Raw genomic sequence first — 72089 nt, 5'->3', positions numbered from 1 at the left:
CCTCGTGAGAAGGGTGTGGGCCCCCTGGCCTTCATCTTTTGCAAGGATTTTTCTTTATTTATTTTAAGACGTTCGTGGAGTTTCAGGACTTTTGGAGTTGCGCAGAATAGGTCTCTAATATTTGCTCCTTTTCCAGCCCAGAATTCCAGCTGCGGCATTCTCCCTCTTATGTAAACCTTGTAAAATAAGAGAGAATAGCCATAAGTATTGTGACATAAAGTGAAATAAGTCCATAATGCAATAAATATTGATATAAAAGCATGATATAAAAGCATGATGCAAAATGGACGTATCACTGCACAAAAGAATTATGTCCTTGATGCACCGCTGGGTGACAAAACTATTGCAGGAGCAGATGCAGACATTATGAACATTTGGCAAGCTCGATATGATGACTACTTAATAGTTTAGTGCGCCATGCTTTACGTCTTAGAACCGGGACTTAAAAAATGTTTTGAACACCACGGAGCATATGAGATGTTCCAAGAGCTAAAATTGGTATTTTAGACTCATGCCCGTGTCGAGAGGTATGAGACCTCTGACAAGTACTTTGCCTACAAGATGGAGGAGAATAGCTCAGCCAGTGAGCATGTGCTCAGAATGTTTGGGCACTACAATCGCTTGAATCAAGTGGGAGTTAATCTTCTAGATAAGATAGTGATTGACAGAGTTCTCTAGTCACTATCACCAAGCTACTAGAACTTCGTGATGAACTATAATGTGCAAGTGATAACGGAAAAAAATTCTCGAGCTCTTCACGATGCTAAAATTGGCGAAGGTAGAAATCAAGAAAGAGCATCAAGTGTTGATGGTTAACAAGACCACTAATTTCAAGAAAAAGGGCAAAGGAAAATAAAGGGAACTTCAAGAAGAATGACAAGCAAGTTGCCACTCCCGTGAAGAAGCCCAAAGCTAGACCTAAGTGTGAAACTGAGTGCTTCTACTGCAAAGGGAATGGTCACTGGGAGCGGAACTACTCCAAATACTTGGTGAATAAGAAGGATGGCAAAGTGAACAAAGATATATTTGATATGCATGGTATTAATGTGTACTTTACTAGTGTTCATAGTGTCGGTGTACAAAAGTAGGGGTCCTTTTCTGTACCCCTATACTTGTGCGCGGGGAGTCGCAGCCACACGCCTGCGGCCACGCTTGGTGGAGCAGAGGAAGCAAAGACCCAAGACTATCAGAGCAGTGCCAAGCCGAAGGCACGAGAAGCAGAGGGACAAGGTGGGATTTCCCCGGCAAGAGCCTTGCCAGGGGAGCTTGCGTAGCCCCTGCAAGAGTCTTGCCGGGGCAACTTGCCCAACACCAACAAGGCCACCGCCCTTGAGTCTAGGAGTCCCGACGCCATCAACCACATCGGAACCAAGGCTTGGGAAGCGCCTCCTTGGTGGCATGCAGACCTTTGTGAAGACAAAGGGCCTATGAGGCCTAGATAGGAACCAAGAAACAAGACAACAACAAGGCTCCTTGCCGAGGATGCCCACGAGGCCCCGGCAAGCCTCCTGCCAAAGATACCCATGAGGCCCCGGCAAGACTCTTGCCGAGGGGCCCACAAGGCCCCGGCAAGACCCCTACCGGGAAGATCAGCAAGATCGCGGCAAGGCCTTGCCGCCCCGTCACCAGCCCAGCTCAGCGACCGACCCACCAACTAAGTAGGTACCCACGTGGCAGTACGTGGCTCCTAGGCCAACCAGTCAAGCACCTATGTGGTGGCATGCAGATCTTCATGAAGATCCTGCCACCATGCCAGCTCAGCAGCCTACCAGCCTACATGGCGCTGCACGCCTTGTTGACCTGGACGCGTGTCGGAGCAAGGCGAAGCGGCGACAGATGGGACAGGATTCATTACCGTCCCCAATAAAGTAAGAGGACACCTAAGTAGCACATTTAATGTGTGTTGTCCTGTGATGTCAGGCGATAAGCTTGACCACTGTATAACTTTCCACCTCCTGTGTGCCACTGTGGCAGCCCCTTTGACTATAAAAGGAGGCCCTCGGCGTACCATGAGAGGATTCGGACTTTTTGGACCCTGCACGCTTTGTAGCTAGTCCAAGAACACCAGATAAACACAAACCAGCGGGAGTAGGGTATTATGCATCACTTGCGGCCCGAACCTGGATAAACTCCCTGCTACCTCTTGAGCACTTGTGTTGGTTTTCCCTTGAAGAGGAAAGGGTGGTGCAGCAAAGTAGCGTAAGTATTTCCCTCAATTTTTGAGAACCAAGGTATCAATCCAGTAGGAGGCTACGCGTCAGTCCCTCGCACCTACACAAAACAAATAAATCCTCGCAACCAACGCGATAAGGGGTTGTCAATCCCTACACGGTCACTTACGAGAGTGAGATCTGATAGATATGATAAGATAATATTTTTGGTATTTTTATGGTAAAGATGCAAAGTAAAATAAAAGCAAAGGAAATAACTAAGTATTGGAAGATTAATATGATGAAGATAGACCCGGGGGCCATAGGTTTCACTAGTGGCTACTCTCAAGAGCATAGGTATTTTACGGTGGGTAAACAAATTACTGTTGAGCAATTGACAAAATTGAGCATAGTTATGAGAATATCTAGGTATGATCATTTATATAGGCATCACGTCCGAGACAAGTAGACCGACTCCTGCCTGCATCTACTACTATTACTCCACACATCGACCGCTATCCAGCATGCATCTAGAGTATTAAGTTCATAAGAACAGAGTAACGCTTTAAGCAAGATGACATGATGTAGAGGGTGAGGGAGTCCTGGATTAGGGGGTATCCTGACAGCCGGACTATATCCTTTGGCCGGACTGTTGGACTATGAAGATACAAGATTGAAAACTTCGTCCCGTGTCCGGATGGGACTCTCCTTGGCGTGGAAGGCAAGCTTGGCAGTATGGATATATAGATCTCCTTCCTTGTAACCGACTCTGTGTAACCCTAGCCCCCTCTGGTGTCTATATAAACCGGAGGGTTTAGTCCGTAGGACCAACAACAACAATCATACCATTGGCTAGCTTCTAGGGTTTAGCCTCTTTGATCTCGTGGTAGATCAACTCTTGTACTACTCATATTATCAAGAACAATCAAGCAGGACGTAGGGTATTACCTCCATGAAGAGGGCCCGAACCTGGGTAAACATCGTGTCCCCTGCCTCCTGTTACCATCTGCCTAGACGCACAGTTCGGGACCCCCTACCCGAGATCCGCCGGTTTTGACACCGACATTGGTGCTTTCATTGAGAGTTCCTCTATGTCGTCATAGTTAGGCTTGATGGCTCCTTCGATCATCGATAGTGATGCAGTCCAGGGTGAGACTTTTCTCCCTGGATAGATCTTCGTATTCGGCGGCTTCGCACTGCAGGCCAACTCGCTTGGCCATCTGGAGCAGATCGAGAGTTACGCCCCTGGCCACCAGGTCAGGTTTGGAAGCTTAAACTACACGGACGACATCCGCGGAGACTTGATCTTCGACGGATTCGAGCCCCTGCCAAGTGCGCCGCACGGTCACGATGAGCATGATTTAGCTCTACCATCGGACAATGTGCAGGAGACCGCACCGGCAACCGCTCCGGCCCTCAATTCGGAGCCAATTGCGCCATCCATGGACGGGTGGATAGACCCAGCCACGGAGGCTGCATTCTCAGCGGCGATCGAGCCGAGTATCGACCTTACCCTTCACGAGAGCCATGACGCCAAACTGTCGGATTCTTCCCCGGCCACGGACTCCGAACCGCCTGCGCCCGTGCCTATCGAATCCGACTGGGCTCCGATCATGGAGTTCACCTCCGTGGATATCTTTCAGCACTCGCCCTTCGACGACATACTGAAATCATTAAGGTCTCTCTCCTTGTCAGGAGAGTCCTGGCTGAACTATGTCCGGCAGGATTGGGATGCGGATGACGAAGAAATTCGCCGCCCACCCACCACCCACTTAGTAGCCACTGTCGACAATTTGACCAACATGCTCGACTTCGACTCCGAAGACATCGACGGTATGGACAACGATGCAGGAGACGAACAAGAACCACTACCCACGGGGCACTGGATAGCCACCTCATCATATGATATATATATATATATATATGGTGGACACACCCCAAAAAGGCAATGGCGACGGGACAACGGAGGATGACCCCTCCAAGAAGCAACCCAAGCGCCGACGTCAGCGGCGCCGCTCTAAGTCTCACCAAGGCAAAAGCGGTGATACCGGCACAGGAGATAATAGCACTCCGGACAGTGCCGAGGATGACGACAATCCCCTCCAGCAAGATTTAGAGCAGGAGGATGGAGAAGCCAACCCTCTCGAGAGAGCGGCAGATGGAGAGGCGGAGGATGATAATTACATGCCTCCCTCCGAAGACGAGGCAAGCCTCGATGATGATGAATTTGTCGCGCCTGAGGATCCTGTCGAGCAAGAGCGCTTCAAGCGCCGGCTTATAGCCACGACAAATAGCCTTAAGAAAAAGCAACAACAGTTTCGAGCTGATCAAGATTTGCTAGCTGACAGATGGACTGAAGTCCTTGCGGCCGAGGAATATGAACTCGAACGCCCCTCCAAGAGTTACCCAAAGCGCAGGTTGCTACCCCGACTGGAGGAGGAAGCATTAAAACCTACATCTCCAGCGTATGACGCGGCTGATCGGCCACCTCGTGGCCGTGACAGAGAGGCATTTCAGCCAAAAGCTCAGCCCACACCCTGACGCCACTCAAATAAAAATGTCAAGGCACGGGGAAACACGCTACACCTACGAGATGTATTGGAGGACAAAGCAAAACACGCAAGATCGATCTATGGATCACGAGGGCGCGCCACTACGCGAGACGATAACCATCACGCCGGATATAGTAAAAGTAAATCCGGCCGGGTCGAACACAGCGGACAAGACTCATTTGAGCTGCGTCGCGATATAGCCCAGTACAGAGGCACCGCACACCCCATATGCTTCACAGACGAAGTAATGGATCACCAAATCCCAGAGGGTTTCAAACCCATAAATATCGAATCATACGATGGTACAACAGATCCTGCGGTATGGATCGAGGACTTCCTCTTGCACATCCACATGGCCCGCGGTGACGATCTACACGCCATCAAATACCTCCCACTCAAACTCAAAGGACCAGCTCGGCATTGACTCAACAGCCTGCCAGCAGAATCCATTGGCTGTTGGGAAGATCTGGAAGCCGCATTCCTCGACAACTTCCAGGGCACTTATGTGCGACCACCAGATGCCGATGACTTGAGCCACATAATTCAGCAGCCAGAGGAATCAGCCAGGCAATTCTAGACACGGTTCCTGACAAAGAAAAATCAAATCGTCGACTGTCCGGATGCAGAGGCCCTAGCAGCTTTTAAGCACAACATCCATGATGAGTGGCTTGCCCGGCACCTTGGCCAGGAAAAGACAAAATCTATGGCAGCCCTCATGACACTCATGACCTGCTTTTGCGCGGGAGAGGACAACTGGCTGGCTCGCAGCAATAACATATCAAAGAACCATGGTACTTCAGATACCAAGGATAGCAATGGCAGGTCAGTCGCAACAAACACAAGCGTCGCATCAACAGCGACAATACCGAGGATATGTCAGTCAATGTCGGATTCAGAGGACTAAACCCGGTCAGCGGAAAAAGCCATTCAAAAGAAGCACTCCGAGCCCGTCCAGTTTGGACCATATACTCGATCGCTCGTGTCAAATACGCGGCACCCCCGACAAGCCAGCCAACCACACCAACAGGGAATGTTGGGTGTTCAAGCAGGCCGACAAGTTAAATGCTGAAAACAAAGATAAGGGGTTACATAGCAATGACGAGGAGGAGCCCCGGCCGGCGAACACCAGAGGACAGAAGAGGTTCCCCCACAAGTGCGGACGGTGAACATGATATACGCAACCCACATCCCCAAGAGGGAGCGGAAGCGTGCGCTAAGGGACGTATATGCATTGGAGCCAGTCGCCCCAAAGTTCAACCCATGGTCCTCCAGTCCGATCACCTTCGATCGCAGGGACCACCCCACTAGTATCCGTCATGGAGGATTCGCCGCACTGGTCCTAGACCCAATCATCAACGGATTTCACCTCACTCGAGTCCTTTTGGATGGCGGCAGCAGCCTGAACCTGCTTTATCAGGACACGGTGCGCAAAATGGGTATAGACCCCTCAAGGATCAAACCCACAAAAACGACCTTCAAAGGCGTCATACCATGTGTAGAGGCCCATTGCACAAGCTCAGTCACACTGGAAGTGGTCTTCGGATCCCCGGGTAACTTCCGAAGCGAGGAGTTAATCTTCGATATAGTCCCGTTCCGCAGTGGCTATCACGCACTGCTTGGGCGAACCGCATTTGCGAGATTCAATGCGGTACCGCATTATGCATACCTCAAGCTCAAGATGCCAGGACCTCGGGGGGTCATTACAATCAATGGAAACACAGAGTGCTCTCTCCGCACGGAGGAGCACACTGCGGCCCTCGCAGCAGAAGCACAAAGCAGCCTCTGAAGGCAATCCACCAGTTCTGTGATTAAATACCTGGACACCGTCAAGCACGCCCGGAGTAATCTGCAACAAGATCACCTGGCACGTTCCGAGCTCACATAGCAATGCGGCCCCCACCCCAATCCCAGCCAAACGGCGAAATTCGTGCCACGCGTACATAATTACGCATTGAAAATACCATGGGCATAGGTGGGGGCACGACTACGGCACGCCCCAAAACGCGGCTCAACCACACTAGGGGCTTCCCGCTTTGTTATTTTTTCTCTCTTTCAGGACTTTACTCTCTGGAAACCCCGTCCGGCAGTATGATTGCCGGACACACGATACAACAACCAAGGAGGCAGAAAGCTATGTCGCACCATGGAACTCCCAGGTGGTCTCTGATAACGAGTGAAATACCTGCTTTAAATACCATTCGTCAGCTTGCCCTTGGAGGGGACATGTCAAATAGTCCTACTTTTTGCTTATCGCACTACTTGTATCATTATGCTTCGACGCACCTTTTTTGAATAAACAATGCATAGCACTAGACTATTACCACATTCTATATTCTTTTTTATATATATGTTCATTCATGACATTCAGCACCTGTACACTCTGGTACGGCCAATACGCCAGGGGCTTAAGCGTACCCCAAAATAAGGCGTGAGAAGTCCGAACACTTTCGACAGTGCGGCACCCCGAACTTATAGCATTATATGCATCAGCTCCGAATCATGTCTTGGGTCAATAGTTGGGTTTGCCCGGCTCCCATGTTTTGGTACCTTACGTTCCGCTATATCGGCTAAGGTAGCACTGGGAGAACTAGTGCGATTGTGCCCCGGTTCATCTGGGCAAGCACCTCAGTAGAGAAAGCTAAAACTGACTGTCATGATAAGGCGAGAGCTGGTCGCTTTTCGAGAGGTCTCGAGTCCCTAAAGACTTATGCCGCTTAGGGCGAGGAGTTGGCTTTGTCTGGCTTAGGCGTGTATAGCACCCTGAATTCGGCCTTCCGAATACTAGGGGCTTCGCCAAAATTTAAAATTGTAGACTTCTATGGCTAAGTGAGAGTGATAAGGCATTATAGTCCGATTGCCTTGTTCGTTGTGCTGAGCACCTCCCTCGAAGGACCCAACAATGGGAAAAAGAGTGCTCAGATTTATCCCGAACACCCCAGCACTCGTGGCATGGGGGCAGAAGCCGATGACTGGCCATCTCTCAGATTTGATAAACAGCCGCACAGAAGGTAATATTTTAAATTCAAACAAGCGTTGCATAGCGCACATGAACAAGTTTTCATAATACAGGATCACACGAGTTAGTTCATTCAAAAGTTACATCCTTCACACACTCGTCCGCCACAAGACGGGCACCCTTCAGGACACCCTCATAATACATTTCAGGGTGGCGATGCTCCTTGCCCTGCGGTGGCCCCTCCTTCACCAGCTTCTCGGCGTCCATCTTGGCCCAGTGCACCTTCGCACGGGCAAAAGCCCGGTGTGCACCTTCGATGCAGACAGACCGCTTTATGACTTCCAGCCGTGGGCAGGCATCCACAAGCCGCCTCACCAGGCCGAAGTAGTTGTTGGGAAGGGAGTCACCAGGCCACATCCGAACTATAAGGCCCCTCATGGCCTATTCGGACGCCTTGTGCAGCTCGACCAGTTGCTTCAGCTGGTCGCTCACAAGCATCGGGTGTTCGGTCCCAGTATACTGAGACCAGAACGACTTCTCCGTCGAGCTTCCCTCCTCGGCCTGGTAGTACTTTGCAGAATCCGACACGCTGCGGGGAAAATCTGCGAATGCTCCTGGAGAGCTCCAGACTCGGGTAAGTAACAAGTAATTTACTTTCACATGCTTTCTTTGCATAATGAATGCCTTACCCGCCGCTATCTTCCTCATCGCCTCAATTTCCTGGAGGGCCTTTTGGGCTTCAGCCTTAGCATGCTTTGTGCTCTCGAGGGCCGCGGCAAGCTCAGACTCTCGCGTCTTCGAGTCAAGCTCCAAAGTCCCGTGCTTCTTCACGAGAGCCTGGAGCTCTTGCTGCACCTCACCCACCCGTGTCTCTTGTTTCTCCCGCTCGGTGCGCTCCTTGGCCGCTTTGTTTTCGGCCTCGGATAGCGCTTGCTTCATGGTCGCCACTTCGGTCGTGGCCCCTGGCACATCCACGATGATCCTATCATTTTGCAACCACATCTTTATATATATATAGACAAGGTAGTACTTACCCTTGTTCTCCTCGAGCTGCCTCTTGGCAAGGCCGAGCTCTTTCTCGGACCGCTCGAGGTTCTGCTTCAGTGCGGCGACCTCCGCAGTCAGTGCGGCAGAGGTCAGCAGCGAAGCCTGCATACGCATATAGACATACTTGTATTAGACTCCCGCAGATGTTATTTGATCCTCTATTTGGATTTTCTTTGTGAACACCAAACAGAGCATCAGGGGCTATTGTCTATGCGGTAATATTTTCCTATATTTTAAATACTTACCTCAAAGCCTGTTAGAAGGCTGGCACAGGCTTCAGTTAGTCCGCTCTTGGCGGACTGATCCTTCTTGATCACCGCACTCATAATAGTGTTTTGCTCTTCGTCGATGAAAGCGTCGCGAAGCGCTCCCAGCAGGTTGTCCGATGCCTCTGGATAGACAGAGGTCACCGGCACGGGTGGCTTGCCCCTCTTGGCAGGGGGCCACCTGCCGGAGTCTGGAACCACTGGAGGTTCCGGCGCGGTGTTTGGCTGAGGGCCGAACTTGGAGCCCTTGGGAGTCTTGCTCCCTATGCGCCTGGAGTCTGGAAGGTCACCTTGAGGCGCCTCCAGGACTACGTCCCCTCGGTTCGGTGCCCCTTGAGAAAATACCTCGACATTGTCCGTAGGGCGAGGAGAGGTGGCAGTTGGAAGTGACTCGCTATTCATATCCGACGGGTCCAAGGAACCGTCCGACGAGGATACGTCGATGCGGGCTCGGGGCGGACTGCATGATCATATTCGACGCTAGGAGAAGCAGTGCAATAAAAGTATGCTATGAGTTACTCTGGTATCCGAATACTTACGACTTCACCAGGGGCTTGGCCCTGAGTAACCACTCGTCTTCGCTGTCCACGGCGGTGGTGGAACAGTCCGGAAGGAGAGTCCTTCCCTTCTTGGACCCTCTGGCCTCCCCGGTTGGGGCGGCCTTCCTGTTCCTGTCTCCCTCGGCCGGAGGGGGAGAACTGTCATCTTCCTCCTCCTCGTTTTCACGGTAGGAGTGCGCCTTGGAGTTATCGAACGATGAGTCTGATACCACCTAGCGCCGGGAACTCTTTCGGGTTCCCATGGCCTTCTTCTTGATCTTCTTCTCCGGCACCTCATAAGGAGCCGGAATCCGCATCTCCGTCAGGAGAGTGTCTGCAGGGTCTTCGGGCAGAGGGGCCGGACAGTCAATCTGCTCCGATGTCTCCACCCAGTCCTGTCAAAGGCATGGGAGCTCAGACCCCGCACATGGGTAAACTATGGAAAATAAATACCCTACGAGATGTACAGAACTTACCGGATTCGCAGGGCGCGTCGCGCTTAGCCCGCGGTCCTCGGTAAGGTGAGGGGGACCTCGGCGCCCTTGAACAGCACCTTTCAGACGTCCTTATGTGTCATGTCGAAGAGCTCGCTTAGAGTCTGGTGCTGGGCCGGGTCGAACTCCCATAAGTTGAAAGCCCGTTGTTGACACGGGAGGATCCGGCGGAAGAGCATGACCTGGACTATGTTGACAAGCTTGAGTTTCTTGCCTATCATGTTCCGGATACACTTCTGGAGTCCGTCCAGCTCCACCGATGAGCCCCAGGACAGGCCCTTCTCCTTCCAGGAAGCGAGCCGCGTGGGGATTCCGGACCGAAACTCGGGAGCCGCCACCCAGTTGTTGTCGCACGGCTCGGTGATGTAGAACCACCCCGATTGCCACCCCTTTATGGTCTCCACGTAGGAGCCCTTGAGCCATGTAACATTGGGCATTTTGCCCACCATGGCTCCACCGCATTCCGCTTGTTGGCCGCCTACTACCTTCGGTTTGACATTGAAGGTCTTCAGCCATAGGCCGAAGTGGGGCCGGACGCGGAGGAAAGCCTCGCACACGACGATGAACGCCGAGATGTTGAGGATGAAATTCGGGGCCAGATCATGGAAGTCCAGCCCATAATAGAACATAAGGCTGCAGACGAATGGATGGAGGGGAAACCCCGGTCCGCGGACGAAGTGTGTGAGGAAAACCACCCTTTCATAAGGTTCCGGGGTAGGGACAATCTGCCCCGCGGCTGGCAGCCGATGCGCGATATCTGCGGCTAAGTATTCGGCCCCGCGCAGCTTTTTGATGTCTCCCTCCGTGACGGAAGAGACCATCCACTTGCTCCGCTCCGGACATGTTTGGAGAGGGTTGAGGAGAAGGATGTGGACTTGGGCGCTGGAGCTCGAGTGCGCGAGAATGGATAAGCAAGAGGAAGAAGGCATGGGTAGAAAAAGGTGAACCCTTATCCCTTTATAAGGGCGGACGAAACTATGCGCCCCCACCAGCCTGGTAAAACTCGCTTATCCCCCAAGCGTCGTAATTGACGGTGTGGTTGGGTTACCCACGTCCGTATTGATGGGAATCCCGTAATAAGGGGACACGATCTCTGCCTTGACAAGACGTGCCAAGGAAACCGCCTCGCGAAACACGCTGAGGTTGGTTGTGAAAAACGATTCGAATGGTGACCTGGCTGTGGTGTGATGTCACACTATGGAATGCGTCGGCAGATTAGATTTGTGGAAATATTATTCTCCCTACGGTTGTATGTGGAACTTGTTTTGCAGAGTCGGACACGATCCTCGTGTTCAAAATCTTCTATGAAGTATTCGGAGGAGGAACCCGCCTTGCAATGCCGATGACAATCTGCGCGCGGGACTTGTCGTCATTGAAGCCTGGTTCAGGGGCTACTGAGGGAGTCCTGGATTAGGGGGTATACGGACGGCCGGACTATATCCTTTGGATGGACTATTGGAATATGAAGATACAAGATTGAAGACTTCGTCCCGTGTCCGGATGGGACTCTCCTTGGCGTGGAAGGCAAGCTTGGCAGTATGGATATATAGATCTCCTTCCTTGTAACCGACTCTATGTAAGCCTAGCCCCCTCCGGTGTCTATAAACCGGAGGGTTTAGTCCGTAGGACCAACAACAACAATCATACCATAGGCTAGCTTCTAGGGTTTAGCCTCTTTGATCTCGTGGTAGATCAAGTCTTGTACTACTCATATTATCAAGAACAATCAAGTAGGATGTAGGGTATTACCTCCATCAAGAGGGCCCGAACCTGGGTAAACATCGTGTTCCCTGCCTCCTGTTACCATCCACCTAGACGCATAGTTCGGGACCCCCTACCCGAGATCTGTCGGTTTTGACACCGACAGAGGGATAAACTCATGCAATATGATAAAAAAAACCATCTTGTCATCCTCGATGGCAACAATACAATACGTGCCTTGCTGCCCCTACTGTCACTGGGAAAGGACACCGCAAGATTGAACCCAAAGCTAAGCACTTCTCCCATTGCAAGAAAGATCAATCTAGTAGGCCAAACCAAACTGATAATTCGAAGAGACTTGCAAAGATAACCAATCATACATAAAAGAATTCAGAGAAGATTCAAATATTGTTCATAGATAAACTTGATCATAAACCCACAATTCATCGGTCTCAACAAACACACCACAAAAAGAAGATTACATTGAATAGATCTCCACAAAAGAGGGGGAGAACTTTGTATTGAGATCCAAAAAGAGAGAAGAAGCCATCTAGCTAATAACTATGGACCCGAAGGTCTGAGGTAAACTACTTACACTTCATCAGAGAGGCTATGGTGTTGATGTAGAAGCCCTCCGTGATCGATGCCCCCTCTGATGGAGCTCTAGAACAGGCCCCAAGATGGGATCTCGTGGATGCAGAAAGTTACGGCGGTGGAATGAGGGTTTTGGCTCCATATCTGATCGTTTGTGGGTACGTAGGTATATATAGGAGGAAGAAGTACGTCAGTGGAGCAATAGGGGGCCCATGAGGGTGGAGGGCGCGCTTGGGGGGGGGGGTAGGCGCGCCCCCTACCTCGTGGCCTCCCTGTTGGTTGCTTGACGTAGGGTCCAAGTCTCCTAGGTCTTGTTCGTTCCAAAAATCATGTTCCCGAAAGTTTTATTCCGTTCGTACTCCATTTGATATTCCTTTTCTTCGAAACCCTAAAATAGGCAAAAAAACATGAATTCTGGGCTGGGCCTCCAGTTAGTAGGTTAGTCCCAAAAATAATATAAAAGTGGATAATAAAGCCCAATAATGTCCAAAAAAGAAGATAATATAGCATGGAGCAATCAAAAATTATAGATATGTTGGAGACGTATCAAGCATCCCCAAGCTTAATTCCTGCTCGTCCTTGAGTAGGTAAATGATAAAAAATAGAATTTTTGATGTGGAATGCTACTTGGCATAATATCAATGTAATTCTCCTTAATTGTGGTATGAATATTCAGATCTGAAGGATTCAAGACAAAAGTTTAATATTGACATAAAAATAATAATACTTCAAGCATACTAACTAAGTAATTATGTCTTCTCAAAATAACATGGCCAAAGAAAGTTATCCCTACAAAATCATGTAGTCTGGCTATGCTCTATCTTCACCACACAAAGTATTTAAATCATGCACAACCCTGATGACAAGCCAAGCAATTGTTTCATACTTTTGGTGTTCTCAAACTTTTTCAATCTTCACGCAATACATGAGCGTGAGCCATGGACATAGCACTTTAGGTGGAATAGAATGGTGGTTGTGGAGAAGACAAAAAGGGAGAAGATAGTCTCACGTCAACTAGGCGTATCAACGGGCTATGGAGATGCCCATCAATAGATATCAATGTGAGTGAGTAGGGATTGCCATGCAACGGATGCACTAGAGCTATAAGTGTATGAAAGCTCAACAAAAGAAACTAAGTGAGTGTGCATCCAACTTGCTTACTCACGAAGACCTAGGGCATATTGAGGAAGCCCATCATTGGAATATTCAAGCCAAGTTCTATAATGAAAAATTCCCACTAGTATATGAAAGTGATAACATAGGAGACTCTCTACTATGAAGATCATGTTGCTACTTTGAAGCACAAGTGTGGTAAAAGGATAGTAGCATTGTCCCTTCTCTCTTTTTCTCTCGTTTTTTTATTTGGGCCTTTTCTCCCTTTTTGGCCTCTTTTTTTATTTTTTCGTCCGGAGTCTCATCCCGACTTATGGGGGAATCATAGTCTCCATCATCCTTTCCTCACTGGGACAATGCTCTAATAATGATGATCATCACACTTTTATTTTCTTACAACTCAAGAATTACAACTCGATACTTAGAACAAGATATGACTCTATATGAATGCCTCCAGCAGTGTACCGGGATATGCAATGAATCATGAGTGACATGTATGAAAGAATTATGAACGGTGGCTTTGCCACATATACAATGTCAACTACATGATCATGCAAAGCAATATGACAATGATGGAGCATGTCATAGTAAACAGAACGGTGGAAAGTTGCATGGCAATATATCTCGGAATGGCTATGGAAATGCCACGATAGGTAGGTATGGTGGCTGTTTTGAGGAAGGTATATGGTGGGTGTATGATACCGGCGAAAGATGCGCGGTATTAGAGAGGCTAGCAATGGTGGAAGGGTGAGAGTGCGTATGATCCATGGACTAAACATTAGTCATAAAGAACTCATATACTTATTGCAAAAATCTACAAGTTATCGAAGCAAAGTATTACGCGCATGCTCCTAGGGGGATATATTGGTAGGAAAAGACCATCGCTCGTCCCCGACCACCACTCATAAGGAAGACAATCAATAAATAAATCATGCTCCGACTTCATCACATAACGGTTCACCATACGTGCATGCTATGGGAACCACAAACTTTAACACAAGTATTTCTCAAATTCACAACTAATCAACTAGCACAACTTTAATATCACCATCTCCATATCTCAAAACAATTATCAAGTATCAAACTTCCCATAGTATTCAACACACGCATAAGAGAATTTTATTATTAATCTTGTATACCTAGCATATTAGGATTATTTAAGCAAATTACCATGCTATTTAAGACTCTCAAAATAATCTAAGTGAAGCATGAGAGATCAATAATTTCTATAAAACAAATCCACCACTGTGCTCTAAAAGATATAAGTGAAGCACTAGAGCAAAACTATATAACTCAAAAGATATAAGTGAAGTACATAGAGTATTCCAATAATTTCCGAATCATGTGTGTCTCTCTCAAAAGGTGTGTACAGCAAAGATGATTGTGTTAAACTAAAAGAAAATACTCAAATCATACAAGATGCTCCAAGCAAAACACATATCATATGGTGAATAAAAATATAGCTCCAAGTAAAGTTACCAATAGAAGTAGACGAAAGAGGGGATGCCTTCCGGGGCATCCCCAAGCTTTGGCTTTTAGGTGTCCTTAGATTATCTTGGGGGTGCCATGGGAATCCCCAAGATTAGGCTCTTGCCACTCCTTGTTCCATAATCCATCAAATCTTTACCCAAAACTTGAAAACTTCACAACACAAAACATAAAGTAGAAAATCCCATGAGCTCCGTTAGCGAAAGAAAACAAAAGACCACTTCAAGGTACTGTAATGAACTCATTATTTATTTAAATTGGTGTTAAACCTACTGTATTCCAACTTCTCTATGGTTTATAAACTATTTTACTAGCCATAGATTCATCAAAATAAGCAAACAACGCATGAAAAACAGAATCTGTCAAAAACAGAACAGTCTGTAGTAATCTGTAGCTAGCGCAAGATCTGGAACCCCAAAAATTCTAAAATAAATTGCTGGACGTGAGGAATTTATCTATTAATCATCTGAAAAAATAATTAACTAAATATCACTTTCCAAATAAAAATGGCAGAAGTTCTCGTGAGCGCTAAAGTTTCTTTTTTTACAGCAGGATTAACAAGACTTTCCCCAAGTCTTCCCAACGGTTCTACTTGGCACAAACACTAATTAAACACAAAAAAAACAACCAAAACAGAGGCTAGATAATTTATTTATTACTAAGCAGGAGCAAAAATCAAGGAGTAAAAATAAAATTGGGTTTCCTCCCAACAAGCGCTATCGTTTAACGCCCCTAGCTAGGCATAAAAAGCAAAGATAGATCTAGGTATTGCCATCTTTGGTAGGAAATCCATAGATGGCTCTCATAATAGATTCATAAGGTAATTTAATTTTATTTCTAGGAAAGTGTTCCATGCCTTTCCTTAATGGAAATTGGAATCTAATATTTCCTTCCTTCATATCAATAATTGCACCAATCATTGTAAGGAAAGGTCTACCAAGAATAATAGGACATGAAGGATTGCAATCTATGTCAAGAATGATAAAATCTATGGGCACAAAATTCATATTTGCAACAATAAGAACATCATTAATTCTTCCCATAGGTTTATTAATAGTGGAATCCGCAAGGTGCAATTTTAGAGAGCAATCATCAAAATCACGGAAACCTAACAAATCACACAAAGTTTTTGGAATCGTGGAAACACTAGCACCCAAATCACACAAAGCATAGCATTCATGATCTTTAATTTTAATTTTAATAGTTGGTTCCCACTCATCATAAAGTTTTCTAGGGATAGAAACTTCCAACTCAAGTTTTTCTTCATAGGATTGCATCAAAGCATCAACGATATGTTTAGTAAAAGCTTTATTTTGACTATAAGCATGAGGAGAATTTAGCACGGATTGCAACAAGGAAATACAATCTATCAAAGAGAAATTATCATAATTAAATTCCTTGAAATACAAAATAGTTGGTTCTTTAACATCTAGAGTTTTGATCTCTTCAATCCCACTTTTATCAAATTTAGCATCAATATCTAAAAACTCCAAATTTTTGGAACGCCTTCTAGGTAAAGGTGGATCATATTCAGTCCCATCATTATCAAGATTCATATTGCAAAACAAAGATTTAATAGGGGACACATCAATAACTTTTAGATCTTCATCTTTATTATCATGGTCTTCCGGTTTAGTGGCCATCTTATTAACTTAGGTAGCCTGCTTATCTGAAACTTCAGCTATTAACTTATCAAGACAAGCAATTTGGGATCTCAAACCATCAAATTCTTTAGACATATCAATGAGCTCTTTATTCATATAACTCATAAAGCTTTTTTTGTTCCTTAAGCTCGTTTCTAAAGAAATTATTGTGCTCAAATTGCAAGGCCATAAAACTCCTAACGTTTTTTTCGGTTTCCTCTAACCTTTTAAGGTGAAGATCACCAAATCGGGGAAGAGCCATCGCGACAAGCAAGCAATCCAACACACAAGCAAACAAGAAATGGACAAAAGGAGGCAAACAGGAAAGAGAGGGAGGATAGAGAGAGAGAGGGCGAATAAAACGGCAAGGGTGAAGTGGGGGAGAGGAAAACAAGAGGAAAATGGAAAATAATGTAATGCGGGAGATAAGGGTTTGTGATGGGTACTTGGTATGTTGACTTTTGCGTAGACCTCCCCGGCAACGGCGCCAGAAATCCTTCTTGCTACCTCTTGAGCACTTGCGTTGGTTTTCCCTTTAATAGGAAAGGGTGGTACAGCAAAGTAGCGTAAGTATTTCCCTTAGTTTTTGAGAACCAAGGTATCAATCCAGTACGAGGCTACGCGCCAGTCCCTTGCACCTACACAAAACAAATAAATCCTCGCAACCAACGCGATAAGGGGTTGTCAATCCCTACACGGTCACTTACGAGAGTGAGATCTAATAGATATGATAAGATAATATTTTTGGTATTTCTATGATAAAGATGCAAACTAAAATAAAAGCAAAGGAAATAACTAAGTATTGGAAGATTAATATGATGAAGATAGACCTGGGGGCCATAGGTTTCACGTGGCTTCTCTCAAGAGCATAGGTATTTTATGGTGGGTGAACAAATTACTATTGAGCAATTGACAGAATTGAGTATAGTTATGAGAATATCTAGGTATGATCATGTATATAGGCATCATGTCCGAGATAAGTAGACCGACTCCTGCCTGCATCTACTACTATTACTCCACACATCGACCGCTATCTAGCATGCATCTAGAGTATTAAGTTCATAAGAATAGAGTAACGCTTTAAGCAAGATGACATGATGTAGAGGGATAAACTCATGCAATATGATAAAAAACCCATCTTGTTATCCTCGATGGCAACAATACAATACATGCCTTGCTACCCCTACTGTCACTGGGAAAGGACACCGCAAGATTGAACCCAAAGCTAAGCACTTCTCCCATTTTAAGAAAGATCAATCTAGTAGGCCAAACCAAACTAATAATTCGAAGAGACTTGCAAAGATAACCAATCATACATAAAAGAATTGAGAGAAGATTCAAATATTGTTCATAGATAAACTTGATCATAAACCCACAATTCATCGGTCTCAACAAACACACCGCAAAAAGAAGATTACATCGAATAGATCTCCACAAGAGAGGGGAAGAACTTTGTATTGGGATCCAAAAAGAGAGAAGAAGCCATCTAGCTAATAACTATGGACCCGAAGGTCTGAGGTAAACTACTCACACTTCATCGGAGAGGCTATGGTGTTGATGTAGAATCCCTCCGTGATCAATGCCCCCTCCGGCGGAGCTCCGGAACAGGCCCCAAGATGGGATCTCATGGATACAAAAAGTTACGGCGGTGGAATTAGAGTTTTGGCTCCGTATCTGATCGTTTGGGGGTACGTAGGTATGTATAGGAGGAAGAAGTACGTCGCTGGAGCAACAGGGGGCCCACGAGCGTGGAGGGCGCGCCTGGGGGGGTATGCGCGCCTCCCTACCTCGTGGCCTCCCTGTTGGTTGCTTGACGTAGGGTCCAAGTCTCCTGGGTCTTGTTCGTTCCAAAAATCACGTTCCCGAAAGTTTTATTCCGTTTGGACTTTGTTTGATATTCCTTTTCTTCGAAACCCTAAAATAGGCAAAAAAACAGCAATTCTGGGCTGGGCCTCCAGTTAGTAGGTTAGTCCCAAAAATAATATAAAAGTGGATAATAAAGCCCAATAATGTCCAAAACAGAAGATAATATAGCATGGAGCAATCAAAAATTATAGATACGTTGGAGACGTATCACTCCCCCGCGTTGATCTTCTAAACCCGCTCTTTCCACAGCCCCGCGCCCGCCAACCGTAGAAGGGATTCCCTGTGATCCCATAGGTGTCGTTCCTGAACCCTGACATCTTTGGCGCACTAGGTAGGGGGCGCAAGCTGTGAAAATCCGGTTTTGGGGTCAACTTATCGACTCCTTCATCGCGATGGCTCGAGAGGAGAAGGCGACGTCAATCAGCTGCGTTCTGGTCCCATCCGCAGCCGCAACGACCGTCTGCATGGTCGTAAAAAGCTAAGTCACACACAACCTTAAGCATTTCTTCTTAATATAAGGTTATTCTCCTCGAAAGATCTTGCTCTTTGTATGGAAAACCTGCACGCAATGGGACCCTTCCGCTATTGGCAAGGCCCTTGTTATGTTTCGAGTCCGCTCAACAGTTCGAGAAGCCGCGCTAAGAATGGCGAGGTGACTTGCCCGCTATTAGCAACGTCCTTGTTCTGTTTTGGGTCCGCTCAACAGTTCAGGCGGCCGCGCTAAGAGCAGCAAGGTGGTTTGTCCGGCAGCAAGCGCGCCCCGGCAGGCTGCTAAGGATCCATCCTCGAGGCGCCATAGCATGGGTTTATGCGTCAGCGCACCTATCCTACTAGGTGTAGGGTGTATACGTACAAATAAAGATCGATACAGGAAGATAGCATGTTCCATCTTAAAGTACTGCAGAATTATATTACATCAATAATTACTGCGGTTCTAACTTAAGATAAAAATTATCTTGGTCATGAACTCGCAGCGGCAACGAGAAACGGGGTGGCTGGTCCTGGCGTTGGTCCTCCACTCTCTGGACTCCGTCGACACAGCTGATGATGGGCTCGATATGCTCTCTGAGTGCCGCAAGGTCCGTCCCTTCTGGCAAGCTCTCCAGCACGTCGGCGAAGTCGACGCCGGGGTTCCAGAATGCCACCTTGGTGAGTATCTTGGTCAGGTCGCCCCGGCAGAGCCTCCGAGACTCGTTGGCCAGATAGGCTGCTCGATTGGAACAGGGTCAGCCTGGCGTTGGGGCTCATGTTCGGCTCCTGGGAGTACCTGACATTCGATATCCCCATGGCAACCAGCTTCGTGGTGATCCTACCGGCGACGTCGGCGAGGCGGTTGATCCAGAGGTTTACGCCCTCCGGGTACTCCTTGTGCTCGGCGGCGTCATTCCTCCGCAACTGCCTCTCGTCCTCTAGGGCCTTGTTCAAGGTCTCTTCACGAGCCCCAGCCTCCGAAAGCCTTCCCTCCAAGCCGCCCAGATCATTGATGGAGTCATTGGCCTCGGTGAGCAGCTTGTCCTTGTCGGAGATGGCGACCTGCGCATCTGCAAGAGTGTGGTTGGTCGTGTCCCTCTCCTTCGTCAGCTCCGAGGCCACCTTCTTCAACTCCTCCCACTCCAGCTCCAGCTCCTTCACCTTGTTGGCATGGACCAGGGCGTGAGCATTGAGTGCCTCTTTGTGCCTCCGCTCCAGCTCTAGGGTCTGCTGCATGACGAGCTTCTCGACCTCCTCGTCCTCGCTGCGGAGCACGGCTGCGAGCGCCTTCTCACGAGCGGCAAGGTCCTCCTCCTAAGAGTTCAGTAGGGCCTGCTGCTGTTGTTGGGGAACGTAGTAATTTCAAAAAAATTCCTACGCACACGCAAGATCATGGTCATGCACAGCAACGAGAGGGGAGAGTGTTGTCCACGTACCCTCGTAGACCGAAAGCGGAAGCGTTAGCACAACGCGGTTGATGTAGTCGTACGTCTTCACGATCCGACCGATCCAAGTACCGAACGCACGGCACCTCCGAGTTCAGCACACGTTCAGCTCGATGACGTCCCGCGAACTCCGATCCTGCAGAGCTTCACGGGAGAGTTCCGTCAGCACGACGGCGTGATGATGGTGATGATGTTGCTACCGACGCAGGGCTTCTCCTGAGCACCGCTACGATATGACCGAGGTGGAATATGGTGGAGGGGGCACCGCACACGGCTGGGAGAGATCAACAGATCAACTTGTGTGTCTAGAGGTGCCCCCTGCCCCCGTATATAAAGGAGCAAGGGGGAGGCCGGCCGGCCCTCTATGGGCGCGCCAGGAGGAGGAGTCCTCCTCCTAGTAGGAGTAGGACTCCCCTTTCCTACTCCTACTAGGAGGAGGAAAGGAAGGAGGAGAAGGAGAAGGAAGGAGAGAGGGGAAAGGAGGAAAGGGGGGCCGGCCCTCTAGTCCAATTCGGTTTGGGCTAGGGGGGCCGCGCGCCCTGCCTCCTCTCTTCCACCACTTGGCCCATGAGGCCCATTACTTCTTCCTCGTATTCGCGTAACTCCCCGGTACCCCTGAAAATACCCGAATCACTCGGAACCTTTCTGATGTCCGAATATAGTCATCCAATATATCGATCTTTACGTATCGACCATTTCGAGACTCCTCGTCATGTCCCTGATCTCATCCGGGACTCCGAACTCCTTCGGTACATCAAAACACATAAACTCATAATATAACCGTCATCGAACTTTAAGCGTGCGGACCCTACGGGTTCGAGAACTATGTAGACATGACCGAGACACGTCTCCGGTCAATAACTAATAGCGGAACCTGGATGCTCATATTGGCTCCGACATATTCTATGAAGATCTTTATCTGTCAAACCACACAACAACATACGTTGTTCCCTTTGTCATCGGTATGTTACTTGCCCGAGATTCGATCGTCGGTATCTCAATACCTAGTTCAATATCGTTACCGGCAAGTCTCTTTACTCGTTCTGTAATACCTCATCCCGCAACTAACTCATTAGTTGCAATGCTTGCAAAGCTTAAGTGATGTGTATTACCGAGTGGGCCCAGAGATACCTCTCCGACAGTCGGAGTGACAAATCCTAATCTCGAAATACGCCAACCCAACAAGTACCTTTGGAGACACCTGTAGAGCACCTTTATAATCACCCAGTTACGTTGTGACGTTTGGTAGCACACAAAGTATTCCTCCGGTAAACGGGAGTTGCATAATCTCATAGCCATAGGAACATGTATACGTCATGAATAAAGCAATAACAACAAACTAAACGATCAAGTGCTAAGCTAACGGAATGGGTCAAGTCAATCACATCATTCTCTAATGATGTGACCCCGTTAATCAAATGACAACTCATGTCTATGGCTAGGAAACTTAACCATCTTTGATTCAACGAGCTAGTCAAGTAGAGGCATACTAGTGACACTCTGTTTGTCTATGTATTCACACATGTACTATGTTTTTTTTGAATATTTACTGTAGGGTAAAAACCCCCACAGCCCTTTATTCCAGACACCCAAAAAAACAAACTGTACAGAAAGGGAAGAAAAGATTACAAACCTAAACTAAAGGGAAGAAGAACTTACAATTACATAAGGGAGTTGACCCAATCTACAAGCCTAGACTTATAGCTATCCTTAAACCTATGTGACAGGAGTAGAATATCATGTACAAAACTGCCCCTCCAGGCAGCAAAAGTAGCCTGGACGCCACTGAAAGTTCTCCCATTTCTTAGAATCCAGATATTCCAAGCAGCTGTGAGCATAACTTCAAAGAAGAAAGGATGCCCAAATCTCTGCCTTGCTTGGGATATACTTTGCTGAATAGTAGAACCGTGTGACCAATCAACCTGCAGGTAGTTCCAAACCCTGACACTGAAGTTACATCCAAAAAAAAGATGAGCTCTGTCTTCCCAAACATAGGCATTACAGATGACACAGAGATTATCAGCCGTAGAGGACCTCCAGTGCCTGCGTACTAGCATGTCCTTAGTGTTGAGCCTGTCAAAAAAGAGAAGCCAGCCAAAAACCTTGATTTTCATAGTACATCTGCTTTGCCAAAGCCACTTGCAAGGCTGAATAGTTGGTAGGTGTGTGTGCATGATGTCATAGAAGCTCTTTGCAGAGTACTGACCAGATTTACTAGGCCAAATCCAAGCATCAGGCAATGTTGGATCGCGCTATGTTTCCGGTTAATACAATTCTAGCATGAATAATAAACATTTATCATGAAATAAGGAAATAAATAATAACTTTATTATTGCCTCCAGGGCATATTTCCTTCAGTTGTTGCCGGGAAGCTTTGTCTGCGGCGGGCTGATTCTTCGCCACCTCCTGGCCTTCTCGATATCGGCCTGCTTCAGGATGAGCTCCCGCTTGCGCTCCTCCACTCACCCTATGCGACCCTCAGTTCATCCCTGGAATCGCCGAACCAGACCTACGTCTCAGCGACGCGCTCCTCAAAAGCCGCCTCTGCCTTGTCCACCGCCGCCATCTTGGATTTTACCATGTCTTGGCGGGCCCGGTGGAGCACTTGGAGCCTCTGGAAGTTGGCGCTCATGGCTCGGAGGAGCTGCTCCTCCTCCTGGGAACCGCCGCCGCCCACACTCGGTTCATCAACAACCTGGAGCCCGACGGATGCGAGCACTTCATCATCACACACTTCCCCCTCGGTTGGCACCCCGGTGCTCGCCGTCCCTGGGAGGTGGACGAACAGGTCGTCGCCCACCTTCAAGTACTTGCCCGGGCTAGGAGCGGCAGAGGAGGAAGGTTGGTTGTCAACCACCCCCTCCTGGCAGGCCCCTTGCCGGCCTCCTCGGCAGCTGCCCTGCCGGCCTCCTCGGCAGCGGCCTTGCCCGCCTCCCTTGCAGGCCCCTTGCCGGCCTCCTCAGCGGCGGTCTTGGTGGCCTCCTCAGCGGCAATCTTGTTGGCCTCGGCATCGGCGTCCTTAGCAACCTCCCTGATGACGGTGTCAATATCCTCCCCGTCCGCCGAGGAAGGGTCTAGATACCAAGAAAGGAAATGAGACGAAGCCAAGATCAAGGTTCGAAAAGATGAAGAAAGAACAGGGACGGGAACTAAACAACTTAGCCGCACCGGGCTGGGAAGAAGTGGTGCCCTCCCCGCCAACAATCATTGTCGGGGCAGAACCACCGGCACCCAAGCTCGCCTCCTCCTCCTCCATACACGTGGGCTCGGGGGTGGATGTCCTTGTCGGGGACGCCCCTCTAGGAGGCGTAGTCGAGGGAGGCGGCATAGTCGAGGGGGCGGCGCATTGGGAGTGGCCCTCGGTGGTTCCTCCTATTGCCGTTCTTCTCCTGCAAATCTAGCAAGGTAAGCATCAAAGATTCACACCCCAATGCTCATAAGTGAAGGAGTGAGTGATGAACTCACATTGGGGGCTAAAGTGAGGGCTGCGTCGGGGGCTGTTGTCCGGGCAGCACTCCACCAACACCAGCGTACGTGAAGTACCCGCCGGGGGCTTGTCGCCCATCGAGGACTTGGCCCTCTTCGCCACCCTCTAGGCCAACGTCTCCGTGTCCCTGTGAAGATAACATCAAATCAAAAGAGGATAACACGGGCATAAGGTCAGGAGATGATGGGGGAGAAATACTTACTCGTCCTCCACTGGCTTCCTCTTCCTCTTCGGGATAAAAGATCTGAGGTCGAATTCGGCCTCCAGGGTGCTGTCCGAGGGAGGCTGTCGGTGTCAAAACCGGTGGATCTCGGGTAGGGGGTCCCGAACTGTGCGCCTAGGATCAATGGTAACAGGAGGCACGGGACACGATGTTTACCCAGGTTCAGGCCCTCTTGATGGAGGTAATACCCTACGTCCTGCTTGATTGATATTGATGATATGAGTATTACAAGAGTTGATCTACCATGAGATTGTAGAGGCTAAAACCCTAGAAGCTAGCCTATGGTATGATTGTTGTATATGATCTATCGACTAGCCTGACCTCGGTTTATATAATGCACCAGAGGCCTAGGATAACAAGAGTCCTAGCCGAATACGCCGGTGGGGAGGAATCCTTGTCTTGATCACCAAGTCTTGTGGAATCTTCCATGTATGCGGCAGCTGTCCGAACTGGCCCATGAGTCTACGACCATGGGGGTCCTCGGCCCAATCTAACAGATCGAGAGACGACGTGGTGCGTACCCCCTAGTCCAGGACACCGTCAGTAGCCCCCTGAACCGGTCTTCAAGTTAGGGACGCTCCTCGATTCTTCCGAACTGTTCTTCATTTTCGGTTGTCGGTCTTGAAAACTGGTTCAACAAATCTTCTCATCTTTGATCTTGAGGATTGCCGAAATGCATTCAACGAGTTTACACGTGGGTATCGGAGGAGCCCCTTTAAGTTTCCGGCCTTTTATCAATGCCTTGTTATTTTTATGCCACACCTCGGGTTTGAAGTTGTTCCCGGGAGGTAGTGTCCTCTTGCGTCCGAGCTCTAACGCCGGACTGCATTCGAGGTATCTTTTGCAGTCGAGCACCAATGTCGGACTGCTTCCGGGCTCTAACACCGAAATGTATCCAAGCTCCAACGTCAGACTGTGTCCAAGCTCCAATGCCGGACTATATCCAAGATGCACTTGAAGGATGATGTAAGACCACTGATCCCAGTAGCCGCTGAGACTCAGGTTGATTTGCAAAATCGGCCTAAGGATCATGTCCTAGCTTGGCAGAATACTTCGGGATACAAAAAGCAGCATGCTCAGTCCTCGAGACTCAGGTTGGGTATGGCTGACCAACCCGAGGATCATAATCTCCTCGGAAACTGTATTGCACTTAAATTTTTTTGCATTGGACAGGCAATGTAGTAGCCCCCGAGACACTAGTCGGGTGGCAACACCAAATCAGGGGATCGATGTGCCCCTTTAATATTTGTAAATAATAAGCCCGAAGCCCAGTAGCCCCTGAGCCTTAATGCGGGCACGGGTGGCCGAATTAAGGATCGATATCCATAGTAAAATCACAAATTATGACTCTATGTATCCAAGTACTTTACATCCTTAATGCTCGGATCCGCATTGTACAAAAGTTTGTTGACCGACCATCGGCTTCCACCTCCTCGGCTAGTAGCCGAGGAGTGTTGGTCCTACTTTATAAAGCCTTTATGAGGGCAAAGATTTACGACAAACAAGGCAATCTGGCCATACGGTTTTATAAACAAAGGTACGTAGAGAGATATGTTATATTACTGTTTAACATAAGAAATGTCTTCCAAAGAAAATAGTCCTGCTATCGGTTCCTTTCTTTGGGTTGTCATGCTAAGCATGATCATGAAACCTCAGCTCTAATGTAATATCAAAATATCGAGGATTTAGTTTGGGAGGCCAATTAATAGCCCCCGGTAGTGTTCGGCGATAGTCGAGGTCAAGCCGTAAACACTTCGGCCAATGTTATGAATGGCCCGTCATTTAACACCGTCATCGGATTGCTGACTAGTTTACGCTTATTGTGACAGTCAGTTTTCAGCTTTCTCCACTGAGGTGCTTAACCATGTGAGCCGGAAGCACAATCGCAGTGGTTCTCCCTTTGCACACCTAGCCAAACAAAGCGGAACGTAGGAGGCAAGCGCAGGAGCTGGGCAACCCTACTATTGACTGAAGACACAATTCGAAACCAATGCATATATAGTGAGATCCGAGAATGTTTTTGCTGAATCTATAAAGGTGTCCGACATTGCACTATGAGACTTGTGCTGGAAACACACGAATAATTTAAAAGTGCCAAAAAGCTTGGAAAACCAAAAAAACATCAGTAAAAACATGACGTCCGAACAAGATCAAGTGTTCGGTGCCAATCCGAAAATTGGAAGAGAAAGAAAAAATTGTGCTTTTGTCGTGTTTTGACAACGACCAAGAAGAAAACACATTTACAGCTCATATATAAATTTTAAGAGCCCCCAAGTGACTTGGGTAAAAGAATTTTATGTATAATCATTTGTATGCACCGAAGTACTTATATCATATCTGTGTTCACCCGAACTTTAAACGTGTCTTAACCGACCGTCGGCTTCTCCCTCTTTGTCCAAGGGCCGAAAAGTGTCATGTACTACACCTGTCGAGAGTATCGACGGTGTTTCCGATGACCAGGAAATCATGCCATAAGGCTGTAACAGACAAAGCGCGCTCAGGGAACTTATGCTATATTACTAACGAAGTGTAAGAAGCATCTTCGAAGAAAATAGTACTCCCATCGATACCTTTCTTCAGTGCTCATTATTACTATGAGACTTGTGCAATTGATTTTTTGTACTCATGAGTTCCGTTGTGTGCTGACCATGATTGAAAACAATAAGAGCGCTAGCTTTCAGCTTCACCTAGTCTGAGGTTAGAGCTCGGATGACCCGGTCGTGACAATCGCAGAGGTGCTCCCTTTACTCCCTAGCCGAACAATCGGGAACGTAGGGGTAAGCACAGGAGCCAGGCAACCCAGCATGCAAATCGCTTAGGTCAATATGGTGCATATTGTGGCGTAATACACAAACAAGGAATGAAGCCGTACAAGTATAATCATATGCATCAGGAAAAGCTCCATCAAGGGAGCCCCCAAGTAAACGGTGTATTTCAATTTGTGTGTCACAAACAAAGTTTTGACAAGGAGATTCTCTACAAGAAACTTTTTTTCAAAAAGGTATAATGCTTGGTCGAACCGAACACAAGTTAAAAATTTAAAACTTTGAGCATGAAGGCAACTTAGCTGGTTAATGTGTTCGGTATTGATGACGCTACCCGAGCTTGATGCGGGACAAGGTTCCATCCCCCAAGCCGGTCCCAAGGTGGCAGAGCAAAGAGCTCGGCACTCCGAAGTGGTGACATAGCACGGTCAATGCGGGCCGGCAGAGTGATGCCGAAGTCCCTGGCATGGGGTAATGAAGTGTTGACGAAGCCCCCCGTCCAGCTGAGGTGACGAGGTATGTCAGTACGCCGAGTTGACGATACTGCCCAACCCGGATCATTTTCCAGTGCACAAAAAATAGTGCAAACCGGAGATAATAGTAATAATAATAATTAAAAAATCGTTGCATAATAAATAATTTATGCAAAGTGAGTAATAAAAGAAATATGGCCTGGCACCGAAGTCAATGTCGATGCAGGGCGTCGGTGTGATGAGGTAAAGGCATGGCAAAGCCTGAATTCATAGGTCGGTCCGAGTTCCGATTGCGGCGTTCGCCGGACCATGTACGGAAACTGATCGAACCACCATGCGACCGTCATTAATGCAGCCATCATTTGATAGACCTGTGTACATATGATGAACAAACCAGAGTAATAATTCCTTGGGAAAAATGAACCCGAACAAGCAAAAAATACTAGGATTAATAGCACCTGGTTTATTTGTTGTAGCAATCCAAAGAAAGGTGATTCTGAAAATTGGAACTCGATCCGCACACCCATTGCCTGATGGGCGATAAAGCGACGGTATGGCGATGCTGGCAAAGGTTGGCTCGCTGAGGCAAAGCCCTCGGTCCAGCTAACATGACGGAGCTGGTCGGCTAGTGACGCCGAAGTCTCCGGAGTAGGTTGATGAAGAGATGGCGAAGCCCCGGTCCAGCCGAGATGTCGAAGCCTCGATGTTAGCCGATGAGTCGAAGTAGGTCGGCGTGATGGACACCAGCTTGAAGAAGCAATAGTGCGGCCCTGCCAATGCAGGTCGTGACGTGGTCGATGCCGGCTTGATGAAGTGACCATGCGGCGATGCCGGTATGCCCGCTCCGTGTAATCCGTGGGGTGGCGATGTTGCTGATGACTTATCCTTCACGATGTCGGACTCTTATTCGTCTTGCCGAGATGATGATCCGAAGAAGTTGAGCTCGGCTCAACAAAGTGACGACGTGTCTAGCGTAGGTCGATAGCCGTGGAGCAGCATTGCCGGACTGGTTTGACACCAGCATGATAGTGAAGATTACCTCAGAGGAGGCTCAAAGTTTTAAGGGCACGTGTTTAAAAACAACGCACAATATCCTAGGAGAAAATTCCTTTAATAATGTTGTCTCATATCATGTTCATAAAGAAACATGAATTCGGGTCAGATCCGTATTCGCCCAGAAAACAAACCCAAAAAGTGATGCACTAATCGGAAGGTTCCCGGAGTTTGGATGGTCGGATCGAGCTGAAATTCTGAGGGGTGTTAGATATAGTAATTCCGCAGCCGATCAAAGGTTGGATCTTCCAAAGGTCGTCCGAGCTAGGTGCTGGAGACCACGCCCTAAACTCGTCCAGATTCCCGTCCAGATTTGACAGGGCTCCGGTATATCGTAGATTGCCGGAGATTCCTCCATAGGAACTCGACGGAATTTTGCATGGTTGTTGTAGACTCAATTCCGCACAATTCCACCAAAGGGATCGCCAAAGCGATGCTCTAAGAGGTGGTGGCAGCGGATATAAGTTCGCTGTTCGGAAAAACAGCACGGTCGCCCGAGGGCAATGTTGACGTTGAGCCCCCGAGCTCTACGGATGATTCCTCCATGGTCTTGATAGATATCGGAGTTGATGTTGAAGAATGCCCTCATCCGAACATGATGATCGGAGATGGAGTACGGTCCTCGGTCAAGCCAAGGTGACCAGTCGAGCCGGCGATGAAGGTGCCGGCATCGCAGTTGACTTGCAAACAAGCCATCGATCCTTTTGCCGATCACACAGCGGAACTCTCAATGAAAGCACCAATGTCGGTGCCAAAACTGGCGGATCTCGGGTAGGGGGTCCTGAACTGTGTGTCTAGGATCGATGGTAACAGGAGGCAGGGGACACGATGTTTACCCAGGTTCGGGCCCTCTTGATGGAGGTAATACCCTACGTCCTGCTTGGTTGATATTGATGATATGAGTATTACAAGAGTTGATCTACCACGAGATCATAGAGGCTAAAACCCTAGAAGCTAGCCTATGGTATGATTGTTGTATATGATCTATCGACCAGCCTGGCCTCGGTTTATATAATGCACCAGAGGCCTAGGATAACAAGAGTCCTAGCCGAATACGCCGGTGGGGAGGAGTCCTTGTCTTGATCACCAAGTCTTGTGGAATCTTCCATGTATGCGGCAGCTGTCCGAACTGGCCCATGAATCTACGGCCATGGGGGTCCTTGGCCCAATCTAACAGATCGGGAGACGACGTAGTGAGTACCCCCTAGTCCAGGACACCGTCAGAGGGGGAGAAGGAGATGGGATCTGGCGCCGCTTGGACAAGGAGTAAGCAGTCGCCGTCTTCTTCGCCACCGCGGCCTTCACCATCTTCTTCGCTATCGCGGCCTTCATCGCCCTCGTCTTGCGCATGAGCTGCTCCTGAGCCGGTTGCTGCTGCGTGGCCCTGCCGGGCCGGACTGGCTCGCCAGAGCTGGCCCGCCGCAGGATGCGGTTCTTCCCCATGGACGGAGGGGGGCCCCGGCGCCGGCGCTGCTGGCCTCCCCGACAGACTCCGCCCACTAGGCGAGCTCCTTCTCCTCCGCGGCCATGTCGGCCTCGTCCTCCACGGCGCCGGTGCCGCTGGCCTCCCCGGCAGACTCCGCCCACTGGGCGAGCTCCTTCTCCTCCGCGGCCGCATCGGCCTCGTCCTCCACGGCGCCGGTGTTGCCAGCCTCCTTGGCAAGCGTCGTTTCCGCCGCCCTGGCAGCGATGTATTCCAACTCCTCCTTGGTGGTGTCGCGGATGAGCAGTGGCTCGTCGCGGACATAGCCCTTCGACAAGTTGTCGAAAAACTCCTGCACTTGCTCTACTGACGGCTCAGCCCAGGCTGGGTCGACACCGTGCGTGTTGAAGTCTGGCATCATGGCGATGATGGCGGACTGGCAAGAGTTGTTGCTCAGCGGGACCACTCCCGCTAGCAACCCAAATAGGGGCCCCTTGACGGCCTTGCCGGCCTTCGCGGCCTCGCCGGTCCTCTCAGCCTTGCCGTCGTCGTCCACATTGAGCTGGAAGAGCCTCTGACAAAAATGGGCATGCCCCAGCACCGTGAAGTTATGCTTCAGGCCAGGCTGGAGCCTCATGACATCGGCCGCATTCCTGAAGTCCCAGGCCGGCCTCCCCTTGTTGTGCAGCGGAGCAATTCGGCGACGAATGAAATCAGCCCCAATCATCTCAAGGGTGATCCCAGCCATGGTGAGGCGATGGATCCTGGTGGTGGCGACCGTGAGCTTCTTATCGTTGACGTCGAGGTTGCTCCAGTCCTTGCAGCGGGTCGGCGGGCTCTGACGAACTTGGCAGAACTCCTGCGGATCCTCCTCCCTAATCCAAAGCCACCGGCCCCACCACTCGTCCCACCTCTCCTTCTGGGCACCCTTCGGATACGTGCCCTTCTCCTGGGTCCTCGGGATCCAGGTGATGCACCCAGAAATGGCGTCCCCTGGCTGGATGCGAGGATAGAAGTAGTGGGGGAAGAGCGCCGTGCTGGGGAGCACTCTGGCAAAGCCCTCACAGAGATGGGCGAAGAGTGCCATGCATGCCACGATATTCGGTGCAAAGTTGAGGAGGTGAAAGTCGTAGGTGTGCATGATGTCGTTGAAGAAATCAGAGAAAGGGGGGCAAAGCCCGCAAGAAAAGTAATCGACATAGAAGGGGTACCGATCTGCGCCGGCCTTCGCAAAATCGATGGGGATGATGTGCGTGGCAGGGTGCCCCGTCGTCTCCCTCCCCCACGGGGGCTTGAAGTAGTCCCTGAGGTGGACCGCATCGACCGTCGAGGGGAAATAGGCATGTTGCATCCGCAGCACTGCCAACTCGCTCTCCGGCGCCTTTTTCTCCCCGACGTCCTTGGCCACCCCTTTGCCTTTGCCTATCTTGGGTGCCATGGCGACTGATAGGGGATGGAGGATTAAGGGCAGTGAGGGCGCGGCGGCAGCGAGCAAAGGCAAAAGCTTGAGGAGGAAGAAGGGAGTGGCGGTTCCGAGATTGGAGAAGGCACAGGGGGTAAATGAGCAACGCGCCTACAGTTTCTCCTTTTTTATGGGGAAGGCGCAGGCCGCCTCTTAACCATTTACCATGATGTGACGCAGGCGTGCGGCAACCCCCCCCCCCCCCCCCCGGCACGACCCCCACATCACGCATTCAACGCGGGTCGTGGGGAAGCACAACTGGCGAGGGAGTTACTATGGTAAAACTCCGCCGCATGCGCGCCCGTGCACCGTTCTGGGCATGGTCCAATAACGCTCTGCGTTTATATGTGTCCCAGACCCGGGGGCTCCTATCGGTGTACAAAAGTAGGGGTCCTTTTTTGTACCCCTTTACTTGTGCACGGGCAGTCGCAGCCACACGCCTACGGCCACGCTTGGCGGAGCAGAGGAAGCAATGACCCAAGACTACCAGAGCAGCGCCAAGCTGAGGGCGCAAGAAGCCGAGGGACAAGGTGGGCTTTCCCCGGCAAGAGCCTTGCCGGGGGAGCTTGCGTAGCCCCAGCAAGAGTCTTGCCGAGGCAACTTGCCCAACACCAACAAGGCCGCCGCCCTTGAGTCTAAGAGTCCCGACGCCATCAAACACATCAGAACCAAGGCTCGGGAGGCGCCTCCATGGTGGCATGCAGACCTTTTGAAGACAAAGGGCCTGTGAGGCCTAGATAGGAACCAAGAAACAAGACAACAGCAAGGCTCCTTCCCGAGGATTCCCATGAGGCCCCGGCAAGCCTCCTGCCAAAGATACCCACGAGGCCCCGGCAAGACTCTTGCCGAGGGCGCCCACAAGACCCCGGCAAGACCCCTGCCGGGAAGATCAGCAAGACCGCGGCAAGGCCTTGCCGCCCCGTCGCCAGCCCAGCTCAGCGGCCGAGCAACCAACTAAGCAGGTACCCACATGGCAGTACATGGCTCCTAGGCCAACCAGTCAAGCACCTACAAGGTGGCATGCAGATCTTCGTGAAGACCCCGCCACCATGCCAGCTTAGCAGCCTGCCAGCCAGCCTACATGGCGCTGCACGCCTCATTGGCCTGGACGCGTGTCGGAGCAAGGCGAAGCAGCAACGGACGGGATGGGCTTCGTTACCGTCCCCGATAAAGCAAGAGGACACCTAAGTAGCGCATTTAATGCGCTTTGTCCCGTGATGTCAGGCGATAAGCTCGACCACTATATAACTTTCCACCTCCTGCGTGCCACTGTGGCAGCCCATTTGACTATAAAAGGAGGTCCGCGTCGTACCGTGAGAGGATTCAGACTTTTTGGACCCTGCACACTTTGTAGCTAGTCCAAGAACACCAGATAAATACAAACCAGCAGGAGTAGGGTATTACGCATCACTTGCGGCCCGAACCTGGATAAACTCCCCCGCGTTGATCTTCTAAACCCGCTCTTTCCACAGCCCCGCGCCCGCCAACCGTAGAATGGATTCTGTGTGATCCCATAGGTGTCGTTCCTGAACCCCGACACATAGTAACCCCAGGGTATTTGATACTGGTTTAGTTGCTAAGATTAGTAACTCGAAACAGGATTTGCAAAATTAACAGAGACTAGTTAAGGGCGAGGTGATGATGTGTGTTGGAAGTGATTCCAAGGATGATAAGATCACGATCACACACTCCCTCTACCTATGGGATTAGTGTTGGACCTAAATAAATGTTATTTTGTGTTTGCGTTGAGCATGAATATGATTTGACCATGTTTATTGCGATACGGTTATTCATTTAAGTCAGAGAATAATTGTTGTTCTGTTTACATGAATAAAACCTTCTATGGTCATACACCCAATGTAAATGGTTTATTGAATCTCGAATCATAGTGATACACATATTTATAATATTGATGCCAAAAGATGCAAAGTTGATATTGATAGTGCAGCATATGTGTGGCAATGCCCTTTAGGTCATATTGGTGCAGAGCACATGAAGAAACTCCATGCAGATGGACTTTTGGAATTACTTGATTATGAATCATTTGATACTTGCGAACCATGCCTCATGGGCAAGATGACTAAAACTCCGTTCTCTGGAACAATGGAGCGAGCCAATGACTTATTGGAAATAATACATACCGACGTATGAGGTCCGATGAGTGTTGAGGCACGCGGCAGGTATCGTTATTTCCTGACCTTCACAGATGATTTGAGTAGATATGGGTATATCAACTTAATGAAACAGAAGTTTGGAACATTTGAAAAGTTCAAGGAATTTCATAGTGAAGTGGAGAATCATCGTAACAAGAAAATAAATTTTCTACGATCTAATCGCGGAGGTGAATATTTGAGTTAGGAGTTTGGCCTTCATTTAGAATAATGTGGAATAGTTTCACAACTCACGCCACTTGGAACACCACAGCGTAATGGTGTGTCCGAACGTCATAACCGTAATTTATTAGATATGGTGCGATCTATGATGTCTCTTACCAATTTACCACTATCGTTTTGGCGTTATGCATTAGAGACAGCTGCATTCACGTTAAATACGCCACCATCTAAATCCGTTGAGACGACACCGTATGAACTATGGTTTGGCAACAAACCTGAGCAGTCATTTCTTGAAGTTTGGGGTTGCGACACTTATGTCAAAAGGCTTCAACCTGATAAGCTCGAACCCAAATTGGAGAAGTGTGACTTCATAGGATAACCTAAGGAAACAATTGGGTACACCTTCTACCATAGATCCAAAGGCAAGATCTTTGTTGCCGAGCATGGAACCTTTCTAGAGAAGGAGTTTCTCTTAAAAGAAGTGAGTGGGAGGAAAGTAGAACTTGATGAGGTAATTGTACCTTCTCTCGAATTGGAAAGTAGCGCATCAGTGAAATCCGTTCCCGTGATGCCTACACCAACTAGATAGGAAGCTAATGATGATCATCATGAAACTTTGGATCAAGTTATTACTGGACCTCGTAGGTCGAATAGAGCACGTTCGCACCAGAGTGGTACGGTAATCCTGTCCGGGAAGTCATCTTATTAGACCATGGCGAACCTACGAACTATGAAGCTATGATGAGCCCAGAGTCCGACAGATGGCTTGAGGCCATGAAATCTAAGATAAGATGCATGTATGAGAACAAAGTGTGGACATTGGTGGACTTGCCCAATGACCGGCAAGCCATTGAGAATAAATGGATCTTCAAGAGGAAGACGGACACTGATGGTAGTGTTACTATATACAAAGCTCGGCTTGTCGCAAAAGGTTTTCAACAAGTTCAACGTGTTGAGTACGATGAGATTTTCTCACTCATGGCGATGCTTAAGTCTGTTCGAATCATGTTAGCAATTGCCGCATTTTATGAAATCTAGCAAATGGATGTCAAAACTGCATTCCTTAATGGATTTCTTAAAGAAGAGTTGTATATGATGAAACCAAAAGGTTTTGTCAATCCTAAAGGTGCTAACAAAGTGTGCAAACTCCAATGATCCATCTATGGACTGGTGCAAGCATCTCGAAGTTGGAGTATACACTTTGATAAGGTGATCAAAGCATACGGTTTTATACAGACTTATGGTGAAGCCTGTATTTACAAGAAAGTGAGTGGGAGCTCTTTAGCATTTCTAATATTATATGTGGATGACATATTGTTGATTGGAAATGATGTAGAATTTCTGGATAGCATAAAAGGATATTTGAATAAGATTTTTCCATGAAAGACCTTGGTAAAGCCGCTTGCATATTGGGCATCAAGATCTATAGAGATAGATCAAGACGCTTGATAAGACTTTCAATGAGTACATACCTTGACAAGATTTTGAAGGAGTTCAAATGGATCAGTCAAAGAAGGAGTTCATTCCTGTATTGTAAGGTGTGAAGTTGAGTAAAGACTCAAAACCCGACCACGGCAAAAGATAAAGAGAGAATGAAAGTCATTCCCTATGCCTCAGCCATAGGTTCTATATAGTACACCATGTTGTGTACCAAACCTGTTGTGTACCTTGTCATGAGTTTGGCAAGGGGTACAATAGTGATCTAGGACTAGATCACTGGACAGCGGTCAAAATTATCCTTAGTTACCTTAAAGTGGACTAAGGAAATGTTTCTCGGTTACAGAGGTGATAAAGAGTTTTTCGTAAAGAGTTACGTCGATGCAAGCTTTGACACTGATCTAGATGACTCTAAGTCTCAATTTAGATACGTATTGAATGTAGGAGAAATTATCTAGAGTAGCTCCATGTAGAGCATTGTAGACATAGAAATTTGCAAAAATACATACGGATCTGAATGTGGCAGACCTGTTGACTAAACTTCTCTCACAAGCAAAAAATCATCACACTTTAGTACTCTTTGGGTGTTAATCACATAGTGATGTGAACTAGATTATTGACTCTAGTAAATCCTTTGGGTGTTGGTCACATAAAGATGTGACTATTGGTGTTAAATCACATGGCAATGTGAACTAGATTCTTGACTCTGGTGCAAGTGGGAGAGTGAAGGAAATATGCCCTAGAGGCAATAATAAAGTTGTTATTTTATACTTCCTTATATCATGATAAATGTTTATTATTCATGCTAGAATTGTATTAACTGGAAACTTGATACATGTGTGGATACATAGACAAAACACCGTGTTCCTAGTAAGCCTCTACTAGACTAGCTCGTTAATCAAAGATGGTTAAGTTTCCTAACCATAGACATGTGTTGTCATTTGATGAACGGGATCACATCATTAGGAGAATGATGTGATGGACTAGACCCATCCGTTAGCTTAGCATATTGATCGTTCAGTTTTATTGCTATTGCTTTCTTCATGTCAAATACATATTCCTTCGACTATGAGATTATGCAACTCCCGGATACCGGAGGAATGCCTTGTGTGCTATCAAACGTCTCAACATAACAAGGTGATTATGAAGATGCTCTACAGGTATCTCCGAATGTGTTTGTTGGGTTGGCATATATTGAGATTAGGATTTATCACTCCAAGTATCAGAGAGGTGTGTGTGGGCCCTCTCGGCAATACACATCATAATAAACCTTGCAAGCAAAGTAATGAGTTAGTTACAGGATGATGTATTACGGAACGAGTAAAGAGACTTGCCGGTAACGAGATTGAACTAGGTATGTGATAATCCACAAGTATAGGGGATCGTTTGTAGCCTTCTTCGATAAATAAGAGTGTCGAACCCAACGAGGAGCTAAAGGCCGAACAAATATTCCCTCAAGTTCTATCGACCACCGATACAACTCTACGCACACTTGACGTTTGCTTTACCGGAAACAAGTATGAAACTATTTTGCAAGGATAAAACTACGAGTACTTTGCGAGAATAAAACTATGAATAAATTGCAAGGTAATAAAAGTGGATAGCTTTTGTCAACAAGAAAGTCATATGTCCCTAGGCAATCGATAACAAGTACCGGTAATCATTCTTGTAATTTTACATGAGGGAGAGGCATGAGCTAACATACTTTCTCTACTTGGATCATATGCACTTATGATTGGACCCCTAGCAAGAATCCGCAACTACTAAAGATCATTAAGGTTGTGAAACTCAACCATAGCATTAAGTATCAAGTCCTCTTTATCCCATACGCAACAACCCACCTACTCGGGTTTAAGCTTTTGTCACTCTCGCAACGCACCATAAGTGAATCATGAACGTATTGCAACACACTACAGCGGGGGCCCCTCACGTTTGCGTGAGATGGAGAGCACCGTAGGACAACACCATAAATAAAATATACAATCATACCAACCAAGATCACGATTAACCCACATGACAAAACGATCAACTCAAACATCATAGGATAGGCAAATATCATTGGAAAATAATATATGGAGTTGAGCACCATGTTTAAGAAGTGATTACAGCGGGGGGGAAGAGGTGTTACACCGTTGCATAGAGGGGGAGAAAGTTGGTGTTGACGGTAGCAAGATTGTTGATGTAGATCGCCGTCACGATCCTAGCCCCGACGGCACTCAGGCGCCACCGGGAGAGAGGGGAGAGAGCCCCCTCCCTCTTCTTCTTCCTTGGCCTCCCCCTAGATGGGAGGAGAGTTCCCCCTCTATTTCATGGTCTCCATGGCGGCGGAGGGGCGGGAGCCCCTCCGAGATTGGATCTCCCTTGATACGTCTCCAACGTATCTATAATTTTTGATTGTTCCATGCTATTATATTATCCATCTAGGATGTTTTATATGCATTTATATGATATTTTATATGATTTTTGGGACTAACCTATTAACCCAGAGCCCAGTGCCAGTTTCTGTTTTTTTCCTTGTTATTGAGTATCGCGGAAAAGGAATATCAAACGGAGTTCAATTGACCTGAAAATTTACGGAGATTGTTTTTGGACCAGAAGAAGCCCACGGAGTACCGGAGATGGACCAGAAGAGTCCCGAGGCCACCACGAGAGTGGAGGCGCTCCCCCTACCTCGTGGCCACTTCGTGGACCCCCCTGACTTGTTCCAGATGCCAATGCCTCTAATATATCCCCAAACTTCCAAAAAGAAACCTAGATCGGGAGTTCCACCGCCGCAAGCCTCCGTAGCCACCGAAAACCAATCTAGACCCGTTTTGGCACCCTGCCGGAGGGGGAATCCCTCTTTGGTGGTCATCTTCATCATCCCGGCGCTCTCCATGATGAGGAGGGAGTAGTTCACCCTCGGGGCTGAGGATATGTACCAGTAGCTATGTGTTTGATCTCTCTCTCTCTCGTGTTCTTGATTTGGCATGATCTTGATGTATCGCGAGCTTTGATATTATAGTTGGATCTTATGATGTTTCTCCCCCTCTACTCTCTTGTAATGGATTGATTTTTCCCTTTGAAGTTATCTTATCGGATTGAGTCTTTAAGGATTTGAGAACTCTTGATGTATGTCTTGCATGTGCTTATCTGTGATGACAATGGGATATTCACGTGATCCACTTGATGTATGTTTTGGTGATCAACTTGCGAGTTCCGTGACCTTGTGAACTTACGCATAAGGGTTGGCACATGTTTTCTTCTTGACTCTCTGGTAGAAACTTTGGGGCACTCTTTGAAGTTCTTTGGGTTGGTTGAATAGATGAATCTGAGATTGTGTGATGCATATCATATAATCGTACCCACGGATACTTGAGGTGACATTGGAGTATCTAGGTGACATTAGGGTTTTGGTTGATATGTATCTTAAGGTGTTATTCTAGTACGAACTCTAGGATAGATTGAACGGAAAGAATAGCTTCGTGTTATTTTACTACAGACTCTTGAATAGATCGATCAGAAAGGATAACTTTGAGGTGGTTTCGTACCCTACAATAATCTCTTTGTTTGTTCTCCGCTATTAGTGACTTTGGAGTGACTCTTTGTTGCATGTTGAGGGATAATTATATGATCCAATTATGTTATTATTGTTGAGAGAACTTGCACTAGTGAAAGTATGAACCCTAGGCCTTGTTTCAACGCATTGCAATACCGTTTTTGCTCACTTTTATCATTAGTTACCTTGCTGTTTTTATATTTTCATATTACAAAAACCTATATCTACCATCCATATTGCACTTGTATCACCATCTCTTCGTCGAACTAGTGCACCTATACAATTTACCATTGTATTGGGTGTGTTGGGGACACAAGAGACTCTTTATTATTTGGTTGCAGGGTTGTTTGAGAGAGACCATCTTCATCCTACGCCTCCCATGGATTGATAAACCTTAGGTCATCCACTTGAGGGAAACTTGTTACTGTCCTACAAACCTCTGCACTTGGAGGCCCAACAACGTCTACAAGAAGAAGGTTGTGTAGTAGACATCAAGCTCTTTTCTAGCGTTGTTGCCGGGGAGGTTAGCGCTTGAAGGTATATCTTTAGATATTGCAATTGAATCTTTTTGTCTCTTGTTTTATCACTAGTTTAGTCTATAAAAGAAAACTACAAAAAAATGGAATTTAGGTTGCCTCATATGCTTCATTTTTTAATGTCTTTCATGAAAATAAGGATTCCGATAATTGTGCCAAAGTGTTAGAAGAAGAATGTATTAAAATATTTGGCACTAAATATTTGGATGATGAGCATGATTGCAATTTTATTAGTATGAATTCTTTGAATATCCATGATGCTAATGATATGCAAAGCCACAATCTTGGGGATGCTATTTTGATAAAGATGATTTTTTCCCCAAGTTTTGATGAGCAAATTTATTATGATGAAAGCATCCCTCCTATCTATGATGATTATTGTGATGACATGTATGCTATAAAGAATAATTATAACCATGAAAATTGTCATCATGATTTTAATTTTTGATTGGAGTATGCCTCACATGATAGTTATTTTTTGAGTTTGCTCCCACTACTATGAATGAGAATAAATTTGCTTATGTGGAGAGTAATAAAATTTCTATGCTTGTGCATCATGAAAATAATGATTTATGTGATGGTTATATTGTTGAATTCATTCATTATGCTATTGAAAATTATTATGAGAGAGGAACATATGCTTCTACATATTGCAATAATATCAAGTTTCCTCTCTATGTGTTGAAAATTTTGAAGTTTTGCTTGCTTTACCTTCCTATGCAAGTTGATTCTTGTTCCCATAAGTTGTTTGCTCACAAATCCCTAAGCATGGAAAGTGGGTTAGACTTAAATGTGCTAGTAATATGCTTAATGATGCTCCCTTTATATTTCAACTCTTATCTTTTATGTGAGCATCATTGAAATCATCATGCCTAGCTAGGGGCGTTAAAATGATAGCGCTTGTTGGGAGGCAACCCAATTTTATTTTTGTCCTTCGCATTTTGATCCTGTTTAGTAATAAATAATCTATCTATCCTCTGGTTAGATGTGGTTTTTTTTTTAATTAGTGTTTGTGCCAAGTAGAGCCTTTAGGATATTCTTGGGTGATTATTGTTTGATCTTGCTGATAAAAACAGAAAGTATGTGCTCACAAAGATAATTTTCATTTTTTTACCAGAGAGCGATAAAATACCAATTCCAACTGTAGTAGATCAATATACAAATTTTCCTGGTCATCCTAATTTTTTAGAATTTTTGGAGTTACAGAAGTATTCGAAACTTCCAGATTGCTACAGACTATTCTGTTTTTGACAGATTCTGTTTTCTATGTGTTGTTTGCTTATTTTGATAAATCTATGAGTAGTATCGGAGGGTATAAACCATAGAGAAGTTGGAAGGCGGTAGATATTACACCAATATTAATTTATAATGAGTTCACAACAGTACCTAAGTGGTGATTTATTTTCTTATACTAACGGAGCTTACGAGTTTTCTGTTAAGTTTTGTGTTGTGAAGTTTTCAAGTTTTGGGTAAAGATTCGATGGACTATGGAATAAGGAGTGGCAAGAGCCTAAGCTTGGGGATGCCCAAGGAACCCCAAGGTAATATTCAAGGACAACCAAGAGCCTAAGCTTGGGGATGCCCCAGATGGCATCCCCTCTTTCGTCTTCGTTCATCGGTAACTTTACTTGGAGCTATATTTTTATTCACCACATGATATGTGTTTTGCTTGGAGCATCATTTTATTTTATTTTGTTTTGCTTGATGTTTGAATAAAATACCAAGATCTTAAATTCTTAATTGTTAGAGAGTCTTCACATAGTTGCATAATTATTCGACTACTCATTGATCTTCACTTATATCTTTCGAAGTAGTTTGTCATTTGCTCTAGTGCTTCACTTATATATTTTTAGACACGGTGGTGGTTTTATTTTGAAGAAATAGATGAACTCTCATGCTTCACTTATATTATTTTGAGAGTCTTTTAGAACAGCATGGTAATTTTCTTTGGTTATGAAATTAGTCCTAATATGATGGGCATCCAAGATGGGTATAATAAAAACTTACATCTATACTACATTGAATACTATGAGAAGTTTGATACTTGACAATTGTTTTGAGATATAAAGATGGTGATATTAGAGTCGTGCTAGTTGAGTAATTGTGAAACTGAGAAATACTTGTGCTGAGGTTTGCAAGTCCCATAGCATGCATGTATGGTAACCGTTGTGTGACAAATTTGAAGCATGAGGTGTTTCTTTGATTGCCTTCCTTATGAGTGGCGGTTGGGGACGAGCGGTGGTCTTTTCCTACCAATCTATCACCCTAGGAGCATGCGCGTAGTGCTAGGTTTTGATGACTTGTAGATTTTTGCAATAAGTATGTGAGTTCTTTGTGACTAATGTTGAGTCCATGGATTATACGCACTCTCACCCTTCCATCATTGCTAGCCTCTTCGGTACCGTGCATTGCCCTTTCTCACCTCGAGAGTTGGTGCAAACTTCGCCGGTGCATCCAAACCCCGTGATATGATACGCTCTTTCACACATAAACCTCCTTATATCTTCCTCAAAAAAGCCACCATACCTACCTATTATGGCATTTCCATAGCCATTCTAAGATGTATTGCCATGCAACTTTCTACTGTTTCGTTTTTTATGACTCGCTCCATCATTGTCATATTGCCTTGCATGATCATGTAGTTGACATCGTATTTGTGGCAAAGCCACCGCTCATAATTTTTATACATGTCACTCTTGAATCATTGCACATCCCGGTACACCGCCGGAGGCATTCATATAGAGTCATATTTTGTTCTAGTATCGAGTTGTAATTATTGAGTTGTAAATAAATAGAAGTGTGATGATCATCATTATTAGAGTATTGTCCCATGAGGAAAAAAAGAGAAAGGCCAAATAGAAAAAGAGAAGGCCCAAAAAATGAGAGAAAAAGAGAGAAGGGGTAATGTTACTATCCTTTTCCACACTTGTGCTTCAAAGTAGCACCATGATCTTCATGATGGAGAGTCTCCTATTTTGTAACTTTTATATACTAGTGGGAATTTTTCATTATAGAGCTTGGATTGTATATTCCAACAATGGGCTTCCTCAAAATGCCCTAGGTCTTCGTGATCAAGAAAGTTGGATGCACACCCACTTAGTTTCTTTTGTTGAGCCTCCATACATTTATAGCTCTAGTGCATCTGTTGCATGGCAATCCCTACTCCTCACATTGACATCAATTGATGGGCATCTCCATATCCCGTTGATTAGTTGTGTCAATGTGAGAATTTCTCCTTTTTTGTCTTCTCCACACAACCTCCATCATCATATTCTATTCCACCCATAGTGCTATGTCCATGGCTCGCGCTCATGTATTGCGTGAAAGTTGAAAAGGTTTGAGAATACTGAAGTACGGCACAATTGCTTGGCTTGTCATTGGGGTTGTGCATGATGGGAGCATTTTGTGTGACGAAAATGGAGCATGGCCAAACTATATGATTTTGTAGGGATGAGCTTTCTTTGGCTATGTTATTTCGAGAGGACATAATTGCTTGGTTAATATGTTTGAAGTATTATTATTTTATGTCAATATTAAACTTTTGTCTTGAATCTTATGGATCTGAATATTCTTGCCACAACAGAGAAGTTTACATTGATGAATATGTTAGGTAGCATTCCACATCAAAAATTATGTTTTTATCATCTACCTACTCGAGGACGAGCACGAATTAAGCTTGGGGATGCTTGATACGTCTCCAACGTATCTATAATTTTTGATTGTTCCATGCTATTCTATTATCCATCTAGGATGTTTTATATGCATTTATATGCTATTTTATATGATTTTTGGGACTAACCTATTAACCTAGAGCCCAGTGCCAGTTTCTGTTTTTTCCTTGTTTTTGAGTATCGCAGAAAAGGAATATCAAACGGAGTTCAATTGACGTGAAAATTTACGGAGATTATTTTCGGACCAGAAGAAGCCCACAGAGTACCGGAGATGGACCAGAAGAGTCCCGAGGCCACCACGAGGGTGGAGGGCGCGCCCTACCCCCCTGGGCACGCCCCTACCTCGTGGCCGCTTCGTGGACCCCCTTGAATTGTTCCCGACGCCAACGCCTCTTATATATCCTCAAACTTTCAGAAAGAAACCTAGATCGGGAGTTCCGCCACCACAAGCCTCCGTAGCCACCGAAAATCAATCTAGACCCGTCCCGGCACCCTGCCGGAGGGGGGAATCCCTCTCGGGTGTCCATCTTCATCATCCCAACGCTCTCCATGACGAGGAGGGAGTAGTTCACCCTCGGGGCTGAGGGTATGTAACAGTAGCTATGTGTTTGATCTCTCTCTCACTACTAGGAAAACGGCTATAGATGAAATGGTCACTAATGGCGCACCACGTGTGTGGTGCGCCATTAGAATATAGCAATGGCGCACCACATACAGGTACGCCATTAGTAATATATTACTAATGGCGCACCTGGTGTGCGGTGCGCCATTAGAAGTTTTGAAAAAAATAAAAACAAAATTTGTTACTAATGGCGCACCGTGGGTGTGGTGCGCCATTACTAGTTGACATAGTAATGGCGCACCACACCCACGGTGCGCCATTAGAAGTTTTGAAAAAAAAGTAAAAAAATAAAAAAAAATTGTTAGTAATGGCGCACCAGTGGACAGTGCGCCATTACTAGTTTAACTAGGTAATGGCGCACCACCCCACGGTGCGCCATTACTAGTTTGCCCGGCTTCACGAATGCACCCCTCCCCCCCCCGTGGACCGCCTTTTCAGTTTTTAAAAAAATAAACAAAAATGATAAAAATGTCAAAAAAATAAAAGAAAATAAGTTTGCCATGTGATATGTGGTCTAGTTGTTGGGAAAATTTACAAATATAAATTTTGACTTTATTTGCAAAATCTCTCTGGAAATTTGTAAAATGGGCATAACTTTTGCATACGAACTCGGATTAAAAAGTTTTATATATGAAAAATCATCTACTCGAAAAGTTACATCCGAATTTAACCGGGGGTACCCCGTTAAACATTTTCAAAATCCCCAAAAACCTAACAGAAAAAATATACGGGGCTTTTAAGATCTGGAGAGGCAAAAAAATTCAAAAAATTTCAAACTTACTAATGGCGCACCTGCCCATGGTGCGCCATTAGTATCTCCCCGCCTTCAAAATTCAAAATAAGTCAACAAAATAAAAAAAGTTACTAATGGCGCACCTGCCCATGGTGCGCCATTAGTATCTTCCCGCCTTCAAAATTCAAAATAAGTCAAAAAAATAAAAAATAAAAGTTACTAATGGCGCACCTGCCCATGGTGCGCCATTAGTATCTTCCCGCCTTCAAAATTCAAAATAAATCAAAAAAAATAAAAAAAAAGTTAGTAATGGCGCACCTGCCCACGGTGCGCCATTACTATGTCGTATATATGGCTGGGCGCACCTCCTCCACTCCACCTCTCCTCCACTCCATCTCATCCTCTCCTCTCCTCCACTCCATCTCCTCCTCTCCTCCACTCCATCTTCCCTTCTCTCCTCCACCATACTACCCTCCTCCTCTCCGGCGACCTCCTCCTCCTCCTCTCCGGCGACCTCCTTCTCCTCTCCGGCGACCTCCTCCTCCTCTCCGGCGACCTCCTCCTCCTCTCCGGCGACCTCCTCCTCTCCGGGAACCTCCTCCTCCCTTCTCTCCTCCCCTCCCCTCCCCTCACGGTTTCTCCTCCCTCCTCTCCAGTGAGCTCCTCCTCCCTCCTCTCCTCCCATTCCCTCATGGTTTCTCCTTCCTCCTCTCCGATGCTTTGGTGAACTCCTCTCCGGCGACCTCCTCCTCCTCTCCGGCGATGTAGGCAAGCGCCTCTCTGGTGACCTCCTCCTCCTCCTCTCCGGCGAACTCCTCTCCGGTAAAAGAACACGGCAAAAGAATGTACAAGATCCAAAAACAGGAACAAATTTTAAAATAATATCGTGCCAAAAAACGAGCAAAAAAACTAGCAAAAAATCGGCAAAAAAATCACGATCCAGATCCAAATTCAAAATTCAAAAATAGCAATGGCGCACGGTGGGGGTTAGACGGTGCGCCACTACTATTTTCCCGCCTTCAAAATTCAAAAATACTAATGGCGCACCGTGGCCTATACTAATGGCGCACCAGTGGCCTATACTAATGGCGCACCATGGCCTATACTAATGGCGCACCAGTGGTGCGCCATTAGTAAAAATTACTAGTGGCGTGCTAGTAATGGCGCACCAGTGATGCGCCATTAGTAGGCAAAACTGGTGCGCCATTAGTAGGCCTTTTCCTAGTAGTGTCTCTCTCTCGTGTTCTTGATTTGGCACGATCTTGATGTATCACGAGCTTTGCTATTATAGTTGGATCTTATGATGTTTCCCCCCTCTACTCTCTTGTAATGGATTGAGTTTTCCCTTTGAAGTTATCTTATCGGATTGAGTCTTTAAGGATTTGAGAACTCTTGATGTATGTCATGCATGTGCTTATCTGTGGTGACAATGGGATATTCACGTGATCCACTTGATGTATGTTTTGGTGATCAACTTGCGAGTTCCGTGACCTTGTTAACTTATGCATAGGGGTTGGCACACGTTTTCGTCTTGATTCTCCGGTAGAAACTTTGGGGCACTCTTTGAAGTTCTTTATGTTGGTTGAATAGATGAATCTGAGATTGTGTGATGCATATCGTATAATCATACCCACGGATACTTGAGGTGACATTGGATTATCTAGGTGACATTAGGGTTTTGGTTGATTTGTGTCTTAACGTGTTATTCTAGTACGAACTCTAGGATAGATTGAATGGAAAGAATAGCTTTGTGTTATTTTACTATGGACTCTTGAATAGATCGATCAGAAAGGATAACTTTGAGGTGGTTTCGTACCCTACAATAATTTCTTCATTTGTTCTCCGCTATTAGTGACTTTGGAGTGACTCTTTGTTGCATGTTGAGGGATAGTTATATGATCCAATTATGTTATTATTGTTGAGAGAACTTGCACTAGTGAAAGTATGAACCCTAGGCCTTGTTTCAACGCATTGCAATACCGTTTTTGCTCACTTTTACCATTAGTTACCTTGCTGTTTTTATATTTTCAGATTACAAAAACCTATATCTACCATCCATATTGCACTTGTATCACCATCTCTTCGCCGAGCTAGTGCACCTATACAATTCACCATTGTATTGGGTGTGTTGGGGACACAAGAGACTCTTTGTTATTTGGTAGCAGGGTTGTTTGAGAGAGACCATCTTCATCCTACGCCTCCCACAGATTTATAAACCTTAGGTCATCCACTTGAGGGAAATTTGCTACTGTCCTACAAACCTCTACACTTGGAGGCCTAACAACGTCTACAAGAAGAAGGTTGTGTAGTAGACATCATCCCTCTTCGTTCTCTTCTGTTTCGTGTTCCCCTGATCTAGCCAAAAACCGTTTCTTATATTCTAGGAGATCCGTAACTCTGATTGGGCTGAGATTTTAACACGATTTCTTTTTCAGATATAAGCTTCCTTGCGCACGAACTAGAGCTCCAACCGACGTTCGAGGAGGACACAACCCACCACCACGCGCCAGGCCCTCTGGCGTGCCCTAGTGTCTTGTGGGCTGCGTGGGCCTCCGTTTGCGATGATTCCAACTCCCAAAAATCACATATATTCCAAAATAATTCTTCGTCAAATTTTATTGCATTTGGACTTTGTTTGATATGGATATTCTGCGATACAAAAAACATGCAAAAAAACAGGAACTGGCACTGGGCACTAGATCAATAGGTTAGTCCAATAAATCATATAAAAAATTTGCCAAAAGTGTGTAGAAGTTGTATAATATTGGCATGAAACAATCAAAAATTATAGATACGACAGAGACGTATCAGTATGTGGATACCGATGATCGAATCTTGAGCAAGTAACATACCGATGGACAAAGGGAATAAAGTATGTTGTCATAACTGTTCGACCGATAAAGATGTTCGTAGAATATGTAGGATCCAATATGGGCATCCAGGTTCCGCTATTGGTTATTGACCGGAGAGGTGTCTCGATCAAGTCTAGATAGTTCTCGAACCCGTAGGGTCCGCATGCTTAACGTTCGATGATGATATAGTATTATATGAGTTACGTGTTTTGGTGACTGAATGTTGTTCGGAGTCCCGGATGAGATCATGGACATGAAGAAGAGTCTCCAAATAGTCGAGAGGTAAAGATTGATATATAGGACGATGGTATTCGGACATCGGAAGTATTCTGGAGGGTACCGGGTACTTATCGGGTCACCGGAAAGGAGTTTCGGGCACCCCCGGCAAAGATATGGGCCTTATGGGCCAAGTGAGGGAACACACCAGCCCTGGTGTGCCCCTATAGAGGCCAGCCCTATGTGGAGGAGAAGGAAAGAGGGGAGGGCAAGGAAAGTGTGGATTAGGATTCCTACTTCCTTCCATCTCCCCCTTCTTTCCTTCCACCTCGGTTATATATGGCAGGGGGCGCGTGGCTTGGGAGGGACTCCAAGTAGGATTCCTCCTACTTGGGCGCCTCCTATGGCTGATCCTCTCTCCCTCCCACCTATATATATGAGGAGGGGGCGCCTAGCACACAATAGACAATTGCCTAGCCGTGTGTGGCGCCCTCGTCCATAGTTTACGCCTCCGGTCATATTCTCGTAGTGCTTAGGCGAAGCCCTGCGCGGATCACGTCACCATCACACGTCACACGCCATCATGCTGACGGAACTCATCTACTTCCTCGACACTTTGCTGGATCAAGAGTTTGAGGGACGTCATCGGGCTGAGCGTGTGCAGAACTCGGAGGTGACGTACGTTCGGTGCTTGATCGGTCGGAACGAGAAGAAGTTTGACTACATCAACCGCGTTGTCAAACGCTTCCGCTTTCGGTCTATGAGGGTACGTGGACACACTCTCCCCCTCTCATTGCTATGCATCTCCTAGATAGATCTTGCGTGAGCGTAGGAATTTTTTTGAAATTGCATGCTATGTTTCCCCCCCCCCCCCCCCCCCCCCCCGCCCGCACGCTTGTCCTCCTCCCTTCGCATATGACCGTATGCACGCACGATCTCATGCACAACATGTTAGAAATAAACATGTGTGTTGCCACCGCCGACCCCGTCCTCCTCTCCCCCAGCCCTCCTTCTCTACTGCAACTTTCCCCCACCCCCCCATCAGCCCCAAGTCCTTCCTCCACACGGCCCCGCAAAGCCATGATGGAGATGCCCGTTGACCAGCAATAGCCACATGAATCACCGCTATGTGACACCCTAGTTTTTGCCCTTTTTCTTTTTCCGAGTTTTATTGCTTTTTGAATTGAATTTGAGTTTTTGAATCAACTCATTTGGACTTCATCACTTGGGCATTCCTTTGATTTTCACCCAAGTGGCTCATCTCACCCTAAACTCATCCCTTGCCCTCTAATATACCAAAATATAACCTTGGGAACATTTTCTCTCTGAAATCACACTTCGGTCATTTCTACTCCAAAGAAACCCTCATTTTTCTTGCCCACAAAAATCTGATAAAATTCCTGAATATTCTTTGGACCTTGGCACACCTCCCTATGCAAAAATATTTCATGGTTATTTCGAATATTTTTGCTACATAAAATATTTTTCATTCTGGTCAGAAAATGCATGTTGTGAAGGAAGTGTATTTTTGCTTGATCCTTTGGAGCTGAAATTTATAGGGCTTCATTACCCACCTCAGTAACTCTGAATGCTTTTATAGCTCTGACGGAATTACGTGTCGGATATTGTTCCATTGATCTCCGGATTGACGATGCACGCAGCGAAGCGGTTCACAAGGAAACCGTGACACGTGGAGGATTTAGCGCATGAAAATTGAGGAGCCGCGCCCCCACTTTCCCCACTAACGCACATCGTTACCGCTTCTGCGCGCGCACGCACAAATTCGAATCCCGCGATTTCTGAAGCAAATCAATCCGATTGATTACCCTCGATTCCTTTCCTAAAGGATGCATGTCAGTCCAACTGACCACCCTTCGCGGGGACCCGTGCACTCGGCCACGTTAAACACCCGACTGAAGTCTTCTTCAGGATTCCTATGTGACGATCTTGACGCCCCTCCGTGGGTTGACTTGGCCCTACCAGTAGGCTCCAAGGCACATGACTCGGAAACCTGGACTCATAGAAGGCCTGTGCTGGCATTCCCCTGGGATAAGGAGTGGCTTCTCTTCGAAGAGTCAGACCACGCGTCAGCGTCACCACTCGAGTTGTAATGGCATGCCCTCACTCGGGCCACAAGTCTATCTCCCTCTAGAGACAAACGAATGCCACCAGGTGTTTCTTGGCAATCAATAGCACCCGGTCATCTGGGTAAACATGTAGTCCAGAATCCGCTGTGTTTTCGTCCAAGGAACAGCGAACCACGATTCAGAAACATATTCCGCATGCTCCTACAGCACTCAGACTTAACCGAAGGATCGAATCGTTTGTCCTACGAAACCTCAACCGATTCGGGGGTTAATGACGAGGTCACCTATTACAGGTAGGGTCAAGGACCCATCATTTGGGACCCACATGGGGCCCATCACCGCCATGGGTAGGTCCCTGGACCATACCAGCATTCGGATGCATATATCAAGGAGTCCACTTGGACAATGACCCGCCACTCGGCTGACGAACCACCACTCGGACCAAAGAGGCAAGCGGGCGGCGTGGGAGGTGCAACGATCGAGAAATCCTAAGCCATCCATTAAACAGAGTCAAGGCACCTGTTACCTGTAACTTCCATAGTAGAGGGTCATCACACCTATAACTGATGCATTCAATGTCATTTAATGCCCAGGCGACATGGAGGTCGTGGGGTTGCGGCGCACTCTATATAAGCCGCACCCCCTCCACAATCGGGCACAAGAAACCTTTGTAACCATACCCATCAAATCAAAACAAGCCTCAGGGCACGAGACGTAGGGTTGTTACCTTTGCCGAGAGGGTCTGAACTCGTTAAACACCGAGTGCTACACATGCGCGTAGCTAGGCTATGCCCCTTATTCATACCCATAGTACTCATTGCTAGAATCGTAACCCCGACATCAGGCCCTAAGGGACCGCCTTTCAAAAAATGTAGTACAGATACAAAAACTTAGAAGAATTGATGAATTTTTTCGGGAGTTATATTTTAGGGGTTTAGTCAGGAACCATTTTTTAGCAGATCAAATGTAAGGAGTTTAAGGTATGAGGGGCCGTTTGAGGGGCTAAATTATAAGAGATCAATTATAGATGTCGTAAGGAGTTAAATTACAAGGGACCAGACAGAGATGCTCTTAGCCAATGCTATTGTTACATCTGTAGCGTTTTCGGCACCTTTAGGCATACTATAGTGAGGTCTCCAGGCTCCGTAGAAGCACCAAAAGAAGGAATTTGACAAGGAACTCTGCTGAAAATCCTTGTGCGGCACCAAAACACATGCATCTTCGGCGGAGCTCAATCTTCTCACTCTCGGGTAGTTCAAACTATTCCGAGGATGCACGATATTTTTTTAGAATGAAGATGCGAGAGGCGTTCGGCTTTAAATTAATAAGGCCCGCAACATAATAGAGTAATGATTCAGACTAAAAAAGCCCCTTGGGAAACGCATGAGACTTTAGAGTTATAAGCCAAAAGGCAGCGAGCATTACATGGCCAGACGGTTGCACATAAGCACACATGCTCGTAGAAAACAAAAGAAACCACCCTCCCCAGGCGGCGGCCGCGGGCTCCTTAGCCAACACGTAAACATGCTTGAATCTATTTTGGGCATGCTGCAGCATCTCAGTATCCTTGCGCCTCCTCAACAGACTCCACTGATGAAATAAAGGATTGTATTTGAAGATAACATTAGCCGGATGCGATGGAAAGATGCCTTTAATGGTGAGTTTATTACGAATATGACATAAAACCCAAAGAAGTGCCCCCACACAACTCCACATCACATGCTTGCATTATCCATGAACTGACTCGAGGAGGCCAAGAAGCTCGGCATTGGACCGCGGGTCCCACTATACACCCACAGCCTCATGAATTGCGCTCCATGCAAACCTCGCCAGGTGGCAGTTAAAGAACACAGGGTTCGCATCTTCAAGCACCCTACATACTGCACACAGGTCGTCGGTCGGGCCATGGTGTTTGGCCACATTGACCGACATGGACAGACTGTTACGAAACAACTGTAGCATAAAGACTTTGACATTTAACGGAATGTGAGTCTTCCACATGCCATTGGTAGCAAGCTAGGTCGGACCTTGACAAAGTATTTGGTATAGTGGTTTTATCAAGAACTTGTCGGAAGCGTTTAGGTGCCATGTCACCTTGTCCAAACCCTAAGACAAAGCGACAGTTGCCAACTGGGCCAACATTCTGTCGAAACTCTCACGCTCCGGACCAGTCAGCTCGCATTGAAAGTGAACGGCGAGCGTAGGTCCACTGAACGCCTCAGCCACCGTGAGGTTTGTGTCCTGAAATTCCAACCAAAGTGGTTGCGCGCCTACCCAAAGGTCGAGCCAAAATCTGATGGATCATCCGTCCTGCACAACAAACTTCGCCCCCATGGCAAAAGTCAGCTTAATGAGTTGGATCGCGTTCTACAAAGGGGATCCCCTCACGACTCCTTTGAAAGAAATTCCCATTGGGGAAATATTTTGCTCTAAGGAGGTCAGCCCATTACCCGGTCGCCCCTTGCCACAATTTCCAAATCCATTTGCACATGAGTGCAATGTTCATCAATCTGGAATTCGTAATCCCAAGTCCCCCCGAGGACTTGGGTCGACAAACAGCCGCCCATTTAACCATACGGTATTTGCACTTGGGTCCCTCCCCTCCTTCCCAAAAGAATCGGGAGTGTGGCGTGTCCATCTTAGCATGCACCCCCTCAGCTAATAGGAAAAGGCCCATCGCAAACATGGGTAATGAGGAAGGCTCGAGTTGGTTAAGATGAGTCTTGCCATTGAAGACATGAATTTACCACGGCACGGGCACACCCGACCCCCTACCTTAGCATAGAGAGGCTCCCAACCATCAATGGAAAGCTTCCTAGTGGCTATTGGTAGTCCTAGATAGGTAAACGGAAACTTGCCCAACTTGTAGTTGAGCAAGTCTGCGGTTAGATGACCCGCGTCTACATCCATCCCCATGGATAGGACTTCACATTTGTGGAAGTTGAATGCCCGGACATAAGATCAAAGCTAAGCAGGAGTGCTTTCACAGTGGCTATGTTATGGGTGTCGGGCTGGAACATCAACAGAGTATCATCTGCGTAATATAAATGGGAAACCCATTGGGATTAAGTGACCAAGAACGCCCCTAATGTGGTCGGTCAAATATAGTTGCCTTATGCAGCATTGCTGCCAGGGCATCGGCAACAAAATTAAATAGTAGCGGGGACATTGGGTCGCCCTGATGGAGTCCCCGCTTGTTACGGAAGAAGTTTCCTACTTCTCCATTAACCGAGATTGCGGTTTGGCCTCCCGACATCAACTGCATCATTCGGTGCACCCAAACAGCTGAGAAACCGTGACTAATTAGGACCCGACGAAGGAAATCCCAATTAACGCGATCGTACACCGTTTCAAAATCTAATTTCAGCAGGATCGCCGGCTCTTTCGTGCGTTTTAGCTCATGCACTACAAAAAAATACACTTCTGTGATGATACGTGTTTGTCACAGTAGGTCGCTTTTTTTGTCATGCATGTACATCCATGACAAATTTATGACAGAATCAAGATAGTCATACCTATGCTGCCGTAGAAGTGTTCCATGACATTACCAAAATTATCATCACGGAAGTGTCCACTTCCATGACGATAAATCGCGCATCACAGAAGTGCTTTCATCAAGGGTGACCGACACGTGGCATCCATCATAAGGGAACGCCGTTAAGCTATCCGGTCGGGTTTTGGATCCGATAACCCGTTAACAGCACCGACCAATGGGGATTTTCCACGTGTAAAATTATCATTGGCTAGAGGAAACACGTGTCGGCTCATTGTCGGGACAGATGTCAGCCACTCACTGGACAGAAGGCGCCTGTCGGTGTCAAAACCGGCGAATCTCGGGTAGGGGGTCCCGAACTGTGCGTCTAGGCCGGATGGTAACAGGATGCAGGGGACACAATGTTTTACCCAGGTTCGAGCCCTCTTGATGGAGGTAAAACCCTACGTCCTGCCTGATTAATATTGATGATATGGGTAGTACAAGAGTAGATCTACCACGAGATCAGAGAGGCTAAACCCTAGAAGCTAGCCTATGGTATGATTGTATGTTGTAGTTGTTGTTGTCCTACAGACTAAAACCCTCAGGTTTATATAGACACCGAAGAGGGCTAGGGTTACACAAGGTCGGTTACAAAGGAGGAGATATCCATATCCGTATTTCCTAGCTTGCCTTCCACGCCAAGTAGAGTCCCGTCCAGACACGAGACGGAGTCTTCAAACTTGTATCTTCATAGTCTAACAGTCCGACCAATGGATATAGTCCGGCTGTCCGGAGACCCCCTAATCCAGGACTCCCTCAGTAGCCCCTGAACCAGGCTTTCAATGACGATGAGTCCGGCGCGCAGTGTTGTCTTCGGCATTGCAAGGCGGGTTCCTCCTCCAAATACACCACGGAAGAATTTTGAATATAAGGATAGTGTCCGACCCTGCAAAAAATAAGTTCCACATTCCATCGTAGAGAGAATAATATTTCCACAAATCTTCAATCTGCTGACACGTTTTGGTAACATGACATTACGTCACGGCCCGGTGATTATTCGAACCGTCTCCTTTAACTAGCCCCGCACATAACGCGAGGCAGTTTTTTGACACGTCTTGTCAAAGCAGAGATCGTGTCCCCTGATTACGGGATTCTCATCAATACGGGTGTGGGTAACCCAACCGCGCCATCAATTACGGCGCTTGGGATACAAGCGAGTTTTACCAGGCTAGTGGGGACTCTTAATTTCAGCCGCCCATATAAAGGGATAAGGATTCACCTTTTCATCCACGCCTTCTTCCTCCTTTGCTTATCCGTTTTCGCGCACTCGAGCTCCAGTGCCCAAGTACGCATTCCCCACCTCAACCTTCTCCATCCATGTCCGGAGCGGGAGGCAAGTGGATGGTCTCCTCCGTCACGGAGGGAGACATCAAGAAGCTGAGGAGAGCCGGATATCTGCCCGACGACATCGCGCACCGGCTCCCAGATGAGGGGCAGCTCAGCCCCACCACATTGCCACCCCATTTCCTCCGCGGACTGGGATTTCCTCTCCACCCATTTGTCTGGGGGCTCATGTTCTACTATGGCCTGGATTTCCACGATCTGGCCCTGAACTTCATCCTCAACATCTCGGCGTTTATCGTCGTGTGCGAGGCCTTCCTCCGCATCAAGCCCCACTTCAGCTTATGGCTGAAGACTTTCAATGTCAAGCCGAAGGTAGTGGGCGGCTGCCAGGCGGAGTGCGGAGGCGCCATGGTGGGAAACATGCCCAATGTCACATGGCTCGAGGGCTCCTTTGTGGAGACAATAAAGGGGTAGCAATCGGGGTGGTTCTATATCACCGAGCCACGTGACCCTACATGGGTAGTGTCCCCCGAGTTCCGATCTAGCTTCCCCACACGGCTCACCTCCTGGCAAGAGAAGGGCCTGTCCTAGGGTAGTCCGGGAGAGCTGACCGGACTCCAAACATGCATTCAAAGCATGGTGAACAAGACGCTCAAACTTGTCAACGTAGTCCAAGTTATGCTCATCCGCCGGATCCTCCCGTGCCAACAACGGGCCTTCAACTTGTGGGAGTTTGACCCGGCGCAGCACCAAACTCTGAACAGGCTCTTCAACACAACTCACGAAGATGCCTAGAGGGTGCTGTTCAAGAGCGCCGAGGTCCCCCTCCTACTACTGAGGATCGGGGATTCAGCGTGAAGCGCCAAGCCAGCGCGGTAAGCTGCCTTTACCTCTTACAGGACAGATGTTTTTCATAGCTTGGCTCCATGCGGGATCTAAACTCCTGTACCTTTGACAGGATTGGTAGGAGACAGCCGGACAGATCGACTGTCCGGCTCGTTTGCCCGAAGGCCCAGCAAACGCTCTTCTGACGAAGATGCTGACTCTGGCTCCTTATATGGTGCCGGAGAAGACCAAGAAGGCCAAGGGAACCCGAAAGAGTTCCTGACGCCAGGCGTCACCGGACTTATCGTCCGAGGACTCTACGGCGCAATCCTCCCCCGAAGACGAGGAGCATGCTCCCCCTCCAGACGGGGGAGACAAGAAAAGGAAGGCCGCCCCAACTGGGGAGGCCGAAGGGTCCAAGAAGGGAAGGACTCTCCTTCCGGACAGTTCTACCACCGCCGCCGACGGCGAAGACGAGTGGCTGCCCAGGGCCAAGCCCCTGGGGAAGTCGTAAGTATTCGGATACCAGAGTAAGTCATAGTATTCCTTTGCCGCACTGCTTTCCCTAATGCCAAAATATGATTATGCAGGCCACCACGAACTAGTATCGATCTATCATCGAACGGCTCCCTGGGCTCGTCGGACATGGATAGCGATCCAGTCCCGACCGCCACCTCCCCTCATCCTGCTGACGACGCCGAGGTGCTGTCTCAAGAGGCACCGGGTCGAGGGGAGACAGCCCCTGAGGCGCCTCAAGGCGACCTTCCGGACTCCGAGAGCCGAGGGGACGGGGCCCCTAAGAGTGAAGCTAGACGCCGTGAAGCTGCCGGGTGCCCGTCTCATAGCGGATGAGTGTACAAAAGATGTAATATTTGAGTAAAACTCGCTCGTGTGATCCTGTATTTATGAAAACTTGTTTCATATGCGCTATGCAACGCTTGTTTGAATTTAAAATATTACCTTCTGTTTGGCCGTTTATCCAATCTGAGAGATGGCTAGTCCTCGGCTTCTGCCCCCATGCCACTAGTGCTGGGGTGTTCGGGATAAACCTGAGCACTCTTGTTCCCATGTTTGGGTCCTTCGAGGGAGGTGCTCAGCACAACGAACAAGGCAACCGGACTAATAATGCTTTATCACTCTCACTTAGCCATAGAATTCTATAATTTTAAATTTCGGCGAAGCCCCTGGTATTCGGAAGGCCGAATTCGGGGCGCGATACACGCCTTTAAGCCGGACAGGGCCGGCCCCTCGCCCTAAGCGGCATAAGTCTTTAGGGACTCGAAAACCTCGCCGAACAGCGACCAGTCTCTCGCCTTATCATGACAGTCAGTTTTAGCTTTCTCTACTGAGGTGCTAAGCCCGGCAGAACCGGGGCACAATCGCAGTAGTTCTCCTAGCGCTACCTTAGCCGATAAAGCGGAACGTAAGGTACCAAAAGATAGGATCCAGGCAAACCCAACATTTGACCAAAGACATGATTCGGAGCTGATGCATATAATGCTATAAGTTCGGGGTGCCACACTTGTGAAAGTGTTCAGACTTTTCACAGCATATTGTGGGGTACGTAAGCCCCTGGTGTATTGGCCGTACCAAAGTGTACGGTTGCAAGGCGTCATTAATGAACATATATATGTAAAACAAGAATGCAATAGTAGGCGCAGTGCTATGCATTGTTTATTCAAAAAGGTGCGTTAAAGCAGAATGATACAGATAGTGCGATAAGCAAAGAGTAGGACTGTGTCCCTTCCAAGGGCAGGCTGAGGAATAGTACTAAATCAAATATTTCGCTCGTTACTGTAATCCACCTGGGAATTCCGTGGTGTGACGTAGCTTTCTGCCTCCTTGGTCACTGCATCATGTGTTCGGCAATAGTGCTGCCGGACAGGGTTTCCAGAGATTAAAGTCGTGAAAAAGAGAAAAATAACAAAGTGGGGAGCCCCTAGTGCGGTTTAAGCCGCGTCCTGGGGCGTGCCGCAATTGTGCCCCCCTTCCCCACCCGCGCCCATGGTATTTTCAATGCATAATTATGTACGCGTGCCACGGATTTTGCCGTTTGGCTGAGACTGGGGTGGGGCCGCATTGCTATGCAAGCTCAGATCGCGCCAGTCAGTCTGTTTGCCGATTGCTCCGAGCGCGCTTGACGGTGTCCGGGTTTTGAAACGCCGAGCTGGTTAATTGCCTTGAGAGGCTGCTTTGTGCTTCTGCTGCGAGGGCCGCGGTGTGCTCCTCTGTTTGGAGAGAGCGCTTTGTGTTCCCATTGATGGTAATAACTCCGCGAGGTCCTGGCATCTTGAGCTTGAGGTATGCATAATGCGGTACCGCATTGAATCTAGCAAATGCGGTTCGCCCGAGCAGTGCATGATAACCACTGCGGAACGGGACTATATCGAAGATTAACTCTTCGCTTCGGAAGTTATCCGGGGATCCGAAGACCACTTCCAGTGTAATTGAGCCTGTGCATGGGCCTCTACACCTGGAATGATGCCTTTAAAGGTCATTTTTGTGGGTTTGATCCTTGAGGGGTCTATACCCATTTTGCGCACTATGTCCTGATAAAGCAGGTTCAGGCTGCTGCCGCCATCCATGAGGACTCGAGTGAGGTGAAATCCGTCAATGATTGAGTCTAGGACCAGTGCGGCAAATCCGCCATGACGGATACTAGTGGGGTGGTCCCTGCGATCGAAGGTGATCGGATAGGAGGACCATGGGTTGAACTTTGGGGCGACTGGCTCCAGCGCATATACGTCCCTGAGCGCACGCTTCCGTTTCCGTTTGGGGATGTGCGTTGCATATATCATGTTCACCGTCCGCACTTGTGGGGGGAACCTCTTCTGTCCTCCGGTGTTCGGCTGCCGGGTCTCCTCCTCGTCATCGCTATGTGGCCCTTTATCTTTGTTTTCGGCAATTAACTTGTCGGCCTGCTTGAATACCCAACAGTCCCGATTGGTGTGGTTGGCTGGCTTGTCGGGGGTGCCGTGTATTTGACACGAGCGATCGAGTATGCGGTCCAAACTGGACGGGCCCGGCGTACTTTGTTTAAATGGCTTTTTCCGCTGACCGGGTTTAGAGCCTTTGAATCCAGCGTTGACTGTCGTATCCTCAGTATTATCGCTATTGATGCGGTGCTTATGTTTGTTGCGACGTGACCTGCTATTGCCGTCCTTGGTATCCAAGGTACCATGGTTCTTTGATATGTTATTACCGCAAGCCAGCCAGCTGTCTTCTCCCGCGCAAAAGCGGGTCATGAGCGTCGTGAGGGCTGCCATAGATTTCGGCTTTTCCTGACCAAGGTGCCGGGCTAGCCACTCGTCCCGAATGTTGTGTTTGAAAGCTGCTAAGGCCTCTGCATCCGGACAGTCGACGATTTGATTTTTCTTTGTAAGGAACCGAGTCCAGAATTGTCTGGCCAACTCTTCTGGCTGCTGAATTATGTGGCTCAAGTCATCGGCATCTGGCGGTCGCACATAAGTGCCCTGAAAGTTGTCGAGGAATGCGGCTTCCAGATCTTCCCAACAGCTAATGGAATCTGCTGGCAAGCTGTTAAGCCAATGTCGTGCTGGTCCTTTGAGCTTTAGTGGGAGGTATTTGATGGCGTGTAGGTCATCGCCGCGGGCCATGTGGATGTGGAGGAGGAAATCCTCGATCCATACCGAAAGGATCTGTAGTGCCGCCGTATGATTCAATATTTACAGATTTGAAACCTTCTGGGATTTGATGATCCATTACTTCGTCTGTGAAGCATAAAGGGTGTGCGGCGCCTCTGTATTGGGCTATATCACGACGCAGCTCGAATGGGTTTTGCCCGCTGTGTTCGGCCCGGCCGAATTTACTTTTACTGTATCCGGCGTGACGTTTATCGTCTCACATAGTGGCGCCCTCGTGATCCGTAGGTCGATCTTGCATGCTTTGCTTTGTCCTCCAATACGTGTCGCAGGTCTGGCGTGTTTCCCCATGCTTTTTTATTTGAATGGCGTCGGGGTGCCGGCTGAGCTTTTGGCTGGAATGCCTCTCTATCACGGCCACAAGGTGGCCGATCAGCCGCATCATACGCTTCTTCCTCCAGTCGGGGTAGCAACCTGCACTTTGGGTAACTCTTGGAGGGGCGCTCGAGTTTATATTCCTCGGTAGCGAGGACTTCAGTCCATCTGTCAGCTAGCAGATCTTGATCAGCTTGAAGCTGCTGCTGCTTTTTCTTCAGGCTATTTGTCATGGCCATAAGCCGGCGCTTGAAGCGCTCTTGTTCGACGGGATCCTCTGGCACAGGGAATTCGTCGTCGCCGAGGCTTGCCTCGTCTTCGGAGGGGGCATGTAATTATCATCCTCCTCCTCTCCGTCTGCCGCTCTCTCAGGAGGGATGGCTCCTCCATCCTCCTGCTCTAAATCTTGCTGGAGGGGATTATTGTTGTCTTCGGCACTATTCGGAGTGTTATTATCTCCTGTGCCGGTATCACCACTTTTTCTTTGGCGGGACTTAGAGCGGCGGCGCTGACGTCGGCGCTTGGGTTGCTTCTTGGAGGGGTCATCCTCCGTTATCTCGTCGCCATTGCCTTCTTTGGGTGTATCCACCATGTATATATCGTATGATGAGGTGGCTTTCCAGTTCCCTATAGGCGCTGGTTCATGTTCGTCTCCTACATCGTCGTCCATACCGTCGATGTCTTCGGAGTCGAAGTTGAGCATGTCGGTTAAATCATCGACAGTGGCTACGAAGTGGGTGGTGGGTGGGCGTCAAATTTCTTCGTCGTCCGCATCCCAATCCTTTTGGCCATAGTCCGGCCAAGGCTCTCCTGACAAACAGAGAGACCTTAGTGAATTCAGAATGTCGCCGAAGGGCGAGTGCTGAAAGATATCCGCGGTGGTGAATTCCATGATCGGCGCCCAATCGGATTCGATTGGCAGGGGCGCGGAAGGTTCGGAGTCCGAAAAAGAGTCTGGCACCTTGGAGTCACGGGCTTCGCAGAGGATGAGGCTGGTGTTCGGCTCGATCGCTGTTGAGACCGCAGCCCCCGAGGTGGTGTCTAGCCACCCGTCCTCGATCGGCGCGGTTGGCTCCGAGCTAAGGGTCAAAGCTGATGCGGGCATGGCCTCGAGGGCACTGTTTGGTGGCAGAGCTAGGTCATACCCATCGTGACAGTGCGGCGCGCTCGGCTATGGCTCGAATCCGTTGAAGATCAAGTCTCCGCAGATGTCAGCCGTGTAGTTCAAACTTCCAAATCTGACCTGATGGCCAGGGGCGTAGCTTTCAATCTGCTCCAGATGGGCAAGCGAATTAGCCCGCAGTACAAAGCTGCCGAACACGAAGATCTATCCGGGGAGAAAGGTCTCACCCTGGACCGCATCGTTGTTGATGATCGGAGGAGCCATCGGGCCTAAAAGTGACGACACAAAGGAACTCTCAATGAAAGCACCAATGTCGGTGTCAAAACTGGCGGATCTCGGGTAGGGGGTCCCGAACTGTGCGTCTAGGCCGGATGGTAACAGGATGCAGGGGACACAATGTTTTACCTAGGTTCTGGCCCTCTTGATGGAGGTAAAACCCTACATCCTGCCTGATTAATATTGATGATATGGGTAGTACAAGAGTAGATCGACCACGAGATCAGAGAGGCTAAACCCTAGAAGCTAGCCTATGGTATGATTGTATGTTGTAGTTGTTGTTGTCCTACGGACTAAAACCCTCTGGTTTATATAGACACCGGAGAGGGCTAGGGTTACACAAGGTCGGTTACAAAGGAGGATATATCCATATCCGTATTGCCTAGCTTGCCTTCCACGCCAAGTAGAGTCCCGTCCAGACACGAGACGAAGTCTTCAAACTTGTATCTTCATAGTCTAACAGTCCGGCCAATGGATATAGTTTGGCTGTCCGGAGACCCCCTAATCCAGGACTCCCTCAGTGCCTATGATACGTCGACACGTGGCATGGCCCAACAAGTTTAAATGGGTCAGCCCAACTAAAGGCCCACAAGATTTTGCGGACCATAATGGGTCGGCCCAGCTAAAGGCCCATGAGATTTTGCGGACCATAATGGGCTGGCCCAGCTAAAGGCCCACAAGATTTCGCGGGCCATAATGGGCCGGCCCAGGTAAAGGCCCACAAGATTTTGGTGCGCCATAATAGGCCGACCCAGGTAAAGGCCCACAAAATTCTTGCGGACCATAATGGGCCGGCCCAGCTAAAGGCCCACGAGATTTCGCCAACATTAATGGGTCGGCCCAGCTATAGGCCCACAAGATTTTGAGAACCCTAGTAGGCCGGCCCGTTAACTAGCTGCCATGTTTTGGGCCAAATGCCGGCCCATATTTGATTCGGTCTATTAATGGCCTGCCATGCTCCGGGCCTAATAGTGGCCCATATGAGATCTGGCCCGTTGAAAGACTACCACATTCTGGGCCAAATTATGGCCCAGATCAGGTCCGGCCCTTTAAGAGGTTTTGGGCCTAATTATGGCCCATATCAGATTCGGCCCGTCAACTGGACACTATGCTTTTGGGCCCACTTGCTAAAGGCCCACTTAGTAATTCGACATGATATTAGTTTTGGCCTGTTAAGGGCTCGTTTAACATTTCGGCCCTATATTAATTTCAGCCTCTTAAAAGTCCGTCATATAGTTGGGCCTAACTACGGCCCGGTTTGCATCCGGCCTGCTCGCAGCCGATATCTGATTGGGCCAAACAAGGACCGAGACAATTTTTCGGCCTGCTAAAAGCCCGTGATTTGATTCGCACAATCATGGGTCGGGGTTCATTTCGGGCTGCTACCGGCCCGTGAGCTGATTGGCACGTTTCAGGCCCAACCTACATCGTGATTGCATGACGGCCCGATTATGTACCGTAATTTTATGGTTTGGCCGGTTTACTGCGAAGACAGGATATATATACAGTAAAATAACTGCATCATCGTGAATAAGAAAAAAACCTATACTATACAATAAAGAAATTACGGCATATTACATCCACTAGGCATCAAAGTTCACCACTATGATAATAAAGCACAAGTAGACAGCAGATTACATACACTGGGCATCGAAGATCGCCACCAGTGCAAATAAACACGCCGACAAAATAATATACAAAACCGACAGCACTTCAATAGACTTCAAGAAAGGCTAGCCCTGCTGGGGAGCTGCAGCGCAAGCAGCTGAGCAAGATGATGAGACTGCGCTTGTTCAACACTTATATCTTCCTCACTCTGAAAGATAAACAAGCAGACAGATGACAGGTTTTGCACATAAAAGTATCAGTGCTGACAATTCATCACATTTCTTACTGACGAATAAAGTGACACAGTTTAAATTTGCATTAACACAATATGGTATTGTTCAGGTCAAGACATGGCAGGAAATGACATTGTGAAGGAGTTGGCAGCTTCACGACACCACTGGATTACAGATCAAGAACTCATAAGTATCAATGGTTAGTGTGATGTCAATTTATACCATTTCAGATTGGCAAATAAAGAGATGGTTTAAATAATAGTAGAATGATATGACATTGTTCATAGTTAAGACATTGCAGAATATGACATTGTGCTGTAGTGGGTAGGTTCACCACACCACTGGATTACAGATGAAGAACAGAAGCATACATGCAGTGCAAAAGAAGATCACTTGCTCTGTATAGTTTAATTTACATGGTATGAATAAGGAACTTGGTTGTACAACTGAAAACTTAAATTGAGAAAGGACGAACTTTTGTTTATGAACTACATATAATAAACTTTAAACAAGCAATTTGATGCAAACACTAAAAATAAACAGCTATTGCAGTCATGCCTAACCAAATATATACAACAAAGTTTGAAGGCTTGAGATGGACAAACTTACATTATTGGTGAAGACAGGCTCTATAAAGGCCTTGTCCATGCTGATGGGGGGGCAATTCAAGAAGTTTACCATAGAATCTTCTTCAAAAGCATTGCATTTATTCTACATTTTGTTAAGAGTAAATATAGATGTGATAATATACGAAAAATGGAGAATATTTAAGATAAGATGAAGAGTGATGCTACATAACCAAGTAGCTATAAATGTAAGTGTAGCGATACAGGCAAAAGGTACAGCCAAGAGCAATGCACAGCTAAACTTCTTCAGTACCAACCTTATGGTAAGAGTAAATATAGATCTAATGTGTAGAAAATGGAGGGCAAAGGAAAATAAGCTGCAGAGTGATGGTACATGAACAACTACCTGTCATTATAAGTTCACTGATAAAGGACAGCATGTACTTACAAGAACAATGCAGAGCTAAAAAAATTAGCATTGGATATATTCTACACTAATGTAACCATTCATATAGATCAGATAATTTGGAGCGAACAATTGATAAGCAAGCTATCATGCATACTGCTGTCACATAATGAACCAGGTATGTATGCAAGTACAGTGATACAGGACAACAAGTACTAACAAGAGCAAAGCATCAGGCAACGTATTTGCGATATCATGTCGTTCTTGTCAAACCGGAATTCTTCTTCGAGCAGATTTCCTGCAAAAAAGATCCGTAAGGCACATGCGGAAAAGTAGAACTTCAAATTGTCATGTGATTTTATAGACAGTACCTCATCCTGGGAATGAGACCAGTGCATAACAAGGTTTTTCCATTCAATGTCTTCTAAATTTAGCACAGGAGACTTCACCGGAAATTCGTTTATAGACTTGCCATCAAAGTGTGATTTCCTCAGGTAACACCGATACTGCTGCAATGCTTCCTTGAAAAGCACAAGCAAGATTTGCTCGTCATGATTATCCAGATTGACCCTCGCCTAGTTACAACAATGTAATTTAAATCATTGATGTGTTCAATCAGCAGAAAACAGGAAAATAATAACCATGAATAATAGCACTTACACATAAGTTGGACAGGAAGATGTGAAAATGGTGTTTGTCTTCACAATAATCTTCCCATGATGGGAATATATGCACGTAGTCCCTAACAACATTGAAAGCATTGTCTTTTAAACTGGGAATAAATGGAATGGGGTTCCAATCTGCAGGAATTGGCCGTCGCTGCAGTTGGGATAGGTCTTCGGTCGGTGGACTTGCTGTACTTTTTGCTGGAGTGGGGTTTTTCTGTGGTACAGCTAGTGCTATGACAAATGAAATCGGTATACCTTTTGCTGGGGTGCAGGTCCTGTGTGGTGGGGCTAGTGATTTGGCCAGTGAAGTATGGGTACAGTCTGCTGGAGTCGGTCATATACCTTTTGATGTCTGATGCACAAGAACAGCATTTGAGTGGAAAAACATGGTATGATGACAGATGGAATATGTATTGATAATGGATGGGCATGGCATCTCAACATATATGATGAGTAAACTAAGCAGATGGCGGTGCAACAAAGTAGAAGAAATGCAAGACATCATATGCAAGATACGCGCAATCAATAAAACCTTGCCAAATTAGAACAGGCACCTTGATGGGTGAACAGGACAGGCCATCTGCCTTTGACTCCTCGAGGTTAGAATAGTCATTAGGATGATATTCTGGACAAGAATCAACAGGTGGGCAGCGTACGAGTTTCATTGCTTCCAGAATGGCACTCAATGCCTTGCTGCCAATTTTGTAAGTCATTGCAGTGTTCCACAATATTCTTCTGATGCGCGGATTCTGATATTCACTGTAATTGCGTATAATATCTGAGAACCATGAAAACATAAATAGTTGTGAGATTATCTTTGTAATGCAGATGATATTCTAATATAGGGGCGCCCCTGACTTGTGTGCTATCACTGGATTCTGATGAGAGAGCTCATGTGCGATGTAATATGGTGTGTGCATTTATATAATCTGGCACAAGTACACACAAAAATAGGCTCCAGAAGTAAGGATAGCTGGCAGATGATAGGTTCATAATATACTATATAGAGAGTTTATTGCCAAACCATGATAACAAGAGCACACAACAACTAGGCAGATCATAGGGGCTGTTTGGTTTTAGGACTAGCATTGCCACACTTTGCCACACATTTTTGCCAAACTTGACTAAGGTTAGTTCATCAAAATGAGAGCGACAAGTTGGCAAGCCTAAGGGAATCTTGCCACACTTTTTGTGTGTATGCCATGTGGGGTCCAAGTGTGGCTTGCCTAAGATGTGGCTTGAACCAAACACTCACCTAAGTTGGTCAAACTTGCCTGACCTTAGGTGTGGCAATCTTTGGCAAAGTTAGGGGCTGTTTGGTTTGTGACTAACTTTGCCAAAGATTGCCACACCTAAGGTTAGGCATGTTTGACCAACTTAGGTGAGTGTTTGGTTCAAGCCACACCTTAGGCAAGCCACACTTGAGCCCCACATGACATACACACAAAAAGTGTGGCAAGATTCCCTTAGGCTTGCCAACTTGTGGCTCTCATTTTGATGAACTAACCTTAGGCAAGTTTAGCCAAAATGTGTGGCAAAGTATGGCAATGCTAGTCCTAAAACCAAACAGCCCCTTAGTCACAAACCAAACAGCCCCATAGTGTACATAACAGGGGTACACCATAACCAGGATATATAAATCGGGAAAGTGGAACTGGCTAGAAATTACGGTGTTGTATTGCCGCTAGTAATTGAAAGCCTATCGATCACGTACAGGCCAGCTCTATCAGCTGTTGACTGCAGATGTCCCTGCTCCCCTTCCTGACAAGGAACATACTGTGCTTCCCATACAGAACACCGCACGGGCCGCCGACCGAACCACCGGCCCACCGCTTGTGTTCCCCCGCCACCCCCACCCCTGCCCCACCCACGTCGAGTTTTCTTCTTTCGACGAGGCCCCACCACCGCCCCCCACAACCACCGTCCCCACCGGAGCCCCTTCGATCGCACCGGCGAACTCCGGCGAGCTCTGAAAAATCGACTGACCCAATTTTGAAATTTAGTCTACTGTGATTTAACTAGTGTGGAATATAAAAGGGGAAACCATAAGCATTGCGAGTATGGTGTTGAGCGTGCCATGGCGGATCTGAAGGTGCAAAACAGACAAAGGCAACTTCGCAACCAAGACAAGAAATCAGAGTAAAGAAGTGGCGATCTATTTTTTGCTGCGATAAATAAGTTGAGCAGATACGAAAGAGTACCGCCTCTGGTGCGGCGCCGTGTACACATCTGCTGAGAATTTGACGGTGCTGCGGTAGCGATGGTTGTCGGCGGCATGGAAGCAGATCTAGGAGGGTAGACGGTGGCAGCGGGGCGCGGTGGACGAGACGATCGTATGAGCGGCGCCGGAAAGGTGGACGACGGCGGGGATGAAGAGAGAGGATGGGATGCAAGGATCCCGGTCCGAAGCCGTGGATGAGAGAGGTCGATCTCTTGTAATGGACGGCGGCGTCGGGGTATCAGCTCCGGCATGGTGGAGGAGGACGGCGGTGGATGGGGTGGCGTACGGAGAAGGGTGGGGTGGAGAGGGTTTTTTGGCGCCCACGGAGTATGAATGGGGAAAAGGGAGGTAGAGAGGAAGGGGGGAACCATGTATTCAGGGCGCACTTGTCTCAATTGCGAGGAAATTTACAAACTTAGCCCCCGTTTCAAATTTCTACTACATCACAGCAACACTAGTCGGTTGGGGATAGGACGGTAATCTCGCATACACCGAATATTTGCCGACAAGAGTTTGTTTTTGGCGCCCACCGTGTATGAATATGAATCAGGGAGGGAGTCAATTTCGTCCGAGGACACACTGTGTTTTGGCGCCCACCGTGTATGAATCCGGGTGAGGAGGCGGTTACGTCACGTTTGGGTGAAATTACAAACCTACCCCTATCGAAACCTATAGAAATCCTGCATATAGGCTTTGCGTGGCAGGGATAGGCAGTAGTGATTTCCATCTCGCAGATTTTGGTTTCGGGCGGTTACTGCGACTTTCCCCGCTTCGTTCAAATTTTGCAGAGTCCACGTTTACCATGCCAACTCAATTCGAATCCCATTTGTATTCTATTTTTTTCGGGCGGGATCCATTTTCAATTGGAATTACATTATATATACATCATTTTTTATATATATACTTTCAAAAGCACAACACCATTTATACATAAATATGGTTTACAAATGGCATGATCTCAGATTCATAAGGTTGTATCCATCAATTTGGATTTTCAAATATTTGAAACCACTTTATGTTGAAATCCAATGTATGCATTCCTCGCTAACTGTCTCCAATTAATGTGTGTTTCATGCGGGTTTTTTTACTTCTCAAACATGTATAATGTGTTTCACACAAGCAACATATAGTGTAATCCCGTTTAGACATTAATTGCATATAAACCATGCATTGTTTGTAATTGAAGAATCTATGGGTCACCAATATTGATAAACTATATAACATTACACATGTGCCCAAATTCAAATGAATATGCATGTTTGATACACCAATTTGCGTTATGATATTTTCGATGTCGTGATCTCCGGTTTAAATATTTGAATCCCCTTTAATCCAGATATTCGTCTCATATAGCTATCACTCATGCTTATATAGGACTATCTCTCTGGACCTATACGCGTTCATCATCTCTCAGGCATCTCTCGTGCTACCTGTATGTCGACAATGATCTTTTATCTTCGTAACACACTGACGGTACTCTCTCCCTCGACCTTCATCACTCTATCTCTCTCTAAGTATATCTCGCTCCCTGCTATGTGTCTCTAACTATGATTCTCCATGTGGAATCTCTTTCTCTCACACAAGCACAAAACTTTGTCTCCCGGGGTCTCATTTCTCTCTACTATTCCCATGTGTGCCACTCGCACACCCCTCATACAGAGATGTCTTTCGATCCTTAGATATGAGAACCTACGACTCTTCCTCTTCAATATCTCTTTCTCACACACAAACACAGACTTTGTCTCCCAGGGTCTCATATTTCTCAATTGTTCTCTTGTATGTCGCTCACACACACCCTCTCTCCCTAGAGATATCTTACGTTCCCTCGTATGTCTCTCTAGCTATCACTCTCATTGTGAAATATCTTTCTCTCTCGCAGACACAAAACTCCGTCTCTCTGGATCTCATTTGTCTCTGATATCTGTTTGCATGTGACTCACACGCACCCTCTCTCTATCTCTCTCACACCCACACAGATAACCCAGCCTTCTGATCCACTCGACTCCTATCTCTAACGCACACTAGCTAGCATCTTTATCTTTCTATTTATCTGTTTCTCCATCAACCTTCTTTCTCGCCCTCACTCTTGATTCCTATCACGCACACTACATGTGTTTCTCTCTACATGCAGTCAAGTGCCCTCTCACGCACATATATAACTTCACCCTTTGAACCACCCAACGGTCATCTCCAACACCCATACTAGCGGATGTCCCTCTAGCTGGCATCTCCATCTCTGTATCTATCTGTAGTTTCTTCGTCAACATTTCTTTCTCACACGGAGTCTTGCTTCCTATCACCCACACTATATATGTCTCTCCATACATATGCATTTATAGGTTGGTCTCTTTTGCACAATCGTTACGCCTCACTCCCTCTTCTCACCATAGATGCATGCTCCAGCCCACGCCACTATCTCTTAAAGACAAAAACACATGCTCAATTGTCGGGACTTCTTCCATGCATTCTCACATGCATGCATATTGTCATACCGATCCGTCTCTCCCATGTTGTTGATCTTATGACTTATGTCTTCTTTCTTTTATCTCGATCATGCACGCGCGCACACACACACATCCCACGTATACATGTATACCTCGCACACATGCACGTTCAAGGTCTCTATGTCTCCATACATAGTTAATTACCCTCAATCCTAACGCCACATCGAATCGTTCTCCTCTTTTGTGCACATAACTTCCGCCTGGATGGGTAAAACACACACTCACACTTAACAATCTCCTTCTAGCTACCCCCCCCCCCCGCCTCTCACTCTTCCCCTATATCCCCGAAACCAATAAGACCATCCCTTAGTTTAATTCCAGCCTACATGCACCATCGATATATAGTAGTCTTCCTCGGTGTCTCTCAAACAAACACGTTCTCTCGAAGTCGACTCCTCTCACGCGCACACACCTTCTCTTCCCTCTCTACGGGCATTTTCTCTCTCGCACCCCATCGTTGGTGGCCTCTGCCATACACATCACCTCTCTATGATGAAAGCCATGCACACTTAAATTACATCCGCCACAGAGGACCCCGCGACACACACACGCACGCAGCCCCCCCCAACACACACACAAACACACACACACACACGCAAGCATGCACGCCCCCCCACACACACACTAAGACTCCATCTCTCTCCCTCTCTCTCTCTCACACACACACAAACTAAGACTCCATCTCTCTCTCCTCTCTCTCTCTCTCACACACACCCCACACACACTAAGACTCCATCTCACACACACATGCTCTAGGCGGAGCATTTGTTCCTACCACCCTCCATCCAACCTTACCCGTATGATAAACAATCACCTTTATTTACTTTCATAACATGGAAAAATTCCACTTTACTTTAGTAGTCAACAAACTTATCATCTGTACCCTTATAAAAAATGAGTTAGTGGTGATGGTGTGCCTGCCATCTTGTAATACAGACCGTATGATCTATATCTGAGGATAGAAAGCAAACTATGATAATTTTACAAAAGATACCGGCACCTCTCTCCACATCATTACCTCCCGCAACCTCATTGCTCAATAATTAAAAAAGGAATAAGTCTCTGGAACAATCTAGCATGCATGGTGGCCGCTGCCGCCTGCCGGCGCCATCCATCCCCATGCCTCCGCCCATTCCGACCACCAGTCACCACCACGCTCCACTGCTCCTCGCCTTATCTCTCATCTTTCATTTTTTCGATGACATTCTTGAGATACCAGTTTTCCGATAAAATTCTTGAGATATAATTAGTTTTTACACATGGGATTACTCCTGCATGGGTCAATCACAACAGGTGTTCTGTAAAAAATGCATATTGATGTTCCGTGCAATGCATGAGAATCTTGCTTGTAATTATATAACGCAAATCACGAGCAGGAAGTGACATTTTTTTGACACAACCACGTTAACATGGCCAGGTAAATCACTAGCTAAAGTAAATACCATTATACTTATATCCCGATGCAAAAGGTTGAGTACATGTCCGAAGAGTAGAGTCGCACACACGCACTCTGTCTCTCAGAATCTCTCACACACACACACCAGTTACGTGACGCCCACTTAAGCAGACATGTATGTTACAATTTGTGCACCCGCGGGTACACGTGATGCTGCACATTTATTTAAGCCGGAAGGCGAAGCCAAATAGTAGCTGCATTCATTCCCCTCCCGCCGCCTCTTCTCTGGTCGCCGTTGCCCGGTAGCCATGGGCCGGCTGAAGGTAACAACATACGCCATACTCCCGCCGGAGCGGCGCTTTAATATGGAAATTTTAGTGGTCATGCATGCATCTTTTTGTGCTAGCACTCCTATATAAGGGTTGACCGTTCGCTTCCCGCGGACGTGCGCGTGCGATGGAAGAGGAAGGAGAAGGGAAGCGGGCTGTGGAGTAACGTTTTTTACCACAATTTCTTAGGAAACTGAGTGCAATAATTGAGTAGTTTTGCAAACTACCAGTACTACACCTGAAACGGTTCAAAACCTATACTCCCTTGCCAGCGCGTGCTTCCCGCGTGAAACGGTCAGCGTCGCCCTGGAGTGTCAGTGCCGCAGGGCATCTCCATCGCAAGGTGCCTAATCAGGAACTTGATTAGGAATAAAAAAGGATTTTTCTCCTAGCTCCTCGGCTTGGAGTCCAGGCATGCAACGGTGAGAGCCAGCGTATGGGCGCTGCGCATAAAAAATAGAACAGGCAGCTCGTTTAGCGCCGGACGACTCTTATGGCATCAATGCTAACCAAATTTCAGGATTTGGACGGGATTACGAGGAAACGGTCGGGATCCTGACCATGGCGCCTGGTGTTAGCGCCTGCATTGTAGATGCCCTTAATGCCCGGCCAGAGCGGAGGCGACCTCTCACTGGCGCCGGCTTTGAAGTGGCGCGACGGCCGAGAGAGCGCCGCTTCCCGGTGCACGCGACTGCTCTGCGTCGAGACTGGCCATAGGCCCTATTTGGATCCATGGGTTAGAGTTAGTTTGAGCTAGTTGGGGCTCAAATAGCCCTAAACTATCCAAGCATGAGGGTTTAAATTGGAGCAAGTTGCACCGAACCAACCAAAAAAACTATCCCACCCAAGAGGTGCTAACTGGAGATAGTTCTCATTGGGACCACTGAAAAATCACTTTTCTCTCTCCATGAAGTGCATTTATTGTCAATCTAACCCTGTCACCCAAAAACCTCTTTGGCTACAGTTAGTTCAGGGTTAGTCATGAGTTAGTCTGACCTCTAGCTAAGTTAGAGTATCAAACAGGAGCAGTATAGGACATGCAAGTTGCTCAAAGCATACAGGCAAATTCGTACATGAAAGGATTTTTTTTCTTTTTGAAAACGGAACGTGAAAGGAATTTTTTTTAGAATGCTCTTGGCATGTCGCTAACATGTGATAGTTAACCGACCTCAATAGACGGCAGAAACGCCAGCCCGTGGCACTTTGATAGAGACGAGGAGGGAGAAGCGATATAGGCTGCTGGATTACTAGAGATAGGTGTCGCACGGAAGCCAAGAAATATGGTGATAGCGTGGGTTAGCCATGTACTAGTATGATACTACACTAGGCTGTCGTGTTTCGTACTCTTCCAGTCCACTGTGGAGATGATTGGTTAATTTTATATCGCTGAATAATATTAAATATTATGAGTGCAGACGCTCCACCACGAGGTTCCTTGCTCCTTCTCGGTCGTCTAGAATCTATGTTCTTCCACTCTATTTTTTACGTGAGCTTTGTTCATCCTTTTGCCAACACGCGAGACATCTAGCATCAAGGTGCACGTGTTATAAATCAGCAGTGATACTATTTTTTTTGCGAACCAATCAGCAGTGATACTATACCACGCGGTTTCCTTGCTCCTCGATATCGGAAAGAATACTTCCGTTCGCCAACATGTGGGACATCGACCATCCTGGTCCACTTGCCATGCACGCAGAACTCCAAGGGAGTCACCCAGGTCGTCGCGCCGCAGTAACAATGACTAATGAGCCATCAAATCACAGGCCCACTTCCCACTTTGAAGTTGCTTGGACGAAGGAACCATCATGACTTCGTTGAATTCCGCTTCTTGAAGAAAACTACTATACCAGCAGTACTGCTAGCTACAGTAGTTACTCCAACAGAGGCCTCCTTTCGTTCATA

The sequence above is a fragment of the Triticum urartu genome, chromosome 4 (genome assembly GCF_003073215.2).
Source record: "Triticum urartu cultivar G1812 chromosome 4, Tu2.1, whole genome shotgun sequence".
Lineage (NCBI taxonomy): Eukaryota > Viridiplantae > Streptophyta > Magnoliopsida > Poales > Poaceae > Triticum > Triticum urartu.
This window is presented reverse-complemented; position numbering follows the sequence as displayed.